We start from the raw sequence: 59,293 nt of genomic DNA on the forward strand, positions 1-59,293 counted from the left end.
GCAGTTGCTACCTAGTGTATGCTTGTATTGGGATTTAGCACCCAATCAAATTCCAATTAGGAGGGAGTTAGATTGGTCCAGTGGCTGAAAAGTGTATTCTGTACAGAAAAGGATTTGCCACGATGATTGGCCACTAGATGGTGGTAGATAATACTTTTTAGTTGTATCTAGCAGTTGATTTTCTCCATGTTAAGATTATAATCTTATCAATCCTGGGTTTTCTGTGAATCAGTCTGGGGTCATATGGAGGTATGTAACTGAGCTACTTTGATAGCTCTAATTTTATATTTACAGCTGTGGAAGGGGATTTTTGTCTTGTTGCTCTTAAAAAAAAAAAAAAAAAGTTGTAGTTATAGCTAGATGCCCAAAATGATATATATTTTTAATATGTAGAGATAATAGGGTGGAAATACTAGAACTCTTTCACAACAATTGCACTGGAGCCCTAGAGGTGAAAGGCCAATGCATAATGTGTAATCTCACTGTGTCACAGTGAGAACAGGAAAGGGTTAAATACATTTGTCTGGGGGCTGTGCAGCACAGACCAGATTAGCTGGAGGATGTCCTACGGCCCACCCAGGCTAAATCCAGCACTTCCTGAAAAACCTAAACTAGTGGCTTAAATGCAGTCCCCCCACCACACACACAGTCGTAAGTACTGCTTCGCCTCAAGAACTGATTCAAACTGGTACTGTGTAATCTATTTAACAAAAATTTTAAAAAACTGCCATCCAAGTAATGTTCAATAGAAATGTATTTTCTTAGTTTTATACCAAAACATTCACATTCCAGATTCCAGTCACACACTTTTATTAAGCTTTTTAGGAATCCCCTCCATGATAAACTACATGAGCTGGTTTTCTGTAGCTGTTTTTTAGTGTCTCGAAGAAACCTAGTGAAATGAGATTCGGCCTAATTATGCTGTAAAGTAGAACCTGGACAAAAAGTAATCTGTGGACACCTTGTAGTGTCTTGAGTTCACATCCTTAAATACCATTTTAAGAGAAATAACAGTTCTTACAGATTGTTTTGTTTTCATAAGCACAGGAATCTAGCACTACATGTTTTTGTGACTATTTTGAGAATAAACCAGTTGTAGATGATCCTGTTGGGGGACGCAGTGGCGTGGCGTACCGGATGAGTCGTACAGAGAAGGTTTGCGTCCTGGCTGTGCCAAGTAGGCCGGTCTTCGCTGGGGATTCCAAAAGGAGCGTCACATTGGCTCTGGCGCCCCCGTTGGTTAGGGAGGCAAAACTGTCAGGGATGGTTTCTCTTCATTGTGCTCCAGCGAACCCTGCTGGCCATGCGCCTGGTGAACTCAAACACGGATACCTGCAGGGCTGGCCTTTGTCCTCTATAGGCTGGTGGCTCGCTGACATATGCTCTTGAGTTCCTGGGTGTAATTAACCCCATGCAAGGTGGCACCAAGTGCTCCAGAAGGCAAAGTTAAACTAATTAAGTTACTTTATGCCTCCTTTTAAAAACACAATACAATAGTTGTGCATATTATATAAATGTTTTCCCTCTGCTCTCACATGACTACCTTCTTTTAATCTCCTTTTTGTACTTCATTCTTCACCTTTTTTCAGTTGCCAGTGATTTCTTACCAAGCTATCCACAAATCTCTTGAGCTGAAAACTGCTCTCTTTAATGCGTTGTCAATTTACACCAAGTTTAACACTAAAGCTGGTTCATGTGACACATTAATCTTTCTATTATACGATTAACCTTTTCAAGAAAATTCTGGCACAAATGTTCTCGTCTTTCATATGCTTCCAAATTTATTTCTACAGTTTTTTTCTTTTTTTGTCTGGGGGGAAAAGTTGTTTTTATTTAATTCCTAAATCCCTTATTATTATGTATGTTGTAAAAAGTTGTAAAAGTTTCATACAGAGTGCGAGAGGTAAAACATGCTAAAAGCATAGGGAAGAATGGTAAAGAGATGTGACATCACAATACAGGCAAGGGGATATTTTGAAGATCAGAATCTATGGTTCCTCTTTTTTTTATAGAAGCATTTGTTTGTCTTACCTATTTGGTGATGTGAACATTAGTGAATAAAAAAAAGAACTGGATGAATCACAGTACCCCCTCCCCAGACACATACATTTTGACATAATGACAGGACTCGTCATTGCTGTTTAGCACCAACTCAAAATCTGAACAACTCTAATCTGTTTAGTAATCCCGGGGTGGGTGAACCAGCACTGTCATCGCTGTCCAGGGCGACGTCATGACTCGCAGGGTCTTCCGCCTTACTCTGAAGGGGACTCTTCAGTCAAGAAGAAAGAGGGGACGATTGAAGTCTTTAAACTCATAAATCATATAGATAAAGTTTACCCAAGACACTACTTCAAATTTAGCATAAGTAAGTTTCAGACAGAAGGTAGAAAGACATTTTTTGCGCAGTTATAAATGCATGGAATAGCCTACCAGGTGATGTAGTAGGATCTAAAACACTGGGAAGAAAAGACTAGATTCTGTGATTTTAAATAAGTCGTCCCCCCCTTGAGTTGGAGAAAATGGTATGCTAACAAGGGACGAGCCCTGATGGGCCGAATGGCCTTTTCCCGTTATAGCAGCAAAAAACTTGTTGTTGTACACATTATAACCTCAGTTTCTCACAACCAGTTTTCTAAAAAGTTGATAGGCAGCAAGGTTGAAGTGTAAATGCATAGAACAATGTTTGAAAACAAGTCATAAATACAGATCAGAGATAGTTTCCAATCGACACAGCATTTCTATCATTTACACCTGGTCAGATTGTGCACAGGGGGACAATTATCTGTTTGCAATGGAACACTGCTGATTAGAGGGCATTCCAAAGCATTGGGCAGGCAACCCATCTGAATATGATCAGAACTGTTGACCAACAGTACAGTTACACAATTTCAACTAGTTTGTATTTATTTTATTTTATAATAGCAATAAAGGTCTGGATGTAGCAGACATGCTTTAAAAACATATAACTATTGAAATAATAATTACTATGATAAGCTCAAGATAACCTTTTAAATAACCATAAAACTGTGTTTTAGCATCGTTATGGGAAAAGCATCTTGAATTTTGCTTAAATTGGACAGTACACATATATTTTTGTATCTGTTATGAGACAGGAGATGATAGACTATCAAACATGAGTGATACCAATAAACTGTAGCATGTCTGGGATGGTATATGTGTCTCTGATGGAACAAATTGGATACAAAAAAGTATCACATTTTGACAAGAAGTGTCTTTGTCAGTGTCTTGCTGTTAACGACTAGCTCATTATTTCATATATGTCATCTTTACCGGCTTTTCATGAAAGTCACAATAGAACCCAGATTGTAATGCATTGTTCTTTGTGTGCCTTTCATGCAGAGCACTGCTATTTGGGCACAGTGTTCTATCATTTTGCAATCAATGAAATGCGATGGGAGGACTGCATGAATCGCCTCTTTGCTGTATTGGGGGTCCCTTGGATTTGCAGGAGCATTGTCACCTTTGAAAACAGGTCTGGTTTGTGTTTCGCTGTTGGAACAGGTAACAGCTCACAACCTTTGCTCGGTTCTTAGATCTGGATGCTGTACAAAAATGAGGGCGTTTTAAATACTGTTGTTCTAAAATAACAACACCTTTGAATTACATTCTGGTAGCACGAGATAACAAACCAATGAATGAGCCTGTCTCTCAGGTCAGGCTTTCTCAATTAACTATCCATTCTTTACTGATCAGAGATAAGCAGAAACATACCCACACTTCCATGTGGGACCTAGTTTTGTTTTATCTTTGGAAATAACTTATTTGTAACAAAATTGAGAGGAGAATATTTAACCTACCAGACTGAATTGTGTGGCAAATGAGAGCTAACACTGTAAGCTATTATTCTATCAAACACAATGTAGGTTACGTCGGTGAAGATAATGGTGTTCACTGGTTGTGGAGCAGCTTACTCGTCCACGGGTTGCTGTGCATATGCACTTCCAGCCATGGGAGAAGATAACACAGTGCAATTTCTGCCAACTCTGCAGTTGTTCATCAATTCCTCACAGTCTGCTTGCTCCAAAAATCTCCTAATCCCCATTCCTACCTAATCAGCTGGAACATGAGACCCCCTCCACCCAGAGATGGAAGATGAAGCAAGTTCACAGTTTTGCGTACATCTAAACTGCATTGCACAATTTGAGTACTGAGATATTCTAATCAGTTTAGCATTGGTGTTATTTCATTTAGACCATCTACAACACTACTGATGGAAGCACTTTTGTTTTCAATCTACATCTGCTACAAGGTTATATGATGTGGGTGTAAGGAGAGATGGGGTCCTGAAACCTCTCACGCAGAAAGTGAACAGGAAGAAAGGGAGTATCAAATGTATAGTGTTGTGACAGGAAGGCTGTCTTCACCTGAATCAAAGTGTAATGGGGTATATTTTCAAAGCATTTACTTAAAAATAACACCTTTAAAAAAAAAAAAAAAAAAAACTAGAACCAAGTTATGTAATTCAAAGTAGCTTGTTTCTCATTTTGTAAAAAAAAATAATTTGAATTTGTTGTCTTTAAAAAAAAAATGGAATTCACCTTGAAAAAGTCCCACAAGTCTGTGAGCAACACAATAAGTGAGTTGTTCAAATGTTGTCATGCAGTAGGGGAAAATATGTTCCACCTTTGATATATTGTACACATTTTATCTAAAAGAGAAATGATGGCCCTAATATATTCTTATCAGATACAGCTTAATTACTCTAGTCTAGTCTCGTACAATTAATACAACAAGCATAGGGTTAATAGCAGAATGCAGAATGTAATTAGGGTAACAAAGACATAAAATTGTGCAAGTTTTATGACAAGTCTCAGGAGATAACGGCCAAGGTTAATCTAAAAATGACTGCTCTGCTTGTACAAAAGTGAATTCTAGCTGACAGAGTGTGTTTAACATCTGGAACACTCTTGATCTTCTTGTAACAGGATATAGAGTAACAGAAATTGGACAGAACACTGAGGAAGCACCACACCTCAGACCTCCACTGACTGTAGCGCACCGCCAGCGAGACACAATCACGGGAAAAGTGTCTTTATATCAAGTGTTTATGTATAAATAATTACGGTGATTCACTGTGCTTAACTACCCTTTGCTATAATCTTCTCACAGGATAGACTGCTGTTAGTTTCTTTATGAGTAAAAAAAAATGTATTGAATTAATTAATCAGTGACTCACCTAGTAAAACTCTACCCAGTGGAGTGCAGGGTGGGTTATTCTCGTATATTACATAGTCATAACCATGGTGTATGAAACCAGCCAAAACTCTTTCAATAACTAATAAAGGATGGGTAAGTTGCCACAAGTTTCAGCTGATCTTTAGATTCTAGTAATAACTGGTTTCAGGGGATGTTTGTTTCCTCCAGCCCTGAATTTTGAAAACAATGAAAACATTGCAGTGAAAGAGTGCACTGCATGCAAAGTTGCTACCATGTCCTTGTCAGGGGCCTGTCTCATTAGATCATTCTTGGCTGTCTGCCCTCTCTTACCAGGACAAAACACAACGGGCAACATTTCAACATTTTACTGTTTCATTTTAGACACCTGGCACATTGGCTTTTGTGAGGTTTAAAAAAAGTATTGGTGCTGAATATTGTCCTCAACTTTTAATGTCATTGGCTGGGTTTAATATTAATAGAAGGCTTATTGTGCATTTCATGTTATTTGACAACAATTACAGGAGTCATCTGCAGCGCTCCATATGACCCGTGGTAGTCGTATGCAATTTAAATGGGATTTAATGATGGGGACTCCAGGGCCTACCTAGTTAATTATCATCAGGTAGCAAAGGTGTTTCTAAATGTGCTTTTTGCCACGTTTCTGTGCTGATAGTTTTAAGTCCAATGCAAAAACAGGTGTTCTATTGTTGTGTAATCTAGATTTACAGTATTTAAAGCCATAAACGTACAGATTACTGTACAATAATATGTTTCTCGGCTACTGATTGAAAAGTTAGGTGTGTCAATAAATGAACCTGTGTCTCCCCCAAAGAACGTGAGCAGCTGGTTTGAATCAGCCAGCAAATGTCTTACAATTACAGCTTGTGATGATACGCTTCTCAGCTTTTGAAGCCTGGGGTTCTCACTGGTAAATCCTGGAAACGGTTGACACTATTTTTGTTTTTCAAGACCAGATCGCACAAGAAAAAACACAAGAATAAACTCTAAAACTTTCATTGCTATGAAACTTTTGTCACCATAACTGCAGGACAACAAGCATTTCAACTTCACAATGGTTTCCTGTAAATGAAGCTTTGTATAGTGTCTGTCATGTTAATAATCACAGCTGCTCGACACATGAACATATAGTTGTTTGGAATGTGTTCATGTTCTTTATATAATAGGAACTACTATACAATTCACTGTTACTCAATATCAAGTACCTCTGAATGTAAGTATTTTTTCATAAGAAAACATACAGTATTGTTGCACTTAAAATTTAGGAATGAATGTTGGTTATTTTGTTTCCTTCATTTAAATTGTCTATTTCTTCTTCTTATTCACAACCCAGAGTGCATAAGAACATAAGAAAAATTACAAATGAAAGGAAGTCATTCAACCCATCCAAGCTCCTAGTAACTGACTGATTGATCTCAGAACTTTGTCAAGTGACTCTGCCTCAACATGACTATGTAGCCCATTCCCTACCCTCAGCACTCCATGTGAAGAAGTCTTCCTCCCTCTGTCTTAAGTCTATCTCCACTTCATTTGAACTGTGTATTAGAAAAAGAAAAACAAGGTGTAATGTTTATGGTACTGCACATAAAAAGCTGAACTAGAACAGAAAGTAGCAGTGTCATAATAACGTGCAATTTCTGCAGAGTGATCTAATCGTGTGACAAAACACTCTTTTGATGTAAGTGAAAAGATAGTTATGCACCATGATGACTTGTAGCATGCAATTCAAGAGATTAGATGCTGTGCTGAAATACAATACAATACAACCAAAGCCTCTTTAGAAACAAGTGGGGAAAAGGGGCTGCCAAAAATGTACCTGCTGTTGTTAGAAAAAAAACAATTCAATCCAATACAAATAAGTCAGAACACAATTGTGAGGGTATAATGCCCTTTTAAACTTCACTCTAAAAATATATGTATGTATGATATGTCATCCATCTGGGAAAGATTAGTCTAAACAAGCAATCACCTGCCAGTGGCTCTGTTTTATTATTATTATTATTATTATTATTATTATTATTATTATTATTATTATTTCATTTCAGGTTTAGAAATTACTGTTTGTTTGGGATGACAGCAAAAAGGTATTTATCAAAACAAAGTTGGAATTTAGCTGCAAGCAAACTGAAATCCTAATGAAATAAAACTAAACTGCCATCTAAAATATTATTACACAATAAAATAAATGAAATAATAATTACGACTAGGGGTCTGTAGAAGATTCTGATTTGACTTTCCCTTTAAGATCATTTTACCACAATTATAACATTAACCCAGCAGGTGGCAGTATGTGTAATGCAAAACTCCCATTGCAATTGGTCAATGTACATTAAGTAATTTTTATTTTTCGTACTTGTATAGAATCGGATGGGGGACCAATGTGACCTGCTTCCCAGTTAAAGGGCAAAGCAAGCACTTAGCATAAATAACAGGCACACTGAGAAAATGACTAATAGCATTGCCTATACATTTTTCCTAGAAAAAGTGAATGAACGGCCTGTTCTGTAAGGTCACACCAATGTGGCAGCGAAGGGCCATTAATTAAACCCACGAGGTCATGCTTACAGAGAGGTTTGACTTCAGTCTGTTTGTTTCCTCATGCAGGCTACAGCTATCAATAGGGACATTCATTGTAAGTTCTTGGCCTGCTGATAGAGTCCAGTTTGATTACAGCAGGGTTTAGAGCTGGTGATTTCAGGGACTGACTCCATACTTGTGGCTGTAGTAGAGTACAACCACCTCGTCATGGGCTTTATTTAGACTTGAAGTTGAATTGTCAGGATTTGGCACAAGTAGTCATTAGGTTTTCCTCTGATTTTAAATCTGAAACCAATGCAGTTCTAAACCTCAAGGACAAACATATCAAATGTGTCAGTTTGTGGGCTTTATTTCACATATTCACCAGAAACATTCAATCATTAACTAAAATTACTAATATGCTTTCAGCAGTGTATATATCCCATATTAACTGCAGGCAACAAGAAAATATGCCAACTAAATCTGACATTTTGTGAAGCAACACAATAAACCAGGTCTGGAAATAATAATACAAAATTATGATGTGCAATTCTAACTGAAATAGGTTTAACGTACAGTATGTGTTCACAAACCACAGTGAATCAGCCACCACAGACTTCTCACATTAACATAGGCTATCCCGCCCCCCCATGGAACCCCTCAACAACTACCAACTGCTGTGAAATGTAATTTAACACAAATGAGTACAATGTAAACCTTATTCTTAATGGTCAACGTCGTAGAATACTGTAGCAATACGATTGCTTTAGGATCTCATGGAAATGATTATCATCCCAGTTCACGTTATAAAATTAAAGAACAATATCACTGTATCTTCAATCTTTGACGATCAGGAATTCATCGAGTTTTTAGATACTTTAGCAATGCACTTTAAATGGATTCTCACAATGTTCAGCTGATATGTAGGATGGATAACAAACAGCATCTTGTTATCATAACAGTACAGTGGCATACCGGTACTGCACAGATTTAAATGTAATAGCTCTCTTGCCTCTAGACTGGATTATAATATAAATGAGACTGCAAATCCTTCACATTAAACAAATCTCTTTGAATATGAAGAGCTTTTTGTTTCTTTTAGTGAGTGATTTACCTAAGCAGCTTGCAGAGTTAAGGAATGTGAAAACACTCCCCGCTTAATAGTAGTGCATTTATAGAAAGGTCAGTGGCAGTATGCTTTTACTAGTGCATGTACTGCACTTCATTAAATTGATTTAAACTGAAAAAATACTGGCAAACAAGGAGGGGCTCTCAATTAAAGAAAGCACGATAATGTATTTGCTCTTAAAAATCACTATCCATAACTTCAAAATGCTCAATCAGAATCCTCAGGTAAAACTACAGTATAGGAAACTAAGTAGACACATGTTTGCTTGAGCATGTTGCTGTTTGTAATTACCAGTAAATTATTTAGGTATTTGTCTGTCGTGTATTCACTGTTACCATAGTTGCCTTCCAGGATATATACATCTGGATATACTAAAATGTTTTCCTAGTAACATTATTTAAACAAAAACACTGTTTTCTGCTGTGCTGCAGGTACTCCCACTCACTGTAAAAAAAACAAAAAAACAGATCATACACTCATCCTTGTTTTTGTTAACATGTTACCAAGAATGAGTCCGTGTTCTATGTTTAGTATTGCATGAACTTGTAAAACAAGCAAACAAAAAATTAGGTACAGGTCTGACTGGTTTATTGGGTTCAGGTTTGACTGGTTTGAAGAGCACATACTGTATGAGATGTAATGATAAATATTTTTGACACCTATATGTACAGTATTACAGCATGTAAAAATACTTGATGATTATATCGATTGTTTAACAAAATATCTAGGCATTTAGCAAAGCATGTGTTTACCTTTTCATTAATTTACATATCACCAATGAATACAGAGCTCCATGCATGAGTAGACAAGTAGAAAAGGGCTTGTAACCAGGAGGTCCCCGGTTCAAATCCCGCCTCAGCCACTGACTCATTGTGTGACCCTGAGCAAGTCACTTAACCTCCTTGTGCTCAGTCCTTTGGGTGAGATGTAATTGTAAGTGACTCTGCAGCTGATGCATAGTTCACACACCCTAGTCTCTGTAAGTCGCCTTGGATAAAGGCATCTGCTAATAAATAAATAATAATAATAATAATAATGAGTTGCACCACTAGCAAACAGTGTCTTGTAATTATAACAGACATGTGTAGTTGCAAAAGGAGAACCACTTGTGTAGACTGTGAAGAAAGAGAATTAACTTAAACAACAACAGATAAAGAAAATCTGAGAATGCAAAAGAGTGACAGACAATAATGGATACTATTCACAAAGATCTATGTTATTTAAAGCCTGTCAAAGTTTTTCAGCTTTCCGAAAAGAGCAGCAAACAGAAAACGACTTATTAAAATGTTGTAACAAAATCATTTTTGTCGATTACATAAAAATGTCAACTGAAACCCCAACCAACCTAAAAACAGCCATCACTTTGAAGAAAATAACTTTGGATAATTCTACTTAGCCAATCCCCAGAAGCTTTGCTGGGGAGACTGATTTCAACCAAACCAGATGTGAAAGGCACCACCTAGCCCCCTGCTCTACAGCAGCTGCTGTACTGTTCTCTCTGCATTGCAGTCTATTTTTTTTTGTTTTTGCAGAACATGAATAACAATGAATTTATTATACAGCAATGTAGTCACATTAAAAAAAATGCACTGAACACAACTATGTCATGCTAGGTAAGTAGGAACACAGATTGTACAAATACCTACTCAATGTGATGACAAACTGTAATGTAGGCTATACTGACAGATCTGAATAAACAAAACAGGCAACAAAGTTCAAGAAGTCTCTGATACCATAATAATATTAGCTGCAAGGCTAATTTACAATTGAAGTTCACACAAACAAAGCACTAAATACTAACACTATATAACCATATATAACAGCTTGCCCTGCTACAATGGTAAAGAATAAAGGTCAAATGCTGACTCTGTGTCAGGAGGAGCTTTGTTAAAGTTGATTCTGAAAAGCTGTGTGGAAAATATTCCTGCCTGGCAACTTACACTGCTTTATTACACTCGAAAAAATATAAATTTTATGGCTCAACTTTGTACTGTTATTAAGTAGTGTTGTTACCTGGTCTGTCAAGTTACTAGCAAGGAAAATTGTCTAAAATGCTAGAAAAGCTTCTTTGTTTTGAAACAACAGGCTGTTTTGTGAAATAGGGCTTTTTATTGTCTTCTTTTTTAATTTATGTGATGAATTCTGGCACTCATGAAAGTTGTATTGACAGTACTTGATAGTCCTGCCTATTCATCCACAGAGCAGTGGCAATAAGAACAGCCCCTTTATCTTAGGGTATGAGATGTTCAGCTTCCCTATCTATCAAATCCTTGGGCTTTATTTTATAGAATAGATTGTTTTAGTGCCAAATAGTGATCAATCTCATGGTGCTTTTGTGATGTCTTTTTTAACCTCAACAGGTTTAACAACTGCATAAGCCCACCGTGCCATGCATCTAACCCCTGTTCATCACTAAGACTGGTGAACAGAACACAGGCCTTGCTTATTCAGGGATTTTTGCAGGGATATAGTGTGGGAATACAGTGGAGGCGGCCATACCTAGAGAAGGGGCCACATACTTCAATATTTCAGCACAGTACCAGATGAAGGCATTAGCCAAAATGTTTTTATACCAGACTTTAGGATTGATTGTTTACCTGCGTCATAGCAGTTCTTATTATTTAAAGCAGCGTTCATTATTGTCATGCCATAAATATATACATCCAACCCAAAATAAAATATCAAAGTGAACTTGTTTTCACCTGCGGTCAGTGTAACCCAAGTCTATCGCTGGCTGCAAAACCGTATTCAAAGTGTCTTTGTGACCCAGTATAGAATTTGCTAGCTTTTTATGATTGTCGGTGAGCTTTTTATGATTGTTGGCTATGTCCCTTTTTTTTAAATAACATATTTTATTGTTTTAGAAATTTGCATCTGAGTTTATTTTACATGGCTGCCTTCTTAAAGTAATTTAAGGCCTTATCTCATTGATTAAATCCTCTGGCCATTTCCTTATTCCTGTTCAAGGTAAAACAATATGGGTTATATATTCAAAGCATTTCCTCCAGTCTTTAATTATGCTTTTGAAAGAAGAAATAAAAAGAATGTAAATGTCACAAAATGAGAAACAAACACCTTCTGAATGCTTAAGAGAAGACGGATTATATTATTTAGTTGTTTTGTTCTAGTTTTGTCAAAATAACAGCTGTTTTTCCAAAAAAAACAAGAGTTAATTAAAGACAGGAGTAAACGCTAAACGCTTTGAAAATATGGCCCTATGGGAGGGAGATTGTCAAAAACCAGTGTTATGGTATTGAACTCGTGGTATAGTAACGACAGCTTTAGTAGCAAGTGATTTTCAAACAAAATTTGTCAATGAACGCATTTCTCGTTAAAAAGCTTAATCGTCGCACGTCACTTACATAATTTCATCAAAATGCATGTTAACGAGATCAAGAAAAATGAACGCTGTTATGGAAACTGCTGTACCAGCGTACACGGAGATAACTTTCATTATCATTTCCAACCTTTTGAAAATCCTGCCCTTTGTGTCTACCCATGGGAGTCTGAAATGTATTTTTTGTATAGCTAAATCATTATTCTACTGGGTGATCTTTGCAAACTTATTGAATCTTACCATTGGCAAATTACACATAATGAAAAGAAGTACAAGGTTGTGAGGTCTTGCTGACAATGAAGTGAAAACTCACAGACCTCTGTTCTGTATTGATAGTTATCACCTACTCTTGACTGTTGTGTACAGTACTCTACAGGGATGTTTACCAGAGCTGCCCGAAGCCAGACATAGTGGGTTCATGCCAGCATGGTTAGTGGCTGTGCAAGAATGACGTCAACAACAGGAGATGCAGAACAACCACCCGCGTGGGTGCCTTTTATTATTACAAGCAAACAAAAAAAAACATGCCCAAACAGAACCAGCGATGGTTAAGCTCAGGCTGAAAATAAAAATAATAATCAAACAAGTCCCGAACACTTTTACACGATCCAAATAAAGAATCTTGCGCACAGCTGGTGTAACAGGGTCAGGCAGCATGGCACAGGGGTCCTCACTTGGCAGCTTCTCTACAGAGCATGTATCTCTGCACTGCTCCTTCTAGTCACCCCTCGTAGTCTGCAACGATGTAAGCACAAAGCTGGTCGCAAAAAACACAGGAAACACAATGCAGCCCAACACCCGAGAGCGAGCTCCCAAAACTGCTCCCCTATATAGTGCCAGGCTCCTCCTCACAATCAGCACTGCACCAAAATCTAGCCAATCAGTGTACACTGCACCAAAATCTAGCCAATCAGTGCACACTGCGGTATTGACCATGAGGAGTACACTTGACAGTGCAACAGTTCCAGGTCCCACCTGCCCTCGAGCACAGCGTCCTCACAGATTGAGGGAGATTTACAGCTCAGATTCATTCTCTCCCTGTCACAGTTCAACAGTACAAATAATAATGATTCATACTCAAGGTTATTAATGCTCTTTTTTTCTCCTAGCGCGCGCGCGAGAGAGAGAGAGAGAGAGAGAGAGAGAGAGAGAGAGAGAGAGAGAGAGAGAGAGAGGGGGAGAGAGAGAGGGAGAGAGAGGTGCATTATGAGAGCAGTCATTATGGTATGATTTAGAGACTGAAGAAGTAACAAAGAAGTGTTTCAGTTAATTAGTTCTATAAATGCCTCAGAGATGTAATTTATATGTCAGGAGTTATAAAGCTTGTTTCTGTAGCTGACTATCCATGGGCTTATGCAAGGTACCTTGTGTGAGAAGAATGTAAAGGAATGTCCAATACATTAAACCAGCTTTGTACTGACTAGAATTGTCTCTCCAAAAATGACCGCAGATTTGAGCAGGACTGAGTAGGATTTGGTCTTGGGCCCTTGTGGGATTGCATGGTTTGGCCTCCAGCCTGCTGAAGGTTGGCCAGTAAACACTAATGCCCAAGCCGTTTAATATGAGACACGTAAAACATAAACCCCTCAACAGCAGCAGGATCAGAGGTAGATCAGCAGTGAGGCTTCTACTGTAATTGCATGGGTTTTGGATATAACGTCTTTTTTTCGTCTGAAGATCATTTGTTCTTTGCTTATTTTTTGTTTTGTTTTATTTTGCAGTAAAGCATAAACAGATGCACGGTTGTGACTGCCATCTTGTCTCTTACATGTTCTTAGCTTTCTTGAGAAATCACGTGACATCACCTGTTAATGCTGTAAAACCAACAAGACACAAAGCTGAGTTTAGTTAGAAGCAGTTCAATTAACATCCCACGTTGTTTCTTACTAGTTAGTTAAAACGTTAACATTGTTTTCAAATGACATCTAGATTCTAGAGTTAGCAATTATAGGATTTATAAGGAGACAAATTTAATTCACGCATGAGAAACCGTAGAAACTAGAGAAATTCATCAAATACTTGTTACAGTATAACACATAAGTAGTAAAGGAGAAGCATTTACACGGCTTAATAAAGGAACGTAGAAAATATACTGTAGTCCTGTGTTACCAATATTTCTTTATGCTTATGTTCTTAGGGAAAGCTTTTTCTTATTACAAAATAGCTTTTTTTGTTATCACTTCACTATTGTAAGCCTCACAAGGATACTGCATATTTTTGTTTCTATTTTTACTTTCCTTGTTCCTTTTATTTTAGCTATTGCTCCCCCCTGATTGCTCAAGAGCTCAAAAGGGAGATCATTCTTCTTGGTTGCCATGACAGTAGCTTTAAAAATGCTCTATGGCAGGGCTTCTCAAACTCAGTCCTGGGGACCCCCTGTGGCTGCTGGTTTTCATTCTAGCCGAGCTCTCAGTTACTTAACTAGACCCTTAATTGAACTAATAACTTGCTTAATTAGACCTTTTTACTTGTTTTCAGCTCTTGAACAGTTGCATATTTCAAGTTAGCTATAACATTTGATAAGTAACTTGAACTGCAACTGTTTAACAGCTGAAAACAAGTAAAAAGGTCTAATTAAGCAAATTATTAGTTTAATCAAGGGTCTAGTTAAATAACTGAGAGCTCGGTTGGAATGAAAACCAGCAGCCACAGGGGGTCCCCAGGACCGAGTTTGAGAAGCCCTGCCTATGGCTTGTCACCAGCAGAGTGCATTGAAAGTCTGTAGATTCACTACATCAGTTCTACCCAACAGTCTACGGTTTAATACATAGCTTTCAGGTAGTTGTTGAATTATAAAATATCTATTAAAAATATCTTTTGGTGTATCATCAAAACACCAATGGGAAAAAAAACAAATCAGGTTTTGTTGTACAATAAACAGATCTTATAGACCAGTGGTCCTTATAATAAGGTCCCTAGGGAAACAAAGATGTGTGCTCTCTTTGCTGTCTCCACGTACATTGCAAACTTATATGCAAATACCTCCAGTTAGCTAGAACAGCAGCTATCACCATCGATTTGTAATAGGAGCGTCTTAAAATTGTGTAATTTCAAATGTTTGTAGAATAATGGTGAGTAACTTTATTCCACAAGGTGATTCATATCCATGATTTAGCAGTTATTTACACTAATGGGGCCTCCACAAATGTTTAGTGAGGACCACTGCTATAGACCCAAAACAATGAATTGAGAAGCCGATGAAAGGTGACAATATCTCATGATTTCTCAAGATCAGGAGGCGAAAAAAACATGGCAAAACAACACAGGACTACATGCAAGACGCCAGCCAAATAGAGCAATAGAACCTAGAACCATTCAGAATATCATGCAAAATAAAAGGGAGAGAAAACTGTGGGCAGGACATTTGTAACTTCATTTTGTTACACAATCGCACCAAACTGGAATATCTATATACAGCATTAACTATGTTTTTTTTTTAAACTTACAGTAACTATTGGAGTAACTCGAGCAGCACTGGAAATATAACTAAGAAAATAACTTAATTTGCCATTCCTGTGAGTTAATCCTCTGAGTGCCTAGAGATAAGTTAGCCTTTGGCTTCCTTTTTTTTTCCAACCAAGAGAACCACATTTATAAATGTCTGGTAACTGACACCATTCAATGTGGTTGCTGAAACTGAATCCATAATTTATTCTGGCAGGTGGGGGAAGTCTGGCAACTTGTCCTACTGTCTAATGGTAGTGGGGTCACTGCCAAGCAGTGCTGAAGCAGTTCAGATTGAATGACTAAAAACTGAAAGAATCACTGTTTATGTTTAGTACATTTTAAAGCTGCAGTGTCCTACATTGCTGTTGTTTTTCTTTTACTTCTAATACACACTAACACTAAAGGTTGAAATTGGATTAAAATATGTGTCAGCATAATTAGCTGCTACAAAAGAGTATGGGTATTTCTAGCTACAGCTTAATCCAGTTTTGTTGTACTTTTACTGTTTTTAAAAAAGTTTATTTTCTATTTATTATTATTATTATTTTTATTATTATTATTATTATTATTATTATTATTATTATTATTATTATTATTATACAGTAATTTAATCCATGAAGAATATCTGTGACACATTCAAATATTTTCTAACATTACATTCTCCACTAAGGCTGATTTGGTAGCTTGATCACAGTGTTATTGGGCAGTCCTGGTTACATAAACACACAGCCTGAGACCTGAGCCCATAGACGTTCTTTGTGAAACAAACCACAGCTCATCACTCTGCATTCTGTGAGTGGCATACAAGTCCCCATTGCCAACCGTGGTAATGTATGCTTTAATTAAATTCCTAAAGAAAATAAAGTCTATAATACACCTGCGGTAGAAATACAACATCCCTGGAACGTTTATTATTTACACTTGGGAGGAAAAGTACAGTGCTAATCTGTCACCTTCTGCTTCTGCATTTCATACAGCAGCAGCCCGCTGCTGGCTGCCTTTAAGCTTGATATGGTTAGTAGGGAATAACTGTATAATTCATGAAACGTTAACTTGGTTATCAGGACACGATGACACGACACAAATATTTTATAGCACAAATAAATTCAGACCAACCAAAAGGCACATGTTTGGCAAGAATACCAATCACGGACAATAAATTGTGTTTATTATTATTATTATTCTGTTGACCAATATTTGATGTGCATAAAACAATAGCTCCCCTTCTACTGATTACATGATGGAATATATTATCAAACTATAGATAATGTCTAGAGTGCATTCTTCAAGGTCATGTTTAAGTGTTTTACATTTGTTTATTAGATGAGCCTTGAACTGAAATTAAATTATAAAAGAAAGTTTGCTTAGTTGTACCCAGCTACTTTTTGTATGTATACATGTATGTATACTGAGCATCAAAATAAACGTATCACTTACTGTAAAAACCTTTGTATAAGTCTATTTTCTAGGTATTTTTAGGGGGTCCTAAAAAGGAGGGAGCGACTTATACAATGGTGTGACCTATAGGCTTTTTCTTGAAATTGTTGTTTCAAAAGGGGGGGGGGGGGGGCAACTTATACACCAGTGCGACTTATACACCGGTTTTTACAGTACATTTGAGCATCAAAAGAAACATATCACTTATATTTGGATAAAATTCACTAGATGTGATAAAAAAATGACAAATTTGTCAATGTCTATTATTTATATACCTTATTTTTTTCGAAAAAGTCCTGGTAGTACCATTTGCAAAAAGCCATTTTTGAGGGTTAGATGAAGAACAACTAGATGGGTGGTTGTCTAAAAGTTTCTAGATCTCTTAACAGACACCAAGTGGGTATTTTCAGTGTTTTAGGGAACACTTCGTACAACAATATGAAAGGTCCACATCTATTATGAAGCCATTTACAAATCTTCATACTTCCAAGTCATTCAGAAGCTATGAAAGTCACAGCAAACAAACAAAACATTATTTTTTTTGGGGGGGGGGGGGGGGGGGGGGGGACAGGCAGTAAGCGTCCCACATCCAGATGTTTGTTATTCATACAAAATGGGTAACATTTTAGGGTACTTCTACTCCAATGAGACAACATACTCATTAAAATAATTTGCATATTTTAAGAATTCTGTGATGTATATATGTCACACCCATGCATAAAGATCTCAGACATTGAACTTAAATTATTATTTTTTTATTTATTAGCAGACGAGAGCAGTTATGAAATACAATAAAGTCAGTAGTAAATAAGAGCAAATTCAAATGAGAAAAAAATACAGTAATTATGTTTGAGAGCGATTTCAACTAAGAGCAGTTAAATTTATTGTAAAAATATTTGCTATAAATTCCATTGAGAGTAAGTAGTAAGTACAATAAATGGATAAGAATGATTTAAAGTAAGCACAATTACAAAAAATGTGAATACGGTTACCTCAAATACAAGATACAGAGAATATAGTTATAATTGAGAGTAGTAGTAGAATACAGCAAAGTGTGGAGCAGGTACAAGGTGATGCAAGTACTAATACAATTGGGTGCCATATAGTCCAGTATATTCGAGGGCTGTTAGGTTTACAGATGCTGTAAGAACAGGTGTGTCTTGAGGAGGCGCCGGAAGGTGGTCAGGGGCAGAGAGGTCCTGATATCCGTGGGTAGGTCGTTCCACCACTGAGGGGCAAGGGTTGAGGAAGAGTGGGCTCTGGAAGCGTGGTAGTGGAGGGTGGGGTGTGCTGCTAATCTGCCGGTGGCGGAGGAGAGGAGGGGGCGAAAAGGGGGTGTAGGGAGAAATAATAGTCTGGAGGTAGGAGGGGGCAGAAAGGTTGAGGCAGCGATAGGCAAGTACAAGAGTTTTGAATTGGATGCAAGTGGCGATAGGGAGCCACTGGAGGGAGCGGAGCAGCGGAGTAGCATTGGAGAAACGAGGAAGGGAATGGACAGATAGCGTAAGCAGGGAGGCCGGCCAGGAGGAAGTTGCAGTAGTCAAGACGGGACAGTACCAAGGCCTGAACTAGGAGCTGTGTGGAGTAGTTGGTGAGGAAGGGGTGAATTCTGTGTATGTTGCTGAGGAAGAAGCGACAGGAGTGTGCCAGAGTACAGATGCGCTGAGAGTAGGAGAGGGAGGGGTCGAGGGTGTAATCAAGGTTCTTGGTGGATGAGAAAGGAAAGAGGGTGGTGGATTCAAAAGGAATAGACATAGAGATCAGTGGTGGGGGAGGAAGAGGGGGGAAGAAAAGGAGGTCTGATTTGGAGAGGTTGAGTTTAAGATGATGCGAGTGCATCCAGGAGGAGATGGCCGAGAGAGATAGAGATATGGGAGGAGATGTGGGAGTCTGAGGGGGGAAAGGAGAGGAAGATCTGGGCATCATCAGCATAGAAATGATACAAGCAGCCATGGGAGGAGATGAGGAGACCAAGGGAGCAGGTGTAGGGAGAAAACAGGAGGGGTCCTAGGACTGAGCCTTGGGGGACGCCTGTAGAAAGAGAGTAAGGGGCAGAGTGTGAGACACGCCAGGACACCCGGTACATGCGATCGGAGAGGTAGGAGGAGAACCAGGCAAGAGCAGTACCAGAGAGTCCCGGGTCAACAAGGGATGACAGGAGAATAGAGTGGTCGACTGTGTCAAAGGCAGCAGAGAGGTCGAGGAGAAATAGGAATCAACATAAAATAGGAATAGAAATAGAGGGTGGCAGCACGGGCAGAGAGTGGAGTGTTAGTTAGTGTTAGTGAAGAAATTAAATGTATCTTATGAACCATGTATATTTTACCAACTTGCCATTTTCTACATGCCTAGAGTAAACATTATGTGTGGAATGCATAACGTATCTCTGCACATTTCAGTGTGTGTTACTACACCTGAGGTGACAGGAAGCTGGGCATCTTGTCTGCCCCACCAAAGCAATGTCAAAGTTTCTCACAAGAATTTGTGCAGCAGTAGGAAACTCAAAACAAAATAAATACAATAGAATGGTGTTAGATGTTTTAAGATCTGAAATTGTTTTTGAGAAAGTTAATGAAAAAAAGGCATACAGTTATATCCCCAATCCAATATGCCTGCAAATCCCCAGCTAATCACATCCAATGAAAACCAGATAATAGTTCTTTCTTGTGCTGCAGTTCACAGTGAGATGGCTACAGTATTTATTTGCTCAACACTTGGCAGTGACAGAGCTGAGCTCATTGTTTTGGTCTCTTCGTTATTAGACCCCCACCCCCACCAAGTGCTTTCAGCAGCTTGATTATCTGGGCTCTGATTGCTGTAGTCTCCAGTAAAAACAAATGTTGGTGGGCAATTATCAATATAAAAAGGTGTCTTGTGGCTAGCTATTCTCTTTTAGTAGAGACTGAATGATATGAACATGCCTGAAAGTGGGTCGGACTGTCTCTACCTTAAATCGAACTTGCCAAAAATGTGGAGCCTAATCCAGTAACCTGCAATCCAGTAATCAATGAAATCTGCCGAGCACATTCCCCTGGAAGAAATCCAAGAGAAAGCAGAAGACCACTTGTTTTGTTACCAAGAAATAAAGCTGGTTATTGACAAGCAGAGAAAATGACTCATGAACCAAATTGACTCTAATGGAAAAAGAAAACCGTAATATAATGCTCCACCTTGTCATTTTAACAAGACATTCCATAATAAAACAAGTACTTTCGCTCATAGGAACTCAAAAAAAATCTCAACCAAATACATAAAAAAACAACAACAAAAAAACATGTGGTATAATTGCTATAACAGACAGACGCAAGTTGAAACATAAGCATCAGTGTGCTGATTATTTACTTTGTAGGTGCTGTTCAATTACATCATTTCAAGCCAATCACAGTGCTCTGATTCTGTAGATTACCTCACTATACACTACAACATTTAATGGCACCTACATAAAACTATGACTCAAGAACTAAACTAAAGATGACACGTATTGCTTAGCAGATGCATAGCTTGATTTAAGAAAAGTATTTCCCCAATATCAGCTGTTTAATTAAGGTTTAAACATAGATCGAGTGAATGAAGAGAGAACAGTCATGATATTTGTGTATCCAAATGTATTGTATTGTTATCTCAGGATAACAGGATTCACAGATTCCGCTTCTTCAATAATGGATTTTGGTTGTTGTAATCTGTATCCTAGCTTTAAAGTTTCCTACATTTGCTATGTTATAGTTTCTCTGTGGCTGTGTTTACAGTTTGTATAATCCCCTCTTCTCTCTGTAAAGCTTGCCTGTACATTTCACAGGTATGGGGCAGCAATAAATTGCTTTCTAAATGGGTCCCCATAGGCCTATGTCAAACTGCACTCCTGGCTCCCACAATGATGAATGGGATGAAATGGAAACGATTGGCTGTAAATACAATTCAGCTGTGTTTTTCAACCATGTGGTGAATTGAAAGCCTCTCAGCAGTACTATATTATATTTAACAGTGAATGGATTCAATTATCAGCCATTGTTTTTTTTTTTAATAAAGTGTCATTAAACAGCATTAGAAAGCTTCCTTGGAAAGACAACCAAGAAAGTTGCAATGCAAGCAGGATAGCACATTACTAAATATAGTTTTTACTTTTTGGGTGCTGTCTGTGAACTTTAGCGCCAATATGCCTCTTTTCATTTATTTTTTATAAAGTGAAAACTTGTTTGTAGAAGTTGCATTACATTGTATTCTTATGATCAAAAATGACTAATGTGAATGTATTAACTTTTTTTTTACTGTCTTTATTACAGACATACACAGTATTAAAGAAATGTAAAAACACAACTTAAGAACTAGTTCAAATAAAAATAATAGATGTACATAAGCCTTAATGTCAAACGCAGTGGTTATGACCACAGCGACAGTGAAGTGTCCCAAGCCAAAGGCGAGGAATATTGAGGACAATTATCGACAAGGAATCACCGCTGGATATTAATGCTCTTACAAACTAAACAAATGTTTTGTGACAAGGTAAGGGTTTTCTCTGTGCCACACAAAAAATCTGTATATCTAACAATTTCAGATCTTAAGGCACATGAAATCTGGCTAACTATCTCCTGTTGGAGGTGCATAGATTGGACTTGCATGATGAAGGTTTGTGTCAAGGTAAGGGTTAGGATAAAGAGTAGGATTTTGGTTTAATTTATAATAAGGTCTTTCAAATTAGAATATGGGTGTGTTTAGGTATGTCTCATATTAGAATAAAGCTCTACAGGAAGTGTAATTATGGACTGTAGTTTTACATATTCAACCTTGTATTATCATTTGACATAACTGTACCATTAGAAACAATAACTATTTGTGTTCAGCAACACAGCACAAGTACAGTTTTGTGTGTTTTTACAGCAGTGTACATTTTCTATATAGCACCTTATTGTGCAAATATTAGAAGACACAATACCTCCTTGTTTTCATTCAGTTTATCTAAAACATAAAACAACAAATAGAGGCAGCACAAAGTGCCTCGAAATGCTTTGATACAATGGAGCCATCCTGTCTAGGCCAAAACCACAGAGGAAGTACAGGAGCTCTTTGGCTTGACAGCTATTCAAGCATTGCTTAGATACAGGCCTGTGACCTCACTTCTGCAGAGCAAGCCCTGTGATTGGTCAAATCCACTTTTTGCTGACATCATGCTGTTGCTGGGTGAAAAACTGCGAGGCAATGAAGTTGTTTTTGAATTTGTAGGTGTATACAATCTAACTGATTTCAACGATGAATAAGACCATAGTAATTATGACACAGGAAGTTAATCTTTTTAGCAAGATAGCAGTTGTTTTTAGACTTCACTTGAAAATAAATACCAATAACACATTTGCAAACAAAGCCACAGTACTCGCTTTGATCATAAATACATGCATTAATTATTCATCTAGATGTTTTATGCATCTACTATTATTTTATGTTGATTTTATATCACAATTTATTCTTAAATTAGAAAGAAATGTATTGTTTATCCTTTTTTTCCCCCTGAAGCAGTATAATTAATTCCTGTCAATCAAATCAATGTTATTGAGGTGTTAAATATTGCATTTCTGAACCCTATGTTTGTTTAAATCTACCAGTGTGAACACATCGAGCTATTGTTAAAAGGCACAAAATTGTGGAACACGAGTCTAGGGAAATGAGGTTCAGTTTATAATAATCTATATCAGGCCGTGCCTAGAATGCAGTTTTGGTCACTTCATTTATTTCTTCAACTCAGATTAAACAAATGACTGTTAATCTGAACCTTTTTTTTTTTTTTTAAGAGGCTCAACAACATGTTACGGCATACAAATCGATTTGATGACATAACCATAAAGGATTTTATTTCCCTATCGACAGCTAAGATCTAACTCTAAAAATGAGTTGACATAACCCCTGTAGAATACCCTTCCACTCAAGCACAGTATCCCAAACAACTCATCAGAAAAATAAATGACTCCCCATAGACCCAACGCGAAATAAAAGGCCAGGGCAAACTCGTTTGTTTTGACACAAAACAACAATACACTAAAGCCTAACCCTCATAAGAGGGCTGATAGGTAATGCTGGACTTCAGATGAGTACTTCAGTTCCACTAGGCTTAATACAGACACTGATAAGAGATTTTATCTGTAAGCTACCTCCATTCAAATGATGATTGTTGTTTTCTATCAGGTTTTTTTTTTTTATTCTAATTTATTCGCTTTTTAAACCTATTTTTAAACAGTCGCAAGGTCTGACTGCTACAAATCTAAAATGTAAGAAATATATATCCAATATCTAATGGGGGGGGGGCATATGTGCCACAGCAGGCTGACCCACTAGCCATTCATACCTTCTTTTCGAATTGAGATCTCAGCTTTGGCCCGTCACAAAACCACCACAAAATTCAGCACAACTGAAAGTCTCAAGTCAAGACTGAGGTGCGCAGTGAGGGGAATCTCTGTAGCATCTGCCCGCATCGTGACTGACTAGCCACTCCCATGATTATTCGTAAATTTTCATTAGAAGAAAATTGTACACAGAGTAGAACAAACACACTTATTATTTAATAATAATAATACCCTTGATGGAGTGTGTACTGTGGCCTTCTATGATCTGCCCATTAGTCAGGGAAAGAACATACACAGGTAATGGAGGTGCAGCTCTGAATCTGTTTTGTCTGAACAAAAAAACACTGTCCTGGAAAGAATACAATATTCCTACATTATAGAATCTTACAGGAAAGACCTACGCCCAAAGCATCTACATAGTCTTTCAAAAAGAATGTCCTTTAGTTCTGAGAGTTGCGGAACTGATGGTACTGGAAACTAAGAATTGTATTGATCCACAGACCAGGTAAAGCAAGGGTGAAAGCAATGCAAGCCTCCCCTCAACCCTCTTCCCACCAGAAACTATTACAACTACATGCAGTATACAGTAACAGTTTGAGTTAGTTCCAGATGCACAAGAATTACTGGGAACCACAAAATATAAAGGGGATTCCTATATTTTCCTGACACTAACCTATTTAAAGCTTTGTAACTATTAAGTTGAAGTGACCAGGGAAATATGACACCATTGCACTGTAGGAAAAAAAGTTGTTATCTTGTTCATAGTTTGAGAAATTTGCATAGAGTCTGTCACATGAGGGAGGAATATGGAACAAGTTTACAAAAAAAAATGACAGATGAGTACAAAGCCACAAGTGTGTAATTTGAGAGCTTTCCCCTCACAACCTTGCAAAAGCTGAATGTGCCACTGTAGACAGCTCTGTGCCTCTCCAACGCAATTGCATTGTGTTGTGTGGTTTAATGTGCACTGGGGGCTAGGGTAAGCAACAAACTAATTTCACCAAAGGTGAAAGGCATTAGTAAATTAGACTGCTGACCCCTTAGCTACCAATAGTAATTAAATATTTATAGTTATTGTTTTCCATTTAAACTTGGCAAACCTTATTAAGTGAAAGTTTGCCCTGTTGGAAGTTGCATTACAGGTGTTACCAGGCTACACGTTTGTATATACTACTTTCTCTGTATTATTCATTACATTGTGCGTTCACTGTACATACCTGAGTCGCTGGACAAAATGTGTCAGGGCGACACGGCTACGGGAGTCAGAGCTCAGCCCTATTGAGATCAAACGACAGCCCACAATATGCACAGCTGCAAAGCGATTGGCCTAGGGGACGTGCTTTAACTTTAACTGCTAAAGTTGGAAACTGTCAGTCGGCGGCCGACAAAGGTTTGTGTGGGGGAGTGAGAGCGAAGGGAGAATACCCTCACTCCGTCTGTCATCTCATCACCGGCTTCGTTCTTAAAGCACAAGACAGCTTCCACCACATCACCATCCAACACACACAAATGACAGCTAGGGAATACTGTCAGTATTTTTAGCATTCTGGAAAATGTATCTCTCAGCCGACTGCAGCTGAAAAACAGTCCTGTTGTCCCAGTCCGGCGGTAGCTACTACCATGAACGTCAACCCAGAGTCCATTGGCAGTTCCAACTCCTATCAGATCTGCAACAACTGTCAGAAAGTGCTCAGAAAAAAGGTATGGTTTTGTTTGTATTCGGGTTTTAAGTTTTGTCATGTTTACAGCTTTACTTGAAGAACGGTTCTGTGTTAAAAGTTTCTGTTAACCTTGTTGAATAGTGTAACAGTAGCTAAGTACTATGCAGTCATTTGATTTCCACAGTGGAGTCTATGCTTTTTACTTATATTTTTATTGGGCAACATATAATGGAGTTTATTTTGATAATTTATGACATGATGCAGATCAACAATATCCCCTTGTTTTGCAACCGTTTATAGCCCAACCCCTAAATTATAAAGCGTACTTAGTTTGCGGCTAAAAACGAGTCTTGTTGTGGCCATACGAAGTACATGGTACTGTAAGGTTCCTAGGTTCCGTTTTATGGAACTTTTACAGGGAGAATGCAATCTCTGCTACTTGCTTGGATAATTAATGCAATGACTGTTACATGAATGCAACCCTCTGCTAACGTGCTAATCAGTAGGTGGCTTGGATAGTTCTGAAAACTTCTTTTTATTTGGAAAATGACTTTTAGCGTAACCGTTTGGAAAATGCTAATACATTAATTCAGTTTATACATTTTGTAATGCTGTTTATCTGTCTTATTACTATGCAGAAGTTCGAATGAGAAAAGTTCAAATTAATTAAAACTGCTGATCTGAGCAAATTAAAATATATTTTTATGTGCAGGTTAATGCGCTATACAGATATTACAAACAATTTGTTTTAGACATTTTTTGTTGTGAAGATTCACAACAAAAAATGTCTAAAACAAATTGTTTTAGACAATATATATATATGTATTCTCTTGTCTGTGGTACGAGTCGCCACGATTAAATATTTGCAGGTAAATCACCTGTATATGCTATAAAGACCAGTTTAATATAGGACATACCATGTTTTGAATTTTTTTCGTTTGTCGCTTAAATTAACTGACCATTGAGGGTGATGTAACAAGTTGCATTGCAGGAAGTTCATATTGATGTTCTGATCGGTGCTCATAGAAACGTCAATCAAAGTTGTTTTTCAAGCCTCTTTCGCAGTTTAGTCCCCGCTCCCCATGCTGAGGCATGGCAGTCGCCAAATCGTGTTACCCAATCAAGTTTGCAAATGTTGAAACGCATACCTTTCAAATTCCCATATTTAACTAATACATACAAATTGTGTGGTTCCTATTTGTTTAGTTGCACATATCAGATATTTCTGAAACCATTCATTTGCAAGCTATTTGATTTGAAAAGTGTGATCTGCATGACAAACCCACTGTACAGTATAATACTTTTTTTTTGTATTTAATACTAATACTGTATATTTCTATATGTGCGTTTTACAACAAAGTAACTTTTTGAGGGGGGAAGACCCAACCACACAAATTAAACTAAAATAACAATGACCCTGATGACATCAAATACTTTTTAAATATATAGATTAATTAATTGTAGCAGCCTTTATCCCTTATACCTGTCCATAATTATTCTTATTTTTTATTCTTCAGTGTGTGTCCCACGCTGCATCTGCAATTGTTTTCAGGACTGCACAACACTGGTTGCATTATAACCACTGTTACTAATACAGTATATACCATCATTAATCATTACAAAACTAAACATAATGCTGAAAATAGACGCCAGAGGATTTGCAGGTTGATCATATTTTATTGCTTCTGTTTAGTTTTAGATAGACCATGATGTCAAAACCGTCTGGAGATGAAAGGGTTGAGTAACTGTGAAGCAGTAGACTAGGTCCTTTTCTCTTTTTTACTCTAACCAGCGGATGCCTTGTCTGTTTGTTTGGTGGATCCTGCTAAAACAGGATTCATTTAGCTGATAAATGAATCCTGTTTTAAATTGCACTATACTCAGCTGTAACAATTACTATAGTCACACAGTTATTGTTTTGAGATTCAGCTTTTATTAGGGAGTTCCCCTAAATCCCTTGGGGAAGATACAGGGTATTAATGCTTGTGACAGGGTAGCTGTCTGCCGTGTGGATGCGTGCATTCGCTGCTGAGTGACAGGCAGGAGATCGAGACGGAGATTGAAGTTGATACAAATATGTTTATGAAAAACGACTTTCAACAACTTTTGCCTTCCTGTAGCCATTTTGCATTAGCGCTGTATTAGAGATGGGAATTTTAAACATTTAAACATATAAACTCTAAAGAAGTGGTAAAACATTTAATAATATGCTAGACGTATAACTGTTCACGTGACAAATGTCACCAAACACATTTTTTATGCATTAATTTTAGTAATTTATCATCAGTACTCCGTCGTGTATCAGACTGCCCTAGTGCCACAGTAAGGGCGGATATTATAAAAAGGAAGGGGTTTGGCAGTTGCCTCCAAGTAGCTTTTCTAATTGGTGCAACAGAAAGATTGACACTGGGGCGGGTTTTATTCTCGGTCGATCTGGCGCTTCATTGGTGCACTGTGTGTGTTTATGCCTGTAGTAGGCGTGGTATGGTATAAATTCCACGGCGGGGATAATAATGTTAATGACAAGCATTTTTTCTGAGTTTGTTATATATTTAAAATGGCATCTCTAAACAAAGGAAACTATGTTTGGAAGTATTTTGAGGAACCAGATGAGAAAACCGTGATATGTAAATAATTATGCCAAACAAAATTGCCGTACCACAAAAACACAAGTTCAGTGCTTCACAGTTTGAAATGAAAACATTCAAAATTATTGTGGATGGAGCTACTGATGGCAATAAAAAGCAAACATCCATAACATTTGCTATAGATTTGCCCGAACAGGGGGTGATCACGTTATCCTCATGAGGACAGTGCATGTGAATCGTGAATGCTGCAGTTTTGAAATCGATCTAAGATTATCCCAATACTGTGCTGACACATAAAACAATAACAGCAAGGCTGGAATAACTTAAAGAAAATCATGCTGCAATACAAAACTTACAAAGGGAGAAAAAGTTGCAATTACCACAGACTCGTGGACCCCATTCCCCAATCTTCCCATAGTTGGAAGGCTTCTATCACTTGAAATTGTTCTGTAGGCTTTTGGACCGAACAGCCGTTTATGTTTAGTACAATTTTTACTTCTGTATTGGAATTTGAATACTTTACATTATTTAGTAATAAGACCATATACAATTAACTGCACAAGAATAAGATATGATAGTAATTACTTAATATATTACTTGATTGTGTGTTAGTTTGGCATTTAAAACAGGACTTGTGGCAATGTTTGGGAGGTTTATGTACACTAATACAGTATGTAGAGGAGAGTGATGTTTGATTCGTGTACTCGGAAATTGTAATGCTCAAGTACTCATCTCGAGCAACAGTTGATCTCAAAAATCCCACTGCTACTATCAAAGACCGCAAACTTTTAAATCTCTGTGGCAGTGCTCTTTAAAATTCTAAAATATTGTGCTATTTTATCCCTGGTAATTACCTTTTCCAGAAGCGAAAGTATTTCCAACTTTTTTTTTCAATTGTAAGCACAACTCGCTTACTCTTTCCTGTAACATTTTGCATTCGAGCTATACAGTGGGTCATGTGAATCTCTTTTTTAATTTTTTTTTTTTTTTTTTAAAACATATAATTTTGGGCAAAGTTATTTAAAATAAATACATAAATAAATAAAATTTTTAAAAAAAACGTAATAGGTTCCTGTTTTGTTGTTGTTAAATGAACCTTTAAGAAACACACTATTCTAAAAACACTATCCGAAAATGTGTTCAATATGTATGTAGTATATAGTTATATTTTCACTATCAACTTTTAATTACAACCATAAATATAAACATTTCAATATATACTTTGTGTATGTGTTTTTTTGTTTTGTTTTTTACTGTGTAGTTAAGTCTTTGCGATGTTAAAACTTTATTTGCTTATTTAGGGTTTATTTGCTTAGAAAATACTAACCAGGACTGTCAGTATCGACATGTAATATAAAGAGTGTGTGTATGTAGATCTGGTTTAAACGCTGACATTGCAAAGCGTTTAAACATTCATAAAAATGTACCAAAAGGGCGGATACACGACGGATTACTGTATTATATAGTCACATAAAATAAACTTAGCTATCAAATTAGACAAACAATAAACATTCTAATAGTGCCCAAGACCCATTGTGGTGGACCCAGAAGCTTCAGTTTAGTGTCTCTTGATAAAAGCAAGCAGATTATTGAAAGACAAGGTTAATTATCTATCAAGCACAGACACTTTGAAGAAAGTGCAATTATAAACCTTAATTTTTTTTTTTATGTTATGACAGCCATACCATTGTGTGTCAAAGCTGTCATTTGGGCCTTTCCCACTGTTGAGGCTAATCTCTCTAGATGAGTCTTTTTTAGTCGGTTACATGGGATGAGTTTTTTCTCTTTCTTTTTGCTGGGTAACTTGCTTGTTGTAAAGCCGCTATTGTTCCCTTGTAATCCTTGTGTTGGCGGATTACCAAATCTCGAGAGAAATGACTACAGAGTTGCTGATTCAGCAGAGCTCTGCTGACTTCCCTTTACTGGGGGAGCTACAGCTGCCTGACCCGGTCAGCTATCATGAGGAAGTTACAAAGGCAAGCGCTTGTTTATCTTCTATCCTAAAATGAGTTTAAATCGCATCACACTGTCGTAACTGGTCCTCCTCACCACAGCTACAATATTTACGTACAGTGCAGTACATTCTAGTGAGACTGTACCAGTGTGGCTGGCATGGACTTCAAAGAAGCTCAACTCAGAAACCTGCAGGGCAGCGTACAGTTTCTGTTCTTGCACATACATTATAATTGAATGCTATAAGTAATTTTTCAATCATGAACATCTAAAACTGATCAAAGAAACCTGTATTATTATTATTATTATTATTATTATTATTATTATTATTTAAATAGGTTTACAGAAAGACTACCTAAGGATAACTAATTAATTTGTTTTGGTTTACTTGTCCAGGCACTGTAGTTAAACTTTGTTAAACCTGCATGTGGTTTCAGTTATCAGACAAGTGAATTGAAGTATGAAGAGTACCTGGGATTTTTGACTTAATTGTCATAAATAGCACATGTTTTTCTCTTTATCTAAAGTTCAGTAACTTTAACCAGATGCATAACAGAAGGTCACTTTGTTAGTGTTTTTGGAGGAAATCTTTACAGGCATAGAGAGTACCTTTATTGCACAACTGCCGTGCTCAAAAATAGTATTGGGTTGTAAAAGCAACACTTAGAATCGTGTAAAACGACACAAACAACAATATTTATACATTTTTGTACGTACATTTCAACAGCAGAATAGTTAGCAATTGTTAGCATTGACCAGCATTCAGGAGCCAGCCACCTCAGCCGTAATCCCACAGCAGGTAATTGCTTGCAGATTACACATAACACACATCTGATTAAAATAAAACAAAAAAAAAACTCTAATGCATGTATAGTGAAGCAAAATGTAACTTTCCGTGAATTAATCATGCATAAAGCATAAAGAGGTAACATTCCCACTTGTGGATCATTTTAATTCGCAGCTTTTAAACTATAAATAGCCTGGCTAAACGGCAGTCGGGAGTTCAGTTCGAAGCGACAGACAAGCAAACCAAGTGTGAGAAGGAGAGGGGAAGAGGGAATGGGCTGCCCCAGGTTAGGCTGCTGGCGTGGGGCTGAAGCGTCTCATCTTCTGGAGAAAGCTGCAGCTCCTCTTGCAGCAAAAAAAGTAAATACATTAGGAAAGATAACCACGTAATAGACCTAATATATATTTAGTTATAAAATGAATGCTGAATAAGATGTCTGTGTTATAAAGTGCCAGCGCAGCATTTCTTCAGTTCAGATACTGTATCAAAAGTGAGAGACAGAAACAGAAGTTAGACTAAGAAGTTGTTTGCAGTTTGAACAATACCGGTACTGTATTTACTGTACAAATATTGCATGAATCACTAGTATAGAGAATTGGGGGACATGCTGCAGGAGCGTTATATCTGAGATGCGTTATAATCGAGAGCCGTATAGCGAGGGAGACTGTGTATGTGTGTGTGTGTGTGTGTGTGTATATATATATATATATATATATATATATATATATATATATATATATATATATATATATATAATATGCTATAAAGTGTAAGAGGTTTTGGACACATTATGGTTTTTATGGTATTTATTTTTATTTATTTATTTATTGATTTTATTACGCAAAAGACCAAATAAAAATGTGTTTTTTTTAGGTTTTGACATTGCACAATAAAAAACATGTAAAATGATTTGCTGACCACTCACTATCCTTTTTGTTTTTCCTTTGAATACTTGTTTAACTTTTGATGTTTTCTATGTATTTATTTACTTTTTTTTTTATACCAGCGATGTTTGCTGTTTAAAGGGCAATGCATTGAAAACTTAAAATGTGTACATTAATCACTACCCCATCACAATAAACAACAGGAACTCAAACCAGTAAATAAATAATACATCTTGCACAATAAGAATTACAATGATTTTTCTGGACTTCAGAAAGCCTTGTCTGGTCACTTTCTGAGTCAAACTCAGAACCAGATACACATTTTACTGCACTTTCAGTGTTAGCCCCGCACACTTCCAGTGACATCACCAAGTACCAGTACAATTGCAAGTATGTGTAATGGGTTCTGTGCACACCACTATCCTGAACAAACCACTCCTGTGTGCTTTAGAAGATTGGTAAGGTAGGGCAGTTAAAGCCTGTTTAATGACAAGCTGACTGGGGTTAAAAGCCATGTGTTTATAATGAAGGTGAATAATTTCAGCAACAAACACTCTGCTTATGGTGTAATCAAACCAATCAATACTGAGTTTCTCAGAGCGGTAGTATAACCGTCCTTGGGTAAAGGTCTTTAGTGTTTTGAAAAGGTTGACAACAGCTGTTCTGTGGTATTTTATAGTTTGAACTTCAAAGTAAAAGTTTTTAGTTTATATTTTTTATAGTTATTATAGTGCTTCATTTCCATTACGTGGGTCCTAGCCACTTTAAAAAAAAAAAAAAACTAAAAATGTGTGTGTGATGCACTTGCCTTGTACCTTGTAGAGCATAATCTTAACCCAGGATTTCACAGAAATCGAGAACAATAGATGAATAGATGAAACGTTGTCGTCTGTATTGATAAAGCATCCGCATTCTGGGAAACAGTCCGTGTTTACAGTTGGGTCATGCTTTATGAAAATAGCCCTGGGTATCTTCTACAGTCATACAAACAGATTTCACCACTGGCAGTTACAGTTGCTAACAGATAGCTTGCTAGTGCCAAATTTATTGGAATCAACTCGTATTGCATTGAAAAACACCCAAGACTTGACTTGTTTGCAAGCTTGAATATACTGTATCTGTCTTCCAGGTAATATGATACAGTGCAAAGATACAGCTAAACTAAGTATACCCAGTTTGGTTTTCCATCCAGCATTTGTATTTTTGTTACTATTGAAAATTGCCATGCATACAGTATTAACCATAGCAATGTCTGGGTCAGTTGGTTTGGCTACAGTGGTTCCCTACTGCTGGGTAGTCCAGGGTGATCTCATGGTGGCTTGTGTTTTATATTGGCCTACTAAAAGCATACTGTAGTATGTAGTGTACAGTACAATAGTTTGCATTTTAGCATGCAGAATAAGAATGGTAACGTACAAACTACATATACTCAGTATTTGAAAAGTATGGCAATGTAGCAGTAGCTTTTGCTACAGTACTTTATAAAATCACCATTACCAAACAAGTGGGCACAAATGACAAATACAATTAAAAATAACCCATACAGAAGTTTGTTTTAGAACAACAACCAGTACAAAGTCCAACAAGGTTGCAGCATAAAATTGGGTGATACTCGACCAATGAGGAGGCACTTTGAATTATTACATCACCCTCTCCTTTAATAACTTGGCAATAGAAAGCGAGCCAGCAAAGTTTTAAAAGTATGTTTCTGAAAACACACAGAGCTAAATAAAAAACAACCGTCATTTGAGCTTGGTATCAAACAGGAACTCTGCTCCCCATTTCCCTTGCGTTTGCAATAGACCAACTGCAGCTATAATCCTAGAAATGTAGCATTCATGCCAAGCTGTAGTAAGTAAATGATGCAGATCAGAGATGGAACAGACACCGCTATGTAAAAAATACTGTTAAGCAAGTATCTCAGGAACCTTATCTTTCTGATGATTCATAGCTACAAAAGAAGGTCTTTTAACACGTTGAAAGCCATCAATCACTGTCTGCTTGTTAACAGATGTTTAAGTGATTTACTCAATACTCCAAAGTAAGCAATGATTCCATTTCGGATAAATTGTTAGAAGCAGTAAAAATAATTTATATTAAGCAGAGGTAGAGTTGAAAATGGATCCAAACCCAAAAATAGGGGAAAAAAGTGGGAAATTTGTATTACTTACATAAACGGATTCATACAAATTAATATGACGGCATATTATAGAATGGGTTATTTTTTTTTAGTGAACTCTAGGTAACAGCGAATGTTGAGTAATCCACACAACCACTGATTTTGGCCACTAGATTAGCCTGGCCAGCTTGAGCTAAAAAAGAACAGCTTTAATTACAGTGCACAAAACTGCAGCTCTGATTCACTTCTCATTAAACTTAAAAACCAGACATATCTGCTCGCCTTCCTGTGGCTTGCACCCTTCTTGCACGTATCCTATCAAATACAGTTTGTTTGAAATGACTAACTGTATGCATTCTGTTTGGCTGCAATGCAGCCCTGCCTCCTATTTTTAAAATCGCTGACTGAATTACATAGAAATCAGCATCGCTCTTTTTGCTCTTAAATTATATATATTTTTTTGTTTACTGTTGTAAAACTATAGTCTACTTGTTTTTAGATTCTGTTATTTTTTTTTATTTTTTTTTAAAAGACTCGAGGATTTATGAGCTTCAGCTATGAAGGAATGGAAGTTCCCCGTTTTGTGTACAAGAGCTAGCTGTTTTTTTTCCCCTAAAGGATCCAGGAACCTTCTGCATCTCCTAATCTGTCACTTTTTTTTTTAATCCAAGTTTAAAGAGGCAGAGTACACAGATAAACTAAATTGTGGACTTCAAGATTATACTGCACAAGCTGAATCTGAAAAAATCTAGGATATGTGGGATTTTTTGTGGACTCCAGTACTATGGCATGTAAACACTCTTTAATCTTAGTTTTTGCTTCACATTAATTTATCTTTAGCAGATATCATGTAAATGTACACGGGAAGATGCTGTCACTACTAGGTTGGCTACTGGAGTATATTTCAGATTTAGCCTTGAGTTTACTGCTTTGAAAGCAGCATGTCCAGCAGTCAGCTATTGCTTCATCAGGTCCATGTGTTTTCCAAGCTTAGCTATCCTATCTCCGGTTACTCCAGTACTTCACAGACACAGGTCAAAATACAAAACGGTTGCCTGTTTTAAAAGCCTCACAATGATCTTTGTACATGTACCGTTTGTTCAAGGAAAATGGGCCAGATTTATTAAGGTCTTTACACCAAAATGCAGATTGCACCATTTCTTTGGTAAAGAAACATAAAACTGTTAATGTTACATAACTAGTAACAACATAAGCCCCTTTCACACTGGCATGCTCTACCCAGGTCAGAACGCGATTGCACACTGCTTTTGATAAAGCAGGGTTGACTTGGGTGACAGACGCAAGTGCACTATGCGCGTATCAATGCCCCGGAAGCAGCTTGTTACAGACGCTTCCATCCAAGCTTCTCTGGATTGAACCGTCGGTGCAAATGTTTCTTCATCCCTGCTGCAATCTGGCTGATGGTGTGTCTCAAGCAACAAAAATATGGCTAAACAGAATAAACAAAAACGTTCCTTGCAGAAGTGAAACCTTCACGTAGGAGTGGTTCTTTGTTAGTCAGCCGTCATGCATTTTGTCTCGCTCTACCCGCGTCAAAGTGTGTCAACCCACATCCTGAGGTGGGTCGCTGGGACCCAGGTTAACCCAGGTATGACCCAGGTACGTGGTTTCACACTATGCAGGATTGTGACCCGGGTAGCCAGAACGTGGGTCCTGACCCGGGTAGAAGTGCAAGTGTGAAAGGGGCTATAGACAAAACTTTGAGTAGTTAATTAACCTGACCTTGATAAGTCTGTCCCAATGTGTCTCACTAGTTTGGGTGTTTCTAACAGTGTCTTCAATAGTCTGTCACTGTCCCACATTGAGCTGTAATTTACCCCCTCTGAGCTGATGGATGGACTGATAGTTTTTCAATATTTTAATATGTTGTTTTCTTTTCAATGCTCATAATATCGGCGCACCATTTGGCCTTGAATGCGATAGGGACAGGCAATCTATGTTATCTACAGTACAGTAACTACCACAGGTTTCTTTGTGCTACTGTTTAGTATAGCATCAGCTTCTTCAGATGTGTTCCACACATTTGGAAAGACACATGGCATTGAATACAGTTGCTTTATTCTCTTTTTACACGATTCATTTAGCTCTTCTTGGTGAGAGAGTTAGATAGTAGCCCCCTAATGTAATTAATCAATTAAGGTGGACCTTATTCACTGTTGCTAGGTTATCTAGTCATTTTCTGGTTCATCCACCTCTGGTGCTGGGCAGCATCTTACTTCAATACTGTAGAAAGCTGACCCCCACTCCATGCACTACGGTTCTGATTTTAGACAGACATACACTTCAGCTGAGTTTGAAATTAACAACACACGCCCCCTTGCATTTTGGAACACCCCCCCCCCACCACCATAAAATGAAAGGATAATGCAGCAGCTGAGCTGTAACATCTTTTTAAAAATGACCTTTACGCTGTCTCCTTTGAAAATGATTGATTAAGTACCGAAAAACAACAAAAACACAGGGTAAAATACATATTTTTTCATATTTGAAATCTGTGGATGATCTCAGATTTACAAGCCTTTTTAAGTAACGTCTTCAATTGATATCATTTATGTGGCTGTGTTTTTTAAAGAAGTGCTAATTACAATAAAATAAAATCATTTACGAACCGTTTTTTAGCATTAGGGACTTTATCACTCGTAAAGTAAATAGATTACATATAGCAGCTGAAGTTCTTGATAAAGGCTGGCTGTTAGTACAGACTCCCTTCTTTATCAGTTCACTTCAGCTAAATGTGTGTCCAGCCTGATTTAGAGTTGTCCTTGAATCGTTCACTGGTATTCATTAAAACAATTGTTTCGTTTTCTGTTAGTGAGCAATTTCAGTTAAATTTAATTTGGAGATTAACATCTGAAACAACACCAAGACTAATATCTGCAAAGGTACTGTAATCAATCAGTAAAGGAGGCACTGGCACACCTTGTTTTTGGCACCAGTGTTACACTGTTTTAGTCTGGGGTGTAACTTAATGCTTTCCATCATTTGGAATGAATTTTATCTCAAACCAAAAGACCCTATTAAATTCACGCACTGAAACAAATGTTAAGCAGTGTTTATTTAAATGAATACAGCGTTGATCGTGTGTAAGTTGAATCTTAACAGCTGTTCCTGGTGTTTGCTGCATCTATTGCATGTACCTTATTTTTTTCATTTTTTCCCCTCTATTAAAACGTGGATTAAATTGAGCCCAAAATGATCGAATTAGCAATAAAATACAGAATGTAGGCTAAACGCACTAAATGACCCTGCAGAAAGGAGTCCACACGTCTCATGTCTGTATTCAGCTGTAAAACAAACTAAACAACTGTGTAAAGTACAAATGCAGAAAATCAGTAGGTGCAGTTGGATGTATTACGGTGTGATTTCTAACCTTTTTGCGTGCAAAAACACACCACGGAAAACTGGCAGGACTGAAAAAGCATATGCTTTCTTTGGAACTGCATCGAAACTGGTCTATCAAGGAGTTACAATGTATTTTGATTGCAGCTTGTTTTCGAGGGGGCAATGGTGTGCTTGATTCAAAAATAGCAACTTTGCAGCTGATGGTTTTATTTAGACATTTTCACAGTTTTCAGTTGTGCTGTGGGTGGTGACAAATAGCAGAACAACACATTCAGTGAGAACAAGAAACAGTAAGTTCAGTTAAGAGAACAGCAGTCATTCAAGTCAGAAATGATCTAACCGATTTAGAAAACATTCCCTATGCCCATAAATACAAAGCTCCCTTATAAAAGTTTGTAAAATGAGTAAAAAGTAATCTCTTATCAAGCTTTTTAACTATGCTTTCACTATGGGTATGCCACATTTAAACAGTCGCTTCCTCGTTTTTAATTCATTGTGGTTAGTCTAAAATGTAATTGAAATGTTTTTGAGTAGTAGTGAATTTCTGTTTAACTTTCAGTCATGCTCATCATGTTGCTTTAGTTTCCCTAACAGGCCCTTGCAATAATTATCAGTACAAGAATAGCCCCTGAATTTCCTGTAGAGTAAAGAGATCCAGAGAGGGTCACTTTTTCTAGCTGTGATGTAGTCTTAGTCAACCTTTCCCAATGGCAGTGAACAAATTGGATGGCACCATGTTGAATTTACATTAAAATGCTGGTAATATTTCCAGCAATATTGCTATTAAAAGTAGAATAGAAAAAAATACCAGCAATTCATTGCCAGAACTAATTGCTGATTAGTATTGCCCTGGCAACTAGATTCGAAAGTCCACAGAGTCCCCTGTCCACAGTACCAACAAACCTTATATTGAGAGTGAAATCACCGTACACTGCACCTTTTTAAAGTGTAGATTACAAATTACATTTTGACAACAACCTGTTGATTTTTCCTTTTTTTTATTTACACAGTTTAGGAAAGGCACATGTGACGTTTACCTTTCTGTGAAATGAAATATAAAAAAAAAACACATCTTGTAGTGATACCCTCCCAATGCAGTACATTTGTAAACAAGGTTCTTTTTGCGTTTCTTGCGCTTTAGCGTTGCTTAATGTTTTTTAACGACTGAAGTATGCTTGTAACATTATAATTTGATTAGGTTCAGACTGGTGTCGTTTTGTGAATGTGTGTTGCAAGGCTTGTCTCAGCCGCCTCAGGCAGTATGTGTTTAATGTACCGGAGCTCTGTAAAACAAACCAGCTGAGGCTGGAGCTGGCCAAGGCACTTATTATTTATTTATTTATTTATTTATTTAGAAACTGTAATGAGTAAACTACATTAGTAGTAAAACAGCCATTGTTTGTTTTTCAGTTCCTTTTAGTTTTCTCTGTTTTGGGGTCAAAGTATGTAGAGCGTGCAAGCAGAGGATTGATTTAATAATAATTTTATGAAAAGCATACCACCAGCTTACAGTATTAACAAGTTCCAAGATCTGTCCTTCTTTCACGATTGCAAAACCACACTTTTTGCTTTAACAGTCAGTTTATATGAACAAGTAAAGGCTGTGTGTGATTTACACTGGGATTTTTCTTTTTTTTTTTTTTTTTTTAGTAACATAGTCTCATGTTCAGTTCTGGTACCGCTGACATGAGGTTGAAAACTGAAATGTGACATAATCGAATCGGTGTTGACCATGAAAGCGTTTTGATTAGTTTCTGTCTGTGCTCTTCATTGAGAATATTGAAAAGGGAATGCTCAGTGGCTGTCGTAACCTGAGATACAGAGCTGTAACTGGTTTAGATTAAAAACTGGCTACATTGGCCAACATGGAGCAGAGGGTGTTCTGTGTGCCTTGTTTCCACTGCCTTTCCCTAGGTATAGCTGAGCTGGACGGTCTGGGAGAGGTGTAGTTAAAGATGGACGTAATCTTGTCAGGTATCCTGTAGCTGACCCGAGGAAGTAGTAATGCAGCAGTAAAGGTCATAGTGCGGCAGTAAATGGTCACATGTTGCATTGTGGGATTGATTGAAATTAAGCAAACAAGCGAAGATGAACAAAGCTGAACAAACATTTGTGGCTGTTTTTTTTTTCACACAGCCGTCAGTGGTTTTGTAAAAAGCAGTAGAAAAAACAGTTTCTTTAGCACACACCTGGCGTACTTATGTACAGCACAGTTTGGCCTCGTTGGATATGAGATACAAACTTTACTGCTGAGGTGTAGCTCAGCAGTAAAGAGTCCATGGAAACACACTCCAGCTGCACCTCACCCAGACCGTCCAACTCAGCTATACAGTACTTGGGGGAAAGGCAGTGGAAACAAGGCAGTTTGCAATCTCTTGAAAAAAGCCCCTGAAATATTTTAAAATGACTGTTATACAGTATTGACAAGACCAACAATCTGTCGTGCATTCTCATCAGTCCCAGTATACCCAGTATATATATTTAAATTTTATAGTGGTGTGGTTTTAGTTAGAAGTCATGGTGACTAGGGCCTTTTTAATGAATTAAAACAATAAATAAATAAATACTAAGATAATCCCAACATCCTTTTAAATTTAATACAGGAAATGGAAATGGAGAAGATAAATGAATCAGTAGTTTAACTGTATTTGGATTCCAGTTATAATGGTGATCTTACTAAGTAGAGGTTAATGCTGGTGGTGAACTACACTTCTACTCATAGTATGTGCTTGAGGTGTAAATACCCATGCCTGTATCTCCCCCTTCAGGACATTTTGTAAACGGGAGCGTGTCAAAGGGAATATGATCTCCTGGTAAACAAATAAAACAGAAATTGAGCTGCCTGTTCTTTCTCAGGAGAAAGTGTCTGCTGAGAGCTGCAGTAGGAGAAAGGGTTGCTGTAATTTGCCATTAGCTGGTCTGATCAGCCTGAACAGATTGTCTCCTGGTGGTTTTAGTGCTGATGGTGGACTAATGCACCAAAGCTTTATACTTAAAGCGGCTATACAATGATGATTATTGCTGCCACCGTAGCGGCTACCCGGGTTAAAAGAGGACAATGCCGATCTCGCAGAAACTTTCAGGTCAAATTCAGTTGCTGCTCTTCGCTTTCTCCTAGCAAACACTGTAACCATGGTTCCCTGCTCGATAAACTATCACCCAGCTAGTACTGGGAGAGATTGGAGAAACACTGGGGTGGGGCAGTTACTGCCTAATTTACCCCACTCTAAATATCTTGGTATCTTGAACAGATGTTTATCTCTTTTAAGTTTATGGGGAACACTTTAATGAGCAAGCCTTCATGTAAGTGATAACTCAGCATTTTATACATTTTCTAGGAATTGCAGAACAACCGGGGGTGCAGGCCATTGGACCCCACTGGCTAATTGCCCCTTTGCAGATATATGAAAAAATATTTTAATAAAGTAGTAAGTCCCTCAAGTGCAGTGGTTCCCCATATAGTATTCATGTATAATTCATGCCTGGATGGTACATTTGTTCTTCCTTTTATCCCAAAAAGTGTTTCTAAATAATTGGGTAAACTGGGCAATAAAGACCCAATCCCATAGCATACTGATTGCAGTAGTTTAAAAAAGGTTTGGGCAGCAAGTTTGGTCTTGTGCTTCAAAACTGGCATCACTCAACTGCTTTACACAGGAACAGACCATATGAATTGTCTTGCATGTGTTTATTGTCACTTTGTGTACAAATGAAACCCATAAAGTAAACTAATTACATTGCTGTACACATCTGCTGACTATGTACTGTAATACATTTAGAAGAATGAAAACTAAGACAACTGTGACGTAAACTTGGCTCAGGATACAGATTTTGAGCACCCAAGTGAGTTTCAGAAGAATATTAAAAATAAATTAAATATGGTTGGGGTAGTTAGGGTTCAGTGAAGTGCACACAATAAGTAGGTCCAGGTTGGGTTTCGGGGTCAATTTGATCAGCTTTACCCTGTGAGGATAAGTTACAACTGGGTTTTTTAAAGGATTTTACAGTACTGTGCATTCACTACCTATCCCTGGGTTTTCCTGGGATTATACCTAAAAGTGCTTGATGCAATCCAGGGTGATTCCTGGCTTACACCACTGGGATATAGGTTTGTCATTTCGACCCCTTCATTTCTTTTAAACAGAATCCAGGTTGAGCTGCTGCAGCCTGCAGCTTTGCAGTTTTCTGATTGAAATGTTTCTGCTGAAGTGCTGTGGCTAGCTTCAAGATGAAATCTTTCCTACTGATATTTTCCCCGGTGCATTCCTTGTACAAAACGAAGGAATTGATGGCTGCCGGGTCCAGTAGAGATAACAACAGTCTTGTATAAAAAATAGAATATTGTAAGTTATATTCAAAATAAAAACATGCATACACAGGGGCTCCCGAGTTGCGCATCCAGTAAAGGCGCTCCACATGGAGTGCAGGATGCACTCTATAGTCTGGACGTCGCGAGTTCGAGTCCAGGCTATTCCACAGCCGACCGTGGACGGGAGCTCCCAGGGGGTGGCGCACAATTGGCCGAGCGTCACCCAGGGGGAGGGAGGGTTAGGTCGGCCAGGTGTCCTCGGCTCACCGCGCACCAGCGAACCCTGTAGTCTGGCCGGGCGCCTGCGGGCTTGCCTGTAAGCTGCCCGAGAGCTGCGTTGTCCTCCGACGCTGTAGCTCTTGGGTGGCTGCATGGTGAGTCCGCAGTGTGAAAAAAGTGGTCGGCTGACGGCACATGCTTCAGAGGACAGTGTGTGTTCGTCTTCGCCCTCCCGAGTCAGCGCAGGGGTGGTAGCGGTGAGCTGAGCTTAAAAAATTATTGGCCATTCTAAACTGGAAGAAAATAATAAAAAATAATTGGCAATGACTAAATTTATAACAAAAAAAATAAACAAAAAAACGATATTTAAACCACATGCTGCGCTCTTCGTGCGGCTGACACATCTGCTGATCACTAACTTATACAAAGGTAAGAACGCTTCATTATGTTTGTTTTTACTGTCATGATGGTTGTGTCGTATTAAGTTGGGGTGGGGGTACGTCTATGATGAGTGTCTTTTGCGTCTGACTCCTCCCATGTGTATGGTGCATGTGAATCCCCATCCCCCCACCCGGAGACGAGCGTCCCACTGAACAGGTGGTTCTAGTGTTGCAGAAAATTTAACACACACACACACACACACACACATATATAAATTCTAAATAGTAAAATGTGTACTTTATATTTTATATAATTGTGTGTGTGTGTTGGAAAGGTAACCAGACAAACAAGTAGCTAATGCGCGGTGTAATTCAGAATGTGCACGACAACACGTTAATTCATTTCTCTTGTTAAATGTTTTTATCTTCATGGCAAAGCATGAAGCTCTCCTCACGATATTCAGAGTTGTTCTTTTCCTACATAGTAAGCAGACACGGACATTTAAATATCCCCTCCCCTAAATGACTATGAATTGAGTAACCTGCATTGGTATGGCAGATTATTATTTTTTTTTCCTAAATCAGAACTGCATAGCACTGCATTTCCTGAAACATACGGCAAACACGTCATGACTTGTGCATGTAAATGCCACCAGTGTCACCTTGGCACAGCTCCCCCTCCCTTGCTATTTCTTTCGTTGGCAGTCTTTTGGTTCCTGCCTCAAATGCCAGGAATCTGGGAGTTATTTTCAATCCTACTTTGATTTATGAGCACCATTTATGTTCTGTTACTAAGATTTATTTTTGGCACCCGAGAAATACAGCTACAGTAGGTTGAGGCCTGTGCTGGCCCAGGCTGATATTGAGACGCACTTTTATAACTTCTAGGGTTGACTATTGTAATTCCTTGTTTGCTGGTCTCCAAGGTGCCTCATTGAATAAGTTGCCGCAACAATAATATTTACACACACTAAGTCACTTTGCCATATTTCCATATTTTAAAATTGCCATATTTTAAGGTCACTACATTGGGTCCCCATGAAGCATTATAATGCTTTTTCAAAGCGCTCTGGGATGCTTACGCATGAAGGACGGTATATAAATGAAATTGGTATGGTTTGGTAAAATATATAAATTAATAGTTTTGTTGGAAATTATTATAAAACTGTATCTTGGTGTCCCTGTTGCTGCTGCCATATTCATATGTAACCAACATGTACTGTAATCACGTCTCGAAGCTTGATAAAGACAAGCAATTATATGAGAATATAAAACTTTTTTTATATCATTGTTGCAAAACAGAGCCGTAAGCAGTAAATTTTGTTCTAGATTTTTCAAAATATCATCCCACAACAGCTTGGTTTATTGTTACAAGTTATTGTGCATGCAGAAGTTGTTTGCTTTGCTTGAAAGGTTACAGAGGTTGATCATATGACTGCTACTCAATTATACGTTGTCAGAGCTACTGGGGTTTTGATATGAGCCCAAGGCATTGTTCAGAGAGCAAACAGTGATGATTGCCAGTGTTAATAAAGAGGCTGGTTGAAGCTCACAAATAGCAGGGGATGGGTGTCTCCAATTCATGCAAACAATAACAGATTGAATAACTGTGGCCATATAGCAAAGAAGAGAAAATGCTAGAGAAAAGAAAACAAATCCTTGAACTTATTTAAATTCCTCCGAACAAATGTTCGTAATGCTGCGGTATGGGGAGCACTTGTTCACACTGTAAGCTGTTTCACCTTTTCGTATTGTTCCACATCATTTATATCACCATAGATTTTAAAGGAAAAGTAGGTTAAAATAATCCTACTCCTAGCCAATGTGCAGAATGCAGACACCCTTGACGTTCTACAGGGTTAATAATTGACTGTGGCCAGAGACACTGGAGTGCTTGTCTTCAGAACTCCACTTGTTTAGGGATGTTATTCAAATGACAGTGTGACTCTTGTTAAATCTGTGGAAATGAAAACATGGCTCAGTGCTTCCTAGTAAAACACATTGCAGCTTGTCTCTCTCATTTAAACTGACTGTAGCTTTTGCCAAATGAAGACAAAGTTACATAACAGCACTACATTTTACAGGCTGACGTAATACAAGTAGGTTTTAAAGTCCAAGTCTAGCAGCTCCTGAGTTTTGAAATAACAGTATTTTGTGTGTGTGCTCCTGCTACATTGGTATAAAAAACAGCATGAGCTTCTTCCGAAGCACGTCAGTGTATTACATTTATTATGTATTACATTTATTATGGGCAGCAGTGTGGAGTAGTGGTTAGGGCTCTGGACTCTTGACCGGAGGGTCGTGGGTTCAATCCCCGGTCGGGGACACTGCTGTTGTGCCCTTGAGCAAGGTACTTTACCTAGATTGCTCCAGTAAAAACCCAACTGTATAAATGGGTAATTGTATGTAAAAATAATGTGATATCTTGTAACAATTGTAAGTCGCCCTGGATAAGGGCGTCTACTAAGAAATAAATAATAATAATAATAATAATAATTATTGTAACTCGCATGAGGTAGATGGCAAGTTTTAAAGTTTGTGTTTTTAAAGATGAGCTCCCAGTCTTTACCACCCATTTTTCCTCTCTGACTTTGACACACAGTACACTAAAGTCTATGCGACAAATTGCCATCTAATCAGATCTATTTCACTACAAAATACAAACGTAAAGAACATTTGGACAGGAAAGAAGTAGACTGATGTTGACAACAAAGCCAATCGGCACATTGAACGATGTAAGGATGTAAACTGCGGCCTATTTTATAAATACATGAACTGTAGGGGCATCTCCCTTTGTGTCTGTGCTAGCCAAGAGATCATTTATCATGCTTTCACTATTTATTTGAGCTATGCGGGGGAAGTGTCATGTTAAAGGGAAGGATATTTTGGCATACTGCCAAGGGCTGTCTGAAATACTGTGTTGACATAATTGTAAAAATAAGTCTAGGGGATCGCCAGCATTCTATAGTTTATTATGAAGGAATTTGTGTAGCCAAGTGATAATTTAAATGCTAATATTGTACTTTTCGAGAGACAAATATTTATAGAACTGTTTTTGGCAGTGTGTTTTTCCACTATAAATACATTGTTTGGTTTTGTTTGGACCAGGCATACAAAGTGTGGTACATTATTCTCGAGGAAATATGCGTAGCGTGGTTTTGTGGAATTTAAATCAATTTATTTATTTTTGCATTCAATATGGCCTATTTGATTTGTTTAATGTTAAAGCATGTGTGATATCCAATCTGTTCTGCAAAGGCTGTTGTCTGATAGACATTTTCCATTAAGTTAAAGCTTGTTGCGGTTCTCAGAATTATTGACTTGGAGTTAGAGATTGTATTTTGTAAAATGGCAAGCAGTCTCATAGGCTAACAAGTGTTCCAACCTATTTAACTGTGTCACTGTTACCCTTACCAAATATTCCCTACACAGCAGTTCCCAACATCTACTGTAAACCCTCCCAATAAGTTCTTATTTCTATGTAACTGTGCTACTGTAGTTCCCATGTGTTCCTTTTGGTATATGCAATGATAACCTTATTGAAGACCAGATAATAACCAGGCTACTTTCTTCTGTCTTTTCTTTATTAAGGTATTTTTGTTTTAAATGTCTGGACAGTAATCTCTTAACTTGCGGTATACTGCAGTAAAAAATTGTAGTGAATCATTTTTCACTGTCATGTCTATGTCTGATATCAACTTGACCAAACAGCAGTTTAAAAAAACACTCTTAATGCAATTATAATTATAGATGTTTGTTTTGTTTAACAGGAAAAAGGAATGCGAATCCCTCGACCTTTGACAAGTGGGCCGAGTGCCTTCATACCAGAAAAAGAGGTAATGGAGCTTTTTACATTTAACTTCAGAAGTAAATAGTTATCCTCTTTGTCCTTGAACACGTTAGGAAGCATAGTACCAGTAAACTATGTTTAATTTCTACATTAAGAGAACAGTGATTACCATTTTTATGTTAGATGCAAGCACCAACGCTATAACACCATAAAGTGAGACAATGTTTGGACTCAATACTCGCACCAGTTAACTGTTCATTGCTAGTTTGTTGCACACTATTCTCTACCACTTAGAACCGCCATGCGGGGCAATTTGGCCCAGTTTGGATTTAAAATGTTAATTACTCTTCCGTTGTAAATCGTATGTGTGTGTCCGTTTTTGACTTTTCCTAAATATATGAATTAAATATCCAGACAGTGTTTGCTCTTCCATAGAGTACAATGCAGCCGTCATGCCGGAAGTAGTGTTATATTTTCTTTTTATGTAGTATTAGAAACAATGATTTCGGTTTTATAGTTTTGTGTGTACATGTACCCGTTTACATCTGTACATGGGTATATGTACATACCCGTTTCTTTTGAAATCTATATTTTATTATATTTTTTCACTGTTTGTAGTCGTGCTGTATATGCGCTCATTTTAAAAATAAACCCTAATTTTCCATTTAAATACAGTGTTTCTGTGATGCAAATGTTAGATATGATGTTCATGAATAAAACTTTTCAGTTGTATCCGATAGTATGTCTTTAATTTTTCATAACTAAGCGGTTTAAAAATGTATGGGTCACAATGACCCACATTGCGGTTCTAGTGTTCGTTCTAGTTTGAAAATCTGGCGGTTCCAGTGTTAACTGCTCAAGCTGCTGAATATCCACTCCACCTGTTTGCAGTTTGCCTGTCCGTGGACACAGCTGTATGCTAATCCCTGGTTCTTGTTCCGTCGCTCTTTCCACGTTAGATCCTGGAGGCGACTCCGGTGGACATGCACACCAACCTGCTGCTGCTCGTGGGGGACTACTCCTCGTCGGGCCAGCTGAACCACCTCACGCAGGTCATGGGGCTCCACCCACAGTATCTGGAATCCTTCCTTCGCTGCCAGTTCTACTTGCTGAGGATAGACGGGCCTCTGCCCCAGCACTACCGACACTACATAGCTATCATGGTGAGTGCAACATTACATTGTCCATTTGCTTACTGGCCCTCCAGCAGGTATTGGGGCAGATAAAGAAATGCTAGGTTCATTTGGTCTTTTCAAAAATGTCAACCACCTATTTGTAGGGGTAATCCCTGGATAATCAAGAACGGTTGCCCAGTGCTGTAGAATGCTCTATAAAGTATTGTAAATTAAATGTTGAATGACTGTGCGATGCTCTATGACGGTATCAACATAAACCCCTAATTGAAATTAGCAGAACTGAAAATGTATTGTAAATTCAGGGCCAGAGATCTTACTTTTGTTTCTACCAACCTGTATGCACTGTTCTGTAAATGTGGAATGGCTTTGTGTACCGTTGGTGGCTTAATGAGTTGTTGTGTTTTGTTTGTTTTTTCAATCCCAGGCTGCAGCCAGGCACCAGTGTTCGTTCCTGGTGAACATGCATGTGCACGAGTTTCTACAGATCGGCATGTGTCTGGAGTGGCTCAACGGGCTGGATTTCGCTCCACAGAGGCTAAGAAACTTGAATGAGATCAACAAAATCCTTGCACACAGACCCTGGTTAATAACTAAAGAGCACATACAGGTACAGAGGAATGCTTTGAGAGGAAGCAGATAATAATTGTGGCATAAACAACCTATTGTGAAATAGATACACTTCAGAAACTGCTGCAGTCCAGTGGTGTTGATAAAGTACAGGTTTTCACATGTTAGTCTGTGTTTCAATCATCGGCTACTATTTAGGAAAGTAATTTACTTCAAGAAAGACAAACACACCTGTCATGTTGCTATTAGGGACCACTTAGTTGGTCAGTGGATTCCTTATTTTTAAAAGTGGTTTCATGCTAGCTTTGTATTTTATTTTTAAATTTAAATATACAAGGGGGAAAATATATTTGTTCTGCACCCAGCAGTAAATATAGGCATAAACATATACTTTAGGTTTGTTTTCTCTGTTTCTTTAAAATATAAAAATACGAGAAAACATGGAAGCAATTTGTTATACCAAATCAGTTTTTGACCTTGCTTGAATGGCATTGACCTTTCAACTACTACTTTTGCTGCTTCTAAATTATCAACAGGCATTTTGAACTTAAAGATATGATAGGACAGTTCCTAAGAAGTAGTGCATGTTAAATCCGACCTTCAGGGATGCTTATAATTGTCGTGATTCACCCACCTTTTAGAAGCTGGTGAAGACTGGTGAGAACAGCTGGTCTCTGGCAGAGCTGGTCCACGCCGTGGTCTTGCTGGCACACTTCCACGCCTTGGCAAGCTTTGTCTTTGGCAGTGGTATCAACCCTGAGGTCGACGCAGACGCCTCCAACCGCTTCCAGGACGTGGCTCTGAACAACTTCTGTGTCTGTGACCTGGCCAATGACAACAACCTGGAGGAATTTCTCCTCCCTGGGGTGAGGGGTGGGAATCGGTCTCATTGCTTAACCAACGTACTTCTTTCCACACGATTTCCACGACTGTTTATTTATCTGAAGGGATTTAGTTTTAGGTAGATCCACTGTGAGCAACATCTTGTTAGTGTTAGTTGGGGAATTTAGTACGTATTGGGCAGATGTTTATTGTGTTGTGAATTTAGTCAGGAATCCAACCCCTGCTTGTTTTCGGAAGTAGGTCGTGGGATTTTTTTAAGTTTCACTGAGCAGGCTGGACCTTGTTTTAACGCCCAATCTGAAGATCAGCACAGTACAAAACTGATTGGCCATTGGTTGACTTCAGGTCTGGAGGGCCTGACCTGAAACACCAGCTTTCTGTCACCTGCAATTGTGTTTTAATGTTGAGGATTTTTCTTCTTGAAACCCAAAGGCCAGTGCTAATTGACCCTGCAAACCTTGTAGCACAAGATGCTACAGTTGGACATGTTGTGATTCACTAGTTTTCATTCAGGATGCTTTACCTGACTTTACCTAGGGAATCCTTTCTTTTTGTTAACTGTTTTTATAATATCTAAATTTGTATTGGTGTGTTTTTATTCTTTTGTAATAATATGGTCTTATCCTTTTTTTTTTGCAGTAGACCAAACACAAATGCAGATTTAAAGTTGCATGGAACAATAAATGTAATGGATTACAATTTGAAAGACCAAATAGTTAGATATGGTTTAAATGAGATGTTTCTCAGATGATTCTCTTATAAAAGTTTAGCACAGTAATTTTGCATAATAATTTTTTGCATGGTTATACTATCCAAATGTTTTTGTTTGTTTTTTGCTTCCCTGTGCTTTGCATTATTTCACTATGCTTAATTACACTTTGATCCAGTATGTTTTTACTAGGTAAGGGCTGACCTGCTGAGCAAGCATATGAGGTATTTCTCCAAGGAGCTCCCTCACTCATGAGGTTAAATTGTGTTCTGTTGTGTGTTTCAGATGGTGGACTCTGTGAGTGAGCTGGAGGCGTTGATGGGGAGGATGAAGAGGCTTCAGGAGGAGGAAGAGGAGGCCTCGCAGGAGGAGATGGCCACACGATTCGAGAAGGAGAAGGAGGAGAGCCTCCTTGTCGCCTCTGGAGGTACCGTTACATGCAAGACATTCGCATAATCTTTTACTAATGTTTAGGCCTGCATTTGGGCTACAACCTCTGTGGCCTGCATGAATCCTCTATTTTTTGAATATAATGACAACTTAGTCTTACAATTATGCCTTAAAATCAACCACAATCTCGCAGCCATCTGCAGTACTGTATTAAAAAAAAAAAAGCAAACATAATTTTATTTTGTCAGGTTGGACTTTATGTCAAAAAATCTGTAACAGGTGTACTACAAACATATGATGTGTGATTTAAATATTTATAATCATTTTCAATTGCATGCATTTTTCAGCACCAGCATGGGCACCCTTTTAAATCATCTGGTTCAGACTAATTCTTTCCCTACCACTCAGATGCAGCAGTAGTTTGCATGTTCGTAGCTATAGAAACCTTCTGTTTGTTGACAGGCTTCAAGAAACCTTGTGTCATCATGTTTGCATACAGATATTACAGCTGTTAGATTCAATGAAGCAACACTCATTTTTTGTGGGAGCTTCATTTGATTTGTATTTCTCACATCATGACAATTTCAACAATACTATAATGGTACTCCCAGATATGGTGCCATATGGTGAGAATCTTTATCTTGTGCTTTTCATACACCAAGGCTTCACAAAGCGCATTGCAAAGTGTAGTGAATGGAAATATCAGAACGTGGCATCACAGGCTGAGCAAACATTAAAAAAAACAACCATGAAAGTGTGTGTGGGTCTCAGTTATTAAGTATATCATAGGCAGTTTTATTTTTTGATCTGATTTTTCAGAACGTGTTTTTGTTTTTTTGCTGACTGATAGACCTCGTGCTGTATAACACTACCACTGTTATAACAGAAAGAGAATGTACAAATATAAATGAGAACTCAGATCTCAGGATCGGAGGTACGCCTCAAGTACAGCCTTGCTGCTGTGTAATCAAAGCAATTTGCACATCAATCTCCCAAGAGATTGTGCTGTTTGAAGTAGTCTTAGGATAAAGTACATCATCTACTACACAATGGATAAGGAAATATCCTTTACTGCTTGGCAATCAATTAAACCTAAATGGGAGATGTCTTTATACAGTAAAACATTCATTTTAGGAAAGGACCTGAAAGTAAACGCTGGCGGTTTTAAAATAAGCTGAAAACAAATTCAAACACTGCAGTTACTAAGCATCCCTTCAGAGCTACAGCAATGTATTGCTAAACCAGCCAGGTCTTTATCAGTACCCTGTCACTCTCCTTAGATCAGAAAGGCAGATGGGTGTGATTGTGTAACAGGCTTCAGTGGAAGTAATTTACTGCAGAGCTGGCTTATTCTGACCTTAGTTTCACTTATTGTTCAAATTCCAGGTGAATTAACAGTATGGCCACATGATATCATAAAGCGCTTTTTTTTTTTTTTTTTTTGTTTTTCAGATCTAACACACACACACGTACAGTATATACTGTATGTATGTGTGTGTATATATGTATGTATATAATCAGTCACAGACAAAAGTATTTGGGCAGTTAAAATGTGTAATTCTTCTATTGAAAGATAGAAATTAAGCAGAGATTCAGCTTTATAATAAAACAACAAATTATTACATAACATGCATAAAATGAAAAATAACATGCAAAAACAAATTTCATACTTTTGACCAAAGTATTTGGGCACCCTTACAGTAGTATTTTGTGTGCCTACACTTACTTTACAGCTTACAGTCTTTTTTTTTAAAGATTTTGAAACCAGTTCCTGGCATCTTTCCGGAGATATTCTTGTCCATTCTTCAACATATACAGCTTTAAGCTCTGCAATAGACTTTGGTTTCCTTTTTGCAACAGCAGCCTTCAAGTAAATCCACAACATCTCAATGAGAAGTCTGGGGACTGAGGTGGCCAATCCATAACTGTAATCTTCCTTTTTTTCAAGAAATTCCTTTGTAGACTTTGCAGAATGCTTATGGTCATTATCCTGCTGGAATATAAACTTCCGTCCAATAAGCCTTCTAACACGGGGTAACAAATGAGAGTGCAAAATGTATTGATATTTTGCAGCATTCATTGATCCTTCTACAATACAAAGGTCGCCAGTGCCTGAAGAAGAAAAACAAGCCAATCGCATCACACAACCTCCACCATGTTAAACACTGGGCATGATGAACTTTTCTTTTAATTCTTCTCTTTCTTCCTCCAAACATATTGTTGCTTTCTTGGTGAAAAAAATATATTTTGGACCATAAACTTTGGTCACTTTCTTTTGTGTAATTTCCTTTTACAAAGGTTTGCATCTTGGTTTTCATCCATGGACATTCATCTTGTTAAGGTAACGTTGAATTGTTCGCTCGTGAATTTCTTCACCATCTTCTCTCAATTCTTGTGTCAAATCTTTTGCAGTAATCCGAGGATTTTGCCGGGCTGCTCGAACAATTCTTCCAGATTTTGCAGAAATCTTTCTTGGTCTTCCACACCTGGAGCTAGTTGCAGTAGTTCCTGTTCTCCTGTATTTGTCAATTATAGCCCACACAGTGCTTTTCGGTAAACCGAGTCTTTCTGCTGTTTTTCTGGTAGTTTCTCCTTTTTTTGTTTAGTTGCATCACTGCCATTTTGAGATTTGTTGCTGTACTCTTTAGTTTTAACCATTTTTGTTTCTTTTTTGAATCACAAATTTCCAATTTATTTTTCAGCACTTGATTATTTTGTATTTATTTATTCTATAATTATCAGGTGTTGATTTTCAATCATAATAATTGTCAGTAATTAGCAACGAATGGGTTTCATATGAAATGTGTTGATTGCCCAAATACTTGTCAAAGTTTGAAATTTGTTTTTGCATGTTGTTTTTTATTTTATGCATATTATGTAATAATTTGTCGTTTTATTATAAAGCTAAATCTCTATTTTAAATGATATCTTTCAATAGAACACTTAGAAATCACTTTCTTTGTGTGTTTCTCTCCTTTTTTCTGCGACTGTGTGGGTGTGCGTGTGTGTGTGTGTGTGTATAATTATATATATATATATATATATATATATATATATAAAATTTATATATATGTGTGTGTGTGTTAATCAAAATAAATGCTATCTGCTTTTGTATTACAACCTGTGACTGATATGCACTAGTAATATACTTATTTTTAATTAAGAGCAACTGGACCTCCCTTGGGATCACAAGTTAAGCTGGTCATTTCTAGCTCACCTTCTAAAATCGCCCCCCCCCCCCCCCCACAATAAATATTGTGTGACTCTTTCCGGTTACCTGAAATGTGAAATGACACTTGCAGGCCTGGAACTTCACTAGTATGGAACCTGTCAGGAGGTGAAAGCCTAAGGAACTGGCTGAATTGGTCCTCTATTCTTCTCACCATTCTTGTATTGAACCCCTTGACCCTACAGCTTTTGAAGATGAAATAGTTCCAGTCTCCAACGTCTCCCGCTTTGTCAGTGATCCCACTTTCGGGTACCAGGACTTTGCCAGACGAGGAGAAGACAACCTGCCGACATTCAGAGCTCAGGTAAATTTTAAACATGTATTTTATTTACTTATTTCACATTAACAGTATATGGTAATTATTATATCTGGAAAGTCTCAGTGACCAACCTCCACATGAATGCTGCGCTTGGACTATGATTTACCGCACTATGATAAACTGATGTCCCCCAAACTGGTTTCTGTTCCAGATCCCTTGTTCCTCTGGTCCTCACTCCGCTGCCCTTTGCTCACCTGTCTCTACGTTCTGGTTTGTACAGGACTTCTCGTGGGATGACCATGGCTTCTCTCTGGTGAACCGGCTGTACTCTGACATCGGCCACATGCTTGATGAAAAGTTCCGCACTGTCTCCAACCTAACCTACTACAACATGGCCACCCACGAGGACATTGACACCACCATGCTCCGGAGGGCGCTGTTTAACTATGTGCACTGCATGTTCGGAATTAAGTAAGTTCCTAGTTGTTTAAACAATAGTATCCTACACACAGTGGGTCTCTAAATAATTTACTGCAGCGACCATTAAGTAACAGGGAAAAAACAAAAGGGTGGATTTTAAAGGGAAAACCTTTATATGTATTTTTATTGTATTCAGTGATGGTAATTTAAAAAGGGCACATAAATATTACAGTAGTCTCCGGCTAAGAGAACACCCCTTGGGAAGCAAGCTAAGTGTTCTCTTAGCCCAAGTGTTCTTTTAAGACACAGTTGACCACCAGACACAATATGAGTCAATACATAAATATTTATTACTTGTCATGACGCACGTGCATTAACATATGAAATGACTAGAATAAGTAAGAGAAAAGCAATAGGCAAGTGTATGTTAATAAACTATAATAATAAAGTAACAGACAAACTAATGTTAATAAACTAACTGTCAAACTAAATGAACACAGAACCCCTACACATGTTAAAAAATGCAGCAGCAGCTCTAGATTCATTATGAATACCTGTACAGGAGCAATATGCATAAAACATTAAATACAGTGAAATACAGGGCATAGTACATTAAATACAAACAGTAAAAAAAAAACAATGCAAATACATTAAATACAGGCATTATACATTAACTTCAAGACTAGGATGTGAATTCAAAATTTTGTGGATGCGTGTGTCATGCAGAATCATACAAATAAGATGAAAAACCTGAAATAGTAATTTAGACAACAGCTAATAACAGATATCAGGATTGAAGAGCATTGAAATCAAGAGAGAACAAGTGGGTCTTGAGAGTTGATTTGAAGCGAGTGACTGTGGGAGCTGCACGTATTAAAGCAGGGAGAGAGTTCCAGAGAGTCGGGGCCATGAAGCTAAAAGAGCGTTCTCCTGGTGTGGTGCACTTTTGCTTGGGGATAATAAGTGAAGTTCCTGTTCCTTTAGGCAGAGCATTTACAATGGGAAAAGTCCATTTCATCACAAGGGTGTTCTCTTAGGTGAAGTGTTCTCTTAGGAGGTGTTCCTATACGCAGAGACTGCTGTACTATGGCTAGCTTCCAGTACCAACCTCTCAATAACAGTTGTACAAAAAAATGTTTTGGTGCCGCAGTATTTACATGGTTGACTTTCAGGTATGATGACTATGATTATGGAGAAGTTAATCAACTGCTTGAGCGGAGCCTGAAGGTTTACATAAAGACGGTGACTTGCTACCCTGAGAGAACGACCCGCCGCATGTACGACAGTTACTGGCGCCAGTTTAGGCACTCAGAGAAGGTGAGTCAGGTGCTGTGCTGGCACAAAGTATGAAGACAAGGAAATAAAACCGATAATGGAACCGCCATTGATAACCATACTGCTGTCTTATTGAGATCTGAAAAGCAATTGCTTTACAATAGCAGCATTATGTTGTCCTACTACATTTTCTATCCCGTTCAAAGATCCAGTACGCCAGCGTAGGGATCGCAGCTAACGGCATGCTTTTCATTTGCATGACTTGAAGTCTTTCCACAGGTCTTTAGCATTGAGCCATATCCTATCAAGTATACAACATGAAGGAAAGCCATTGGTTTGAATATTGTATCTGTCTTGTGCTTTTGAATTTCTTTTGAGCCTGAGGCTCCTTCAGTAAAGTAATGAGCTGGCACAAACAACAGTGTCTTATATAGAAACTCCAATCCACAGCATATTACAGGATAGGGAGGAAAAAAGTGCAGAAGGCTGTCTTCATATTACTGTTTCACACATTCCTGGGGTCTTAATAGGGGTTAGCTCCTAAACTCAGCAATACACAGAGTTCAGGTAGCAGCATTTAATTTTATATTAAAATGGTCTGGACAAAACCTTAGTAAATATGCCTTTCCTAGCTGCATACTTGGTGTTATATTCTGTGCTTCTGAACAGACATTGTAATCAAGAAAAAACTTTGGTTGCTTAAAAGTTATATTTTGGCAAATAGAACAATGCAAGGCTGAGCTGTGTATAATTGTGCAGTTTCAGAGTCCCATTGCCTCTGTTTGCTCCATAGGTTCATGTGAATCTGCTCCTGATGGAGGCACGCATGCAGGCGGAGCTCCTGTATGCCCTTCGCGCCATCACTCACTACATGACCTGAGGCACGGCAGCCTTCTCCCCTCAAACAAATGACTCTTTATCCAACTTTATCGATTGTTAGCGCTGAAGGATCACAAGACAGTCTTGAAACCCCAGTGTCAAAACATTTTGCCATGTATCCCGTGGCAGGTTAAAAGTGCAATGTGTGTGTGTGTGTGTGTGTGTGTGTGTGTGTGTGTGTATGTATGTATGTATTTCTTGACTTTTACTAAACAGAGTGCTGAGAAACAAGCACTAGATATGCTAAGAACTTGTATAATATTATTTTCTCATTACATTTAAAAAAAAGAAAAATAATATTTAGAAAAGTAAGTCCCTGTTCAGTGTATATTCTAACACAAAGCAAAACCAGCATTTTTAAGGTAGTGTTTGTTTTTTTTTCATTTTAGTTTTATTTTATTGTGTTGCTGTTCACTCACTCTGAACGCAGTAATAATGTGAAGGAGCAATATCATTTGATAAGTTTTTTGTATTTTTTTTTTTGGTAGCTGTTCTTATTATAATGTGAAATTAATCAGCAAGTTCAATTTCAACTTAAGTATTATTTCTAGATTGTCTAACAACAGTAGATTAAACTCATACTGCTAGGCTAGATTTCTTTCAGCAGTGAACCTCTGTGCCACCATCCTGCTTTGGTATTAAAAAAAAGTATTTAAGAAACTAGGTAATAAATGTAAATTTGCCTTCTAAAATTTTTTTTAAGAAATCCAAGACTGCTATAGAAGTATTAACAAAAACAAAAGCCAGCACAGTCATGTCCTGGAACACATGTTGAGTTGGCCAGTCTTTTTTAAATCAAAGAATAGCAGAAGGGGTGGGGGTAGACAGGCGGTCTATGTAAGTACATTAACAGTTAATGTACTTAAACAATTGACAGGTGTTTGGTGGAGCTGGTGTTTTGTACTTTACACCGGCTGGATTTGAATGGAACATAATCTAATAACAAAGTGGAATTGAACAAGATGTTCTTGCGGTGAGAAACAGATTTGAGGGAACAGTAGGAGGTGAAGTGTTGGGTCGAAAGGATATAGGATGTAATTCAGTGATCAAGCTTCCCTTTCCCTTAATTCATTCTCCACAATAGAAACTACCTAATATTTATATTTATATTTACAGGGTTGTATTAAATTGATTCAAACAGTGTTGGATACTAATACCGCCATCACTGAAATCCTTGTAAAAATTACTCCTTTATGACAGCTAAGTGCAAGTAGGCTTCTTCAGCATACAAATGTATTTTTTAAATAGATGGGGTATTAAGATCTGCCACTCTTCAGATCAATTGGATTGACCCCTTTGTATTTTAAAGGCTGGTGGTCACAAACCAATATATAGTTCTGACCTGTGGATCATCTTCTCGTAATTTAAGTGCATCCTTTAAAGATATATATGTGCAGGTATATCAAGTAGATCGGTGTTGTTGCTGTTTAAAACACCTGCTCTGTGCCCAGTTTATCAATGGCTTTTTTTAAATGTATTTTTTTTAAAAAATTTAATGTATTTTCCTGTTTTTTCTGGACGTGGATTTTACATTAAAAGCTATTGGCGGAATTGAAACTTGAAATGTCTCCTCTAGCTTGCTGGATACTTAGGATGTAATGAATGTATGTATTTCTACTGAATATCAAAAAGAAAAAAAAACGTGTAAAAATAACTTGTACTTTTAGTTTTTACTTTTATTTTTGATGGTTTTGTAAAGACCATGTTTGTAGATTTGCAATGGAAGCTTGTCCTCATACATACTGTATATCTCGGGTGAATTGTATAGCCCCTTTTTAAATGATTTTGTCAGTATTAATACAATAATCAATGACGCTCCTCTTTTGTAATTTGTGATTGCCAACGGTATAATCAAACTGTGACGTTATCTTTGTTTTTGTTGCTCTTGTGCTTTTGTTACTGCAGTAGTTACAGTAGAAAAAGATAGAGTGTTTCAGTTAATCTTAGACAGACCACTGAGTTTGTCTCCTATTTCAAACAGAAGAAACATGTCACAATTAGAATAAGCTATCTACTGATTTTACTTTGAGTAAGATAAAGGCTGTGTAAAGCAACAGCAGACAAATGGCATTTTAGTTCTAGTTTTTTTGCTATGATTATACCATTGTGTATTTAGCCCCATTGTGAGCTGCTGATGTTGAACCCAACGTGGGATATGGCCTAGCCAAAAAATGCTTTGCTTCACCCTACATTTTGAATTTCATTGAAGAGGATGCTGCTGTATTTACAGAATGGACTGACCTACTTATATGCTTTTTTTTCTCATTAAGGAAATGGTGGGACATTAGTGAAAGATTATAGTGTAGACATACAGTGAATTAGCAATACAATACATACCACGATTCTCTGGTCACTATGCAGTACATACCACTTTGCCATGTATTGATGTAATTGAGAATTTTAATTGGATGCTTTTGCTGTCCAAGTCAAGTATTCTGCAATTTCAAATTACATGTTTTAACTCTTAAGGTACACAAGGAATTGAGCGGTTGTTCAACAGTTTCTTCTTAAAATACATACACAAGCAAACTGACAATTTGGATGACCAGATCCAACCTGCCAGTACATTTATAACCAGTTTCGTGCACCTCCTCACTGCAAAAATAATAATGTTAGCATTACTTGTGGGACACATGTCCCTTGCACCTTAAAGGGGTAAAAGCTGTCCAGAAAAAAAAGGTATGTATTTTTAATAATAAAGAATGCATTTAAAACAGAAATGTTCTTGATGAAATGAGCAAAATATCTTGTACAATCCCTCTGTCGGTGTGATACACCAGCATTTTTTTTTTGTTATTGTGTTTTTTTTGTGTGTGTGTTTTGTTTAAAAAAAAAAAAACAAACAAAAAAAACTAAACAAAACATAATTCTTACAAGTGAAGTGATATTTTCAAAATGTAAAGAAATGCTAAGAAAGGTGGTTGTTGTGTTTTTTTTTTTTCTTTGCTAGTTATACCAGATATATTCAGCGAGCCTTTGTATATGCTTGGGGATTTAATACTGGTTTCTAAATGAATGTCTGTGGGAGCATCACATCTCTTCTATGAATCTAGGACTACAGCTATGGACAAAAGCTTTTGTGCATCAACTTATAGAAGTATCTAATTTTGCTTCAAAAATTCGAATGAAACCTGCTGAATAATGTTACATTAACATATTAACTTGCATACAGATTTGTAGTTTTCCATATACTTAATGAAAAACGGACGAATTGATAAATGTGACATTTTGAAAACATGAAATACTGTACTACTACTATTATTATTTATATTTTTATAATGTCTCAGTCCTAAAGTTTTAGGTGATGCTAAACTTTTGGCCACAGCTGTATGTAGCTCAGTTTTCATGCAAGTTACGATGTTCTGTACAATTCTAGTTCAGTCATACGGTCTAGATTGAATAAAAATTATAGCATTACTAAGGCTATACAAATCTGGCACTGTGTTGGTGCTATTTATTTAATCTGACAGTAACAAAAGAGGATAGTATAAAGATACAGGAACAAGAAGTACAAAAGGACAACCAGACTTCAGAGTAACTGCACTTTTCCATAAGCTTTATTTCTGTTTAATGGTACAGAACAGTGGGTTTGGCTTATAAAACTATGGATCACATTTCTATTGGCAGGATTTTATTTACTGATTCTGATAGAAACATAAGAAATCTCATTGTTTCAATAAAGATGTTAAAACAATTCATTGGTGTTTTTTTTTTTTTTTAATTTTTTAATATTGGCAGCATTTCTCAATAGCCGTTACAATGCCCATAGACCACACATTTAAACTGCTGCTTTAAGGCACCTTATATGTTTCTGTGCTCTCGGTCTCATTTGTACAGTTAGACCAATGCATCTGACCTTACTCTTAAAAAGTAATAGCTAACAGGTAGCAGCAATAACTTTTGCATATGTATTAAAGTAGAATAATCAAGCAAAGAACCATAAGATCTTCAGCACACGCAAAAGGATGGGGGGGGGGGGGGGGGCAGTGGTGATGTTGTTGGCGATAATGGTTATCACCCCTTTAACATGCCATGAATTACCTAAAATACGCAGGCAGACTTGGCTACCCAGAGAGAACAGGCTCTCTGGTCACTGTGAGACAGGAGAGGTTGAGACAGAGGTGCACTTTCTCGTGCA

The 59,293-nt window shown here is 37.6% G+C and overlaps 1 protein-coding gene across 2 annotated transcripts; it reads left to right on the forward strand.

Moving 5' to 3' along the window:
* Positions 1 to 24,687: 24,687 nt before the first annotated feature.
* Positions 24,688 to 58,849, forward strand: LOC117972757 (sestrin-3-like). 2 transcript variants are annotated; one of them, XM_034922816.2, is made up of 10 exons: positions 24,688 to 25,096; positions 45,429 to 45,494; positions 46,408 to 46,611; positions 47,009 to 47,191; positions 47,793 to 48,017; positions 48,989 to 49,130; positions 52,508 to 52,626; positions 52,793 to 53,052; positions 54,174 to 54,318; positions 55,070 to 58,849. In XM_034922816.2, the coding sequence occupies exons 1-10, from the start codon at positions 25,016 to 25,018 to the stop codon at positions 55,154 to 55,156; spliced, it is 1,512 nt and encodes a 503-aa protein (XP_034778707.1). In that variant the 5' UTR covers positions 24,688 to 25,015; the 3' UTR covers positions 55,157 to 58,849. The 2 variants fall into 2 exon arrangements, with proteins under 2 accessions (XP_034778707.1, XP_034778708.1); XM_034922817.2 differs by having other exon boundaries at positions 24,698 to 25,096; positions 52,862 to 53,052.
* Positions 58,850 to 59,293: the final 444 nt, after the last annotated feature.

This window comes from Acipenser ruthenus, chromosome 8, assembly GCF_902713425.1.
Source record: "Acipenser ruthenus chromosome 8, fAciRut3.2 maternal haplotype, whole genome shotgun sequence".
Taxonomy (NCBI): Eukaryota; Metazoa; Chordata; class Actinopteri; order Acipenseriformes; family Acipenseridae; genus Acipenser; species Acipenser ruthenus.

Coding starts and splice junctions, on each gene's coding strand:
- LOC117972757 (XM_034922816.2), top strand. CDS start 25,016: ATGAACGTCAACCCAGAGTCCATTGGCAGTTCCAACTCCTATCAGATC. Junction 45,495..46,407: donor CCTTCATACCAGAAAAAGAG/GTAATGGAGCTT, acceptor TTTCCACGTTAG/ATCCTGGAGGCGACTCCGGT. Junction 49,131..52,507: donor CCTCCTTGTCGCCTCTGGAG/GTACCGTTACAT, acceptor TTGACCCTACAG/CTTTTGAAGATGAAATAGTT.